At 41.2% G+C, this 72,089-nt stretch overlaps 3 non-coding genes across 3 annotated transcripts; 2 read left to right on the top strand and 1 right to left on the bottom strand.

Annotated features, from left to right (window-relative positions):
* The first annotated feature begins 18,484 nt into the window (after positions 1-18,484).
* LOC130977973 (small nucleolar RNA R71) lies at positions 18,485-18,592 on the top strand. Its single transcript, XR_009085639.1, has one exon. It is a non-coding gene; the product is annotated as a small nucleolar RNA R71 (small nucleolar RNA).
* A 21,013-nt stretch (positions 18,593-39,605) lies between these two features.
* Positions 39,606-39,713, top strand: LOC130977355 (small nucleolar RNA R71). The gene has a single exon (XR_009085049.1). It is a non-coding gene; the product is annotated as a small nucleolar RNA R71 (small nucleolar RNA).
* A 28,141-nt stretch (positions 39,714-67,854) lies between these two features.
* On the bottom strand, positions 67,855-67,958 carry LOC130978751 (small nucleolar RNA R71). Its single transcript, XR_009086368.1, has one exon. It is a non-coding gene; the product is annotated as a small nucleolar RNA R71 (small nucleolar RNA).
* Between the last annotated feature and the right edge of the window lie 4,131 nt (positions 67,959-72,089).

Here is a 72,089-nt window from a genome sequence, read left to right on the forward strand (position 1 = left end):
TGAAGAAGAGCCATTCTTTGATGCATGCCAATTCAATGGTTATGGTAAATCCCCTTGTGACTTTCAAGAACCACCACCATATGCCTATGAGCCATATCCTCAACATAGCCCTCAACCATACTCACAAGCCCCTTCTTACCAACCATCTTCATATGACCCTAATCCATATCCATCCTACCAATACCCATATGAGCCATATGAACCACATATAGAGCCACCACCATTCCAACATCAACATTTTCAAGAGCCACCCCCTCCATATTATTGCCAAGATGAACCACCTCCAATGTATGAAAAATTCCAACCACAAGATGAATACCACTTTCCACCACAACCTCCCATGGAAGAATATTCATGCCCTCTAATCCATGAGTCATATGAACCTACCCATGATATCCAAGAAGAACAAGAGTCAATGGATCATATCAAGGAGACATTGGATCAATTTCAAGCAACCATGGAGTGTTTTGTGCAACAAATGGAAAGAATGGAAAATATTGAACCACCACAACGTTACCAAGAAGAACCACCTTCCAACTACAATACCCTTCCCTCAAACGATGAATACTCTCTTCCACCATCATATCTTAAGGCAACACGAGGAGGATGAAAAGAGATTTGTGGAGTTAAGAGCAAAAACGGCTATCATGGTAGAAGCCATTAGCAACATCGTCTCATCCCGCCTAAGCCTATGTGATCAAGGCACTTCCATTGTGGAATGTGGAGAAGCAACCAAGAAGCTTAGCGAGGGAGTGAACTTAAAGCTCCAAGGTGAAGAAGAGGAGTTAAAGTAAGAAATGCAACAAGAGGATGAGGTAGGGATTATTAAACAAGGGGAAGAAGTGGTTGAAGACTTAGGAGATGCAGAACCTCCTTGGGAACATAGAGTTGAAGAAAATCCCTCCAAGATGATTGAAATTGATGCTAGGGAGGAAAGTGCACACCTTCCAAGGCATATTCCATATGAAGCCGTGGATGGGATAGAGCAAGCATTGAGTTCCCTTGGTGAGGAAGATCAAGCACCAAGTCTTAGTGGTGAAGAATCCTTTGAACATGAAGAACCTTCCCCCATTGGATTTGATAGCAATGTGGAGGTAAATTTCTCTCATCCTCCCATTTATGATTTGTGTAAGGGAAAAGGTTTGGATAAAATTGTTGAACAAAGGATTGAAATTAAGAGATCTTGTGGAGAGGTGGAAGTCCTTAGACAAAGGAGGATGGGAATTGAATACGCCTTGTCAAGACCCTTGGAATCACCTTTGCCTAGGTTGCCATCTGCACCTTTATTTGAGTAGGTGAAATTCACTTCTATTAGCTTTATTATCCCACTTGAATATGGTTTTCTTGAGACGGATGGCCAACATAGGATGCTTTGTGGGATGAAGCGTAAAAGAAAGATGTTTCATGGTTGGCGTTGCAAATCAAGGCTCATTATGGTTGATGCATCAAACATGAGATATAAAGGTTGGAGTAGTGCTCACCGAGATGGGTCTAGGAAGATTGTTGGTCACTTTATAGAGAATTCACCTTGCTCACCACCCGGATGGGCTAATAATGAGAGTCAACTTCAAGACGGGTGCGAAAACAAAGTGTGGGATCCCGGATCACACAAGGAAAATCAACTTTGGGAGCCTACGGTTTGTGAAGAACTCCATCAACAGTTGGTGCAAATGATAAAGAATCTTGAGGCACAATGGAGAACCAAGCATTGTGGATGTTCCAAGATGGCTTCAAGCACAAGCCACCTTGATAGGAGCTCACCATAAGTCCAACGTAAGGACAATAAACAAAAGTGCTAGGTGGGAGACAACCCACCATGGTAACATCTTTTCATTTTCTCCTTTGTAAATATTGGTAAAGTTAGTTTAATTTCATGTTTTGTTTGATTAGTTTTGTTTAATTGGGAGTCTAGTAGGTTAAATAAGGTTTTATGATGTTTTGGTAGCTGTTCGGAGGCTTGAAATGCTTTGATTGGTGCAAAAATATAGAAAAAATTTTGAAAAACAGAGCACCACCCACGCGCACGCGCACTCCACGCGTACGCGTGCCCAAGCAATTTCGGCCATCCACGCGCACGCGCCATGTACGCGTACGCGTGGATTGAATTTTTCGACCCTCCATACATTTTCCCGAGAGTTGTGCCTGGAGTGTGCCAACTTTGTGCCCAAAGGCACGCGCACGCGTACCTTGCGCGGATGCGCCACTCTCGAAATAAACCACCGATGCGCAGGCGTGCCGCACGCGTACGCGTCGCTTCCATTTCATCCATCCACGCTTGCGCGCACATGGCGCGCACGCGTGGATTGCCCTGTTTCACTCACCTTCTTTTCTTCTCTTCTTTCCATTTCTTTCCTTCTTCTCTCTTCTCTTCTTTTCTTTCCACCCTTCAAACATCATCCAACACTACCAAACATCATGTAACACCATTTCTTTTAGTTAGTTAGTTAGTTTAATTTTTGTTTTCCATTATAAGTGTTGGATCACTAATCTTGCTTACTATTTACTGCTGCTTATTACTGACAGGATGTTAGTTTAGCATCATTATTGTTAATTGTCATTGTTGGATTTTCTTGTTGAGGTTGTATTTGGTTACTTGGTTTAGAGCCTTCCATGCTTAACATTTGTGAATACCAAGTACTTGTTACATTGCCTTCATTCATCTTACCTCCTTGAATTGCATGTTATGGCCACCATGCATTCATCATCTATTATTAGGCAATTGTACATTATCAATGCATTTTTTTAGGATGCCTGTTCTAATTGAGCATCACCTATTCCATGCATTGAGATTTTAGAATTGTGAATTTGGATCGAAAGCTTACCTAGTGACATATTTTTGAGCTTTTCAAGCTTTGTGGACCATGCTTGCTATGTGATTGATTTCCACTTCTATCTTCTTTTTCCTAAATTCCATAGCATCCATGTGTTTCACCTCGATGTCACTTAGGTGTTGTAACAACTTCAATATGTGTCACTCTTTGATGTGTGAGCTCTTTATACCATTTTGTTCACTAAGTCTACTTACACATCAATCAATGTCCATTCATCATCCAATTTCATAATCGCTTGATTTTTGCTTGAATGCTTTTATACTTCTTCACCACTTGTTGGGTTGTTTTAGCCTACAAGTCTTTTAAAGTATCTCAAGCACACTAGAATGAGTGATGTGCATGTTCTCTTTTATGTAATTGTGACATGATTTTTTATACTAATGTGTGTGTATTCTAAACTGCACGCAATTTTAGAACTCACACACTTATTTTTCATTAATGTCACACTAATTCACTCACTCCATTCTAGTGGTTCTTACCTCATTCCAACAATTCACGCTTCCTTACTTTTGTATTTTCTCATCTTGCGGTGTTTATTTTGTTTTTCATGATTGATGCACCACAAGCAAAACAAAAATGGAAGCGGAAGGAAGAACACACAGCACCGGTTGACCTACCAGCTGAAGGTAGCAACTCGGAAAGTCGCCATATCCCCTTCCTCATCCTTGAGTGCACTGAGGACGGCGCAAACTTTTAAGTGTGGGGAGGTCGTCCGACCACTCGCCGTTTTTGGGTAACAAGTTTCTAATCCCAACACTTTTGCACTTCATTTTAGGATATTTAGTTGCATTTTCTCATTCTGCATGTGTATATATTAAGCTTAGTCAAAATCATGATATTTTCCAAGAATTTTTATCTATAGGGCACCCCAATTGATTGAAAAAGAAATTTTTTTTTAGAACTTGCTTGAATTATATACTTTATGGAACATGATTTTTGAGCTAAGAACACAAGCATATGAGATTTGAGCCTAATTGTGTGGTTACATCATATATAACCACTTACTTTCATTCTTGTGTGCATTATTCTCATCCTATGATTGTAATCTTTGATTTGTTCGATTCTTTATGTCCATTATTTTGTGTATACATGCATTTATATGATTGAGGCCATTGTTCAAATAGCTCACTTACCCATATTGCCTACCTTTTTTCTTCCATTGTTAGCCAATTTTGAGCCTATGCTTAACCCACTTATTCTTAATTGTAGCACATTACAAGCCTAAGTGAAAAACAATAAATGTCCTTAATTTGGATCTTTGATTAGCTTAGGCTAGTGAGAGTGTTCATTATTTGATTTTGGGATAGTTGGGAACATTGGGTAGAGATAAAAGTGTGCTTACATTTTTGTTGAAAAATCATGGAAATTGGGTACATACTCATGTATCAATCATGTTTATACCATACACATTGGTGTTCTTGTATATATTCTAGTTTGAAAATATATATATATATATAAAAAAAATAAAAAGAAAAAAAACAAATAGAAAAAGAAAGAAAAAAATTGCAATAAAAAGGGGACAAAATGCCCCAAAGTTCAAAGTTCAATAATAATCAATGCATATGTGTGGTGATCAAATTAGAATGCATGAGTGTGTGAAAAAAGTGAAGAATGGGTAGTTAGGTTTGTTTAGAATTGTATAGGTTGTCATAGGTTAGGTGGAAAGTTTAAGTTAATCAAAGATTCAAATTTCTAGCTCACTTAACCATATGCATCCTACCTTGACCCTAGCCCCATTATAACCTATGGGAAAGCCCTCATGATATTTGTATGCATGCATAAAGTAATTGTTGATTGTTAGATGAAAAACAAATCTTGGAAAGCATGATTAGGGGAGAATTGAGTGAATCAACCCATACACTTGAGCGCCTAGAGCGGATACACATTCGGTGAGGGTTCGATCGCTCAATTACATGTTTCCACCCATGATCATCTTTTTGCAAGTTTGTAAAATCTTTCAATGATTCAATTCAATTGTGGTTTGCTTTAATTGCCATTGCCTTAGCCCTTGTGCTTGCATGTATATTCTCGGAGATTGATTTATTTTAACTAAGCTATTGCATCATATAGATAGATTGCATATAGATAGATTGCATTTAGTTAGTAGTTTGCATTGAATAAATATGTTACCTTTTGCTTTTTTTCGATTTTAGCATGAGGACATGCTTAGTTTAAGTGTGTGGAGATTTGATAAACCCCGATTTCGTGGTTTATTTTGTGCTTATTTTGAGGGATTTATTCACCTTTTCCTACATTTATTCAATGAAATAGCATGGTTTCGTAATTCTCCTTTGAATTGTGTTTGAATGTAAAAACATGCTTTTTAGGCCTTAAATCGGTAATTTTAATTCATTTTAATTCCATTCGATGCCTTGATGTGCTTGTTAAGTAATTTCAGGTCCATAAGGCAAGTATTGGATGGAAGAAATGAAGAGAAAAGCATGCTAAGAGGAGAATGCATGAAGAAACAAAGATTTGGAATGCACCAATGGACAAGCACGCGTACAAGGCGCGCACGCGCAAAAGTGGTTTTCCACAAGGACGCGCACGCCTACATACCGCTTTCGCGCGGATGAGGATTTGCCAATCGACGCGCACGCGCACATGGCGCGCGCGTGCCAATACTCTTACTTGGCCCACTTAAAGGCAAAAAGCTGGGGGCGATTTCTGAGCAGCCCAGGCCCAATTCCAACTTGTTTCTGAGTGTATTTCATGCAGAATTGAAGTCTAAGCAAAGGGGGAGCAATTAATTGTAGGTTTAGCATCATGTAGGTTAGTTTCTAGAGAGAGAAGCTCCCTCTTGTCTCTAGAATTAGGTTAGGTTAATTTCCATCTTAGATCTAGGTTTAATTCATACTTTGATTCACTTTTCTTTTATAATTCCTTGTTCCTCTACTCTTTCTCCCTTTAATTTGTATCTCATTCTTGTAATTGCTTACTTTGTTGTTGATGCACTTTTTGTTCTGCTATTTTCAATTCAATGCAATTTATGATTCATGTTTCTTTATTGTTCAATTGATTTGTTGTTGTTTAATTCCTTGCAATTGAGTAGTGTAGCTTTACATTCCTTGCAATTTTACTATGCTTTCCTTGTATGCCTTCCAAGTGTTTGATAAAATGCTTGGAAGGATGGTAGAGTAGATTTTGAGCATTCTTGGCTTGGAAAGAGTGATTGGGTAATCTTAAGTCATGAAAACCCAACTCATGTTGGCGATCTAGAGTTGTTGGCTAGTATTGTTTCCATTGACGCTAATCTTTTGCTAATTGATAAAATGCTTTGAAGGATGGTAGAGTAGATTTTGAGCATTCTTGGCTTGGAAAGAGTGATTGGGTAATCTTGAGTCATGAAAACCCAACTCATGTTGGCGATCTAGAGTTGTTAGCTAGTATTGTTTCCATTGACGCTAATCTTATGCTAATTTAATTAGTAAGTTGATTAGGACTTATGGAATATTATTTCCATTGACGCTAATCTTTTGTTAATTAAATCAGTGAGTTGATTAGGACTTTTGGATTGAGATTAGCTAGTCTCATTAGATTTTCTCCCTATTTGTTGGAGTTGACGTAATGAGATAAATTCTTGTTTATATTTGTGATATGATTGATTATCTTGTTTGACTTTCTCCCTCTTTGTTGGAGTTGACTAAATAAGATGAATTAATCATGCATGACTAGGATAGAAAGCCTATGATCTCAATTCATTGCCATGAATGTCTCTCTTTATTACTTGCTTTCTTTAATTACTTGCTCAATTTACTTTTCTTGTCTTTTTATTTTATTGCCCCTCTAATCAACCAAAACCCCCCTATACCCCTCATAGCCAATAATCATACACTTCATTGTAACTCCTTGTGAGACGACCCGGAGTATAAATACTCCGGTTATTTCTTATTTGGGGTTTGTTCCTTGTGACAACTAAAATTTTTGATGTGGGAATTGTTTGTTGGTTTAGAACTATGCTTACAACGAAGTAATTCTTTCTATAAGAAGAAAATCTAGACCGACACTCAAAACGCCATTATCAACCACAAAGGTTCTAATCTCGGATTTAGATGCCCCGTTGTCAGAGGGGAGTCGATGTGAATCGTTGATTAGAAACCCAAGAGATATACATTCAAGCCTATTTTCATGTAGAACGAAAGTGGTTGTCAATCACGCATTCATAAGTGAGAATGGTGATGAGTGTCACATAATCATCAGAGAATGGTGATGAGTGTCACATAATCATCACATTCATCTCTTGTGTCGAATGAATATCTTAGAGTAAGATAAGCATGACTTGAATAGAAGAACAATAGTACTTTGCATTAATACTCGAAGAACAGCAGAGCTCCACCGTGTGCGAATGAATATCTTAGAGTAAGAATAAGCATGACTTGAATAGAAGAACAATAGTACTTTGCATTAATACTCGAAGAACAGCAGAGCTCCACACCTTAATCTATGGTGTGTAGAAACTCCGCCGTTGAAAATACATAAGTGATAAGGTCTAGGCATGGCCGAATGGCCAGCCTCTCCAAATGGCATATGAATTCGAAAATAGGGAAAAAGACCTGATCCCAAGATCATAGATGATCAAAAAGATGTCTAATACAATAGTAAAAAGTTCTATTTATACTAAACTAGTTACTAGGATTTACAGAAATAAGTAAATGATGCAGAAATCCGTTTCCGAGCCCACTTGGTGTGTGCTTGGGCTGAGCATTGAAGCTTTCACGTGTAGAGGCCTTCTTTGGAGTTAAACGCCAGTTTGTAACTTGTTTCTGGCATTTGACTCTAGCTTGCAACTTATCAGCAGTCCTTTTTCAACATCTGAATCAGATTTTTGCTCAGGTCCCTCAATTTCAGCCAAAAATACTTGAAATCACAGAAAAATACACAAACTCGTAGTAAAGTTTAGAAATGTGAATTTTGCTTAAAAACTAATAAAAATATACTAAAAACTACTAAATCATACTAAAAATTATGTAAAAAGAATGCCAAAAAGCGTATAAATTATCCGCTCATCACTTGTCCTGGTGCCTCATTAAAAAATCCTTATTTTCAGGAAAAAGAGTGCACCTTGGTTCAAGGCTTTCTAACTATAACATCTTCTCAGGTTACACGTGTGCCAGGACGTCGAGAGCTCTTGCCCTTGGAGGTCGGACACATTGTTGTAACCCTTGCCTAGGACTTCGGTTACCCTGTAAGGTCCTTTCCAGTTCGCAACCAACTTTTCTTCACCTGATTTCTGTCTCCCGATGTTGTTTTGGATTAGGATAAGGTCGTTGGTGGCGAAGCTCCTCTTGATCACTTTTTGTTGAATCTTAGAGCCATTCAACGCTTTAGGGCTTCCTCTCTAATCCAAGCACTTTCTCGGACTTCTGGGAATAAGTCAATCTCTTCTCTCTGGGCCCATAGGTTGAGTTCTTCGTTGTAGAAGATGACCTTGGGCAACCTTTCATCTTCTTCTTTGGGAATCATTGCCTCCATTCCGTAAACAAGTCAGAATGGTGATTCTTCGGTCGTAGAATGTTAGGTGGTCCGGTTTGCCCATAGTACTTAGGGGAGCTCGTCTGTCCAAGTTCCCTTTACATCTTGTATTCAGCATTTTAGCTCGGCTAGTATGACTTTGTTTGCCGCTTCGGCATGTCCGTTGGCTTGGGGGTGTTCTACGGAGGTGAACTGGTGCTTGATCTTTAGATCAGCCACTAAGTTCTTAAAGCTTGAATTAGTGAATTGGGTCGCGTTGTCCGTGGTGATGGAGTGAGGGACTCCAAACCTTGTGACAATGTTATTGTATAAGAATTTCTGACTTTTTTGAGTGGTGATAGTGGCTAAGGGCTCTGCTTCAATCCACTTAGTGAAGTAGTTGACCCCTACTATAAGGTACTCGACTTGGCCTGATCCTATTGGGAATGGTTCGAGTAGGTCAAGTCCCTATTTTACAAAAGGCCAGGGTTAGGTGACGCTGATGAGTTCTTCGGGGGGCGCTACATGGAAGTTAGCGTCTTTTTGGCAAGGAGGGCACATTTTGACAAACACGGCCGCCTCCTTTTGCAAGGCCGGCTAAAAGAGGCCGGCTCGGATTTCCTTCTTGTCTAGGGCCTGAGCTCCTAGTTGGTTTTTGCACATGCCACTATGAATGTCTTTTAGGACTCCCTTTGTGTCAGAGGTTGGGATGCATTTTAGGAGGGGTGTTGAGATTCCTCTATTGTATAGAATGTCGTGGATCAGTGTGTAGTTCTGTGTCTTTTTTTAAGCCTTTTTGCCTCGCTTTCTTCTACGGGGAGGATCTCAAATTTGAGGTAGTTGACTATGGGAGTTGATAAACCTAATTTTGTGGTTTATCTTGTTCTTAATTTGGGGGATTTTTATCATCTTATCTCACATTTATTCAATGAAATATCATGGTTTTATAATTTTTCATAATTTTGCGCTTAAGAGTGAAAACATGCTTTTTATGCCTTAAAATAGCTAAATTTAATTCACTTTAATTCCATTCGATGCCTTGATATGTTTGTTGAGTGATTTCAGATTCATAAGGCAAGTATTCGATGGAAGACGTGATGAGAAAAGCATGCAAAGCGGAGAATTCATGGAAAAACAAGGATTTGGAGTGCATACATCGACACACACGTGTGACAGACGCGTACGCGTGAAGATGAGGATCGTCAGGCGACGCGTACTAATGACATGACGCGTATGCGTGAGAAGGAAAAGGCCAGGTGATGCGTGACCCATGCGTACGCGTCACAGCAAGCACGTGACCTCATTAAAGTGAATTCGCAGGGGGCAATTTCTGAGCTTCCTAGGCCCAAATCCAACTCGTTCCTGAGGCTGTTTCATGCAAAATTGAAGATTGCACAGAGGGGTAGCAATTATTTTTAGGTTAGCATCATGTAGTTTAGTTTTCTAGAGAGAGAAGCTCCCTATTCTCTCTAGAATTAGTGTTTAGGTTAATTTGCATTTTAGATCTTGGGTTTTATTCTTGGTTTCATCTATTTTTCTTTATAATTTCTTATTCTTATAGCTTTGTTCTTCTTAGTTTTCTTGTTAATTTCCCCTTTGAGAATCTTTTATGTTTATGAGTACTTTGTTGGATCTTGATTTACTTTAATGCAATTTATGTTTTATGTTCTTTTATTGTTGATTTGAGTTGTTAATCTTACTTTTCTTGCATTGGGTAGTAGTAGAATTTATTCTTCGTTGCACTTTTATGATGCTTTTCTTTTATGCCTTCCAAGTGTTTGAAAAAATGCTTGGTTAGATGTTAGAGTAGATTTTCGAGCATACTTGGCTTGGAAAGAGGAATTAGGCAATCTTGAGTCATGAAGACCCAACTTATGTTGGTGATCTAGACTTGTTAGTTAATATTGTTTCTATTGATGCTAATCTATTGCTAATTCAATTAGTAAGTTGATTAGGACTTTTGGTTTGAGATTAACTAGTCTTATTTGACTTTCTCTCGTATGAAGATAATATTGTACTTTATTCCATTGTTGGAGATGACGAAATAAGATAAATTTTTGTTAATTATTGTTATGAGTAGTGACTAAGATAGAAAGCCTATATTCTCAATCCTTGCCATGGATGTCTCTTTTTGTTACTTGCTTTCTTTAATTGTTTGTTTTACTTTTCTTGTCATTTATTTTCTTACCCTTTTATCAAATCAACCCCCCTTGTGTCTTCATAGCCAATAATTGATCACTTCATTGCGATTCCTTGTGAGACGACCCAAAGTTTGAATACTTCAGTTAATTTTCATTGGGGTTTGTACTTGTGACAACCAATCATTAAAACTTTGATTGAGCATTGCTTGTCGGTTGGAAACTATACTTGCAACGAAGTTATTTCCTCTAACCGAGAAAAAATTCTTAGCCAACGGTAATGCTCTTTCAGGAGTCATCCATCCTAACTCTTGGTTGGATATGTTTAGTATTTCCTCCTCTTTTGAAATTGATGGAGACTGTAGGGCCTTTTGGATGAGGCTTCTGTTGTTCCTTCTGTTGTTCCTTCTGTTGTTCCCGAGTTATGTGTTAGACTTCACTTTCTTTAAAGTATTTGAGTTGTTCTAAGGTGACTTCCAGATACTTTCTCATGGTGGGGTCTTTGACCTGGTAGTTCCCATTGATTTGTGAGGTGACTACTTGTGAGTCGTTGAAGACTGTTATTTTTTCTGCTCCGACTACTTTAGCAAGTTTCAAGCCAGCCAGTAAGGCTTTCGCACTCTGCTTGATTGTTGGAAGCGTGGAACTCAAACTTTAGGGATAGTTCTATTCGAGTTCCTTGGTCACTTTCCAGTATGACACCTACGCCACTTCCGGTTTTGTTTGACGAGCCGTCAACATACATGCTCCACCTAATGGGTGCTTCTGGGCTATCTACATATTCGGCAATGAAGTCGGCCAGATACTATGATTTAATGGATATCCAAGTTTCATACCTGAGATCAAACTCGGAGAGCTCTACTGCCCACTGCAGGATTCTCCCTGCCAGATTCATCTTCTGTAGAATGTGTTTCATTGGCTGATTAGTGTAGACCTTAATGGTGTGAGTCTAGAAGTTCGGAAGGAGCCTTCGGGATGTGAGGATAAGGGCGTACGCAAATTCGGCCCCTTGCAAGGCTTTGCTAATGAAGTCGATGGGTTGTTACCCTTCATCATCTTCTCGGACTAAGGCCGAGGCTACTGCTCAATTTCCCACAGACTGGTATAGAACGAGTTCTTCCCCTTGGGTAGGTCGAGTAAGGATGGGTGGTTACCCAAAGAATTTCTTGAAGCCTTGGAAGGCCTTTTCGCATTCTGGGGTCCACTCGAACTGTTTTCCTTTTCTCAAGATTGAATAGAAGGGGAGTAACTTTAGGGCCGATCTGGCTAAGAACCTGGATAGGGCTGCTAGCCTTCCGTTTAGCTGCTGGACTTTTTTTATGTAAGTCGGGCTTTTCATGTTGAGTATAGCCTAGCACTTGTCTGGGTTTGCTTCTATGCCTCTTTGGGTCAGCATGAACACCAGGAACTTTCTAGCCTATACGGCAAAACATTCTATAGGATTTATTCTCATCTCGTGCTTCCATATGTTGGAAAGTACCTCAGAGAGGTCAAAAAGTAGCAACTCGTCTTCTTGAGTCTTAACGAGCATGTCTTCCACATAAACTTCCATTAATTTTTGTATGTGGGTGGAGATACTTTATTCATCAGTCACTGATATGTAGCTCCCGCATTCTTTAATCCGAAAGGCATTACTATGTAGCAGTAGTTTACCTTTGGGGTTATAAACAAGGTCTTTTCTTGATCGGGTATGTGTATTGAGATTTGTTTGTATCCCAAGTAGGCATCTGGTGTGCGAAATTGTGATCACTACTTTTCACAACTCAAATAATCCCTAGTAATGGCCCCAAAGACTTGGTGCTCAATACCATGGCATAAACACAACTTTGCACAACTAACCAGCAAGTGCACTGGGTCATCCAAGTAATAAACCTTACGCGAGTAAGGGTTGATCCCATGGAGATTGTTGGTATGAAGCAAGCTATGGTCACCTTGTAAATCTTAGTCAGGCAGACTCAAATGGGTGTAGATGATATATGAGTAAAACATAAAGATAAAGATAGAGATACTTATGTATATCATTGGTGAGAGCTTCAGATAAGCATATGAAGATGCTTTCCCTTCCGTCTCTCTGCTTTCCTACTGTCTTCATCCAATCCTTCTTACTCCTTTCCATGGCAAGCTTATGCAAGGGTTTCACCGTTGTCAGTGGCTACCTCCCATCCTCTCAGTGGAAATGTTCAACGCACCCTGTCACGGCACGGCTATCCATCTGTCGGTTCTCGGTCAGGCCGGAATAGAATCCAGTGATTCTTTTGCGTCTGTCACTAACGCCCCGCCTGCTAGGAGTTTGAAGCACGTCACAGTCATTCAATCATTGAATCCTACTCAGAATACCACAGACAAGGTTAGACCTTCCGGATTCTCTTGAATACCGTCATCAGTTCTTGCCTATACCATGAAGACTCTGATCTCACGGAATGGCTGGCTCGGTTGTCAGGCGAGCGCTCGGTTGTCAAGCGATCAACCATGCATCGTGTATCAGGAATCCAAGAGATAAACACCCAATCTAAGGTAGAACGGAGGTGGTTGTCAGTCACACGTTCATAGGTGAGAATGATGATGAGTGTCACGGATCATCACATTCATCAAGTTGAAGAACAAGTGATATCTTGGACAAAGAACAAGCGGAATTGAATAGAAGAACAATAGTAATTGCATTAATACTCGAGGTACAGCAGAGCTCCACACCTTAATCTATGGTGTGTAGAAACTCCACCGTTGAAAATACATAAGAACAAGGTCTAGGCATGGCCGTGAGGCCAGCCTCCCAGTGATCAAAAGATTCAAAGATCTCAAGATCAAAAGATTCCAAAGATCAGAAGATGAAAATACAATAGTAAAAGGTTCTACATATAGAAAACTAGTAGCCTAGGGTGTACAGAGATGAGTAAATGACACAAAAATCCACTTCCGGGCCCACTTGGTGTGTGCTTGGGCTGAGCAATGAAGCATTTTCGTGTAGAGACTCTTCTTGGAGTTAAACGCCAGCTTTTGTGCCAGTTTGGGCGTTTAACTCCCATTTTGGTGCCAGTTCCGGCGTTTAACGCTGGGAATTCTGAGGGTGACTTTGAACGCCGGTTTGGGCCATCAAATCTTGGGCAAAGTATGGACTATCATATATTGCTGGAAAGCCCAGGATGTCTACTTTCCAACGCCGTTGAGATCGTGCTATTTGGGCTTCTGTAGCTCCAGAAAATCCACTTCGAGTGCAGGGAGGTCAGAATCCAACAGCATCTGCAGTCCTTTTCAGTCTCTGAATCAGATTTTTGCTCAGGTCCCTCAATTTCAGCCAGAAAATACCTGAAATCACAGAAAAACACACAAACTCATAGTAAAGTCCAGAAAAGTGAATTTTAACTAAAAACTAATAAAAATATACTAAAAACTCAACTCAAACTACTAAAAATATACTAAAAACAATGCCAAAAAGCGTACAAATTATCCGCTCATCACAACACCAAACTTAAATTGTTGCTTGTCCCCAAGCAACTGAAAATCAAATAAGATAAAAAGAAGAGAATATGCAATGAATTCCAAAAACATCTATGAAGATCAGTATTAATTAGATGAGCGGGACTTTTAGTTTTTTGCCTCTGAACAGTTTTGGCATCTCACTCTATCCTTTGAAACTCAGAATGATTGGCGTCTTTAGGAACTCAGAATCCAGATAATGTCATTGATTCTCCTAGTTAAGTATGATGATTCTTGAACACAGCTACTTTATGAGTCTTGGCCGTGGCCCAAAGCACTCTGTCTTCCAGTATTACCACCGGATACATACATGCCACAGACACATAATTGGGTGAACCTTTTCAGATTGTGACTCAGCTTTGCTAGAGTCCCCAACTAGAGGTGTCCAGGGTTCTTAAGCACACTCTTTTTGCCTTGGATCACAACTTTATTTCTTTCTTTTTCTTTCTTTTTTTCTTTCTTTTTTTTTCTTTTTCTCTCCCCTTTTTTTTCGTTTTTTTTTTTGAATAATCATTGCTTTTTCTTGCTTCAAGAATCATTTTTATGATTTTTCAGATCCTCAGTAACATGTCTCCTTTTTCATCATTCTTTCAAGAGCCAACATTCATGAACCACAAATTCAAAAGACATATGCACTGTTTAAGCATACATTCAGAGAACAAAAAGTGTTGCCACCACATCAAAATAATTAAACTGTTATAAAATTCAAAATTCATGCAATTCTTATCTTTTTCAATTAAGAACATTGTTTATTCAAGAAAGGTGATGGATTCATAGGACATTCATAACTTTAAGGCATAGACACTAATGATCATAAGACACAAACATGGATAAACATAAGCATTAAAATTCGAAAAACAAGAAAATAGAGAACAAGGAGATTAAAGAACGGGTCCACCTTAGTGATGGCGGCTTGTTCTTCCTTTTGAAGGTCTTATGGAGTGCTTGAGCTCCTCAATGTCTCTTCCTTGTCTTTGTTGCTCCTCCCTCATGATTCTTTGATCTTCTCAAATTTCATGGAGGAGGATGGAATGTTCTTGGTGCTCCACCCTTAGTTGTCCCATGTTGGAACTCAATTCTCCTAGGGAGGTGTTCAGTTGCTCCCAATAGTCTTGTGGAGGAAAGTGCATCCCTTGAGGCATCTCAGGGATCTCATGATGAGAGGGGTCTCTTGTTTGCTCCAGCCTCTTCTTAGTGATGGGCTTATCTTCATCAATGGGGATGTTTCCCTCTATGTCAACTCCTACTGAATAACAGAGGTGACAAATGAGATGAGGAAAGGCTAACCTTGCTAAGGTGGAGGACTTATCCGCCACCTTATAGAGTTCTTGGGCTATAACCTCATGAACTTCCACTTCTTCTCCAATCATGATGCTATGGATCATGATGGCCCGGTCTATAGTAACTTCGGACCGGTTGCTAGTGGGAATGATTGAGCGTTGGATAAACTCCAACCACCCTCTAGCCACGGGTTTGCGATCATGCCTTCTCAATTGAACCGGCTTCCCTCTTGAATCTCTCTTCCATTGGGCGCCCTCTTCACAAATGTCAGTGAGGACTTGGTCCAACCTTTGATCAAAGTTGACCCTTCTAGTGTAAGGATGTTCATCTCCTTGCATCATGGGCAAGTTGAATGCTAACCTTACATTTTCCGGACTAAAATCCAAGTATTTCCCCCGAACCATAGTAAGCCAATTCTTTGGATCCGGGTTCACACTTTGATCATGGTTCTTGGTGATCCATGCATTGGCATAGAACTCTTGAACCATCAAGATTCCGACTTGTTGAATGGGGTTGGTAAGAACTTCCCAACCTCTTCTTCGGATCTCATGTCGGATCTCCGGATATTCACTCTTTTTGAGTGAAAAAGGGACCTCGGGGATCACCTTCTTCAAGGCCACAACTTCATAGAAGTGGTCTTGATGCACCCTTGAGATGAATCTCTCCATCTCCCATGACTCGGAGGTGGAAGATTTTGCCTTCCCTTTCCTCTTTCTAGAGGTTTCTCCGGCCTTGGATGCCATAAATGGTTATGGATAAACAAAAAGTAATGCTTTTACCACACCAAACTTAAAAGGTTTGCTCGTCCTCGAGCAAAAGAAGAAAGAAGAGAGTAGAAGAAGAAGAAATGAGGAAGAAGGGAATGGCTTTGTGTTCGGCCAAAGAGGGGGAGAAGTGGTGTTTAGGTTGTGTGAAAATGAAGGGGTGAAGAAGGGTATATATAAGGGAGGGGGGCTCATGGTTCGGTCATATATGGGTGGGTTTGGGAGGGAAATTGGTTTGAATTTGAAGGGTGAGGTAGGTGGGGTTTTATGAAGGATGGATGTGAGTGGTGAAGAGAAAGATGGGATTTGATAGGTGAAGGGTTTTTTGGGGAAGAGGTCATGAGGTGATTGGTGAATGGGTGAAGAAGAGAGAGAGTGGTGGGGTTGGTGGGGATCCTGCGGGGTCCACAGATCCTGAGGTGTCAAGGAAAAGTCATCCCTGCACCAAATGGCATGCAAAATCATGTTTTGAGCCAATTTTGGCGTTAAACGCCGGGCTGGTGCCCATTTCTGGCGTTTAACGCCAGGTTCTTGCCCTTTTCTGGCGTTTAACGCCAGTCTGGTGCCCCTTTCTGGCGTTAAACGCCCAGAATGGTGCCAGACTGGGCGTTAAACGCCCACCTGCTAGCCTTACTGGCGTTTAAATGCCAGTAAGTTCTTCCTCCAGGGTGTGCTATTTTTCTTCCTGTTTTTCATTCTGTTTTTGCTTTTTCAATTGATTTTGTGACTTCTTATGATCATCAACCTACAAAAAACATAAAATAACAAAAGGAAATAGATAAAATATAATATTGGGTTGCCTCCCAACAAGCGCTTCTTTAATGTCAGTAGCTTGACAGAGGGCTCTCATGGAGCCTCACAAATGCTCAGAGCAATGTTGGAACCTCCCAACACCAAACTTAGAGTTTGAATGTGGGGGTTCAACACCAAACTTAGAGTTTGGTTGTGGCCTCCCAACACCAAACTTAGAGTTTGACTGTGGGGGCTCTGTTTGACTCTGATTTGAGAGAAGCTCTTCATGCTTCCTCTCCATGGTGACAGAGGGATATCCTTGAGCCTTAAACACAAAGGATTCTTCATTCACTTGAATGATCAGTTCACCTCCATCAACATCAATCACAGCCTTTGCTGTGGCTAGGAAGGGTCTGCCAAGGATGATAGATTCATCCATGCATTTCCCAGTCTCTAGGACTATGAAATCAGTAGGGATGTAATGGTCTTCAACCTTTACCAGAACATCCTCTACAAGTCCATAAGCTTGTTTTCTTGAGTTGTCTGCCATCTCTAGTGAGATTCTTGCAGCTTACACCTCAAAGATCCCTAGCTTCTCCATTACAGAGAGAGGCATGAGGTTTACACTTGACCCTAAGTCACACAGAGCCTTCTTGAAGGTCATGGTGCCTATGGTACAAGGTATTGAAAACTTCCCAGGATCTTGTCTCTTTTGAGGTAATTTCTGCCTAGACAAGTCATCCAGTTCTTTGGTGAGCAAAGGGGGTTCATCCTCCCAAGTCTCATTTCCAAATAACTTGTCATTTAGCTTCATGATTGCTCCAAGGTATTTGGCAACTTGCTCTTCAGTGACATACTCATCCTCTTCAGAGGAAGAATACTCATCAGAGCTCATGAAGGGCAGAAGTAAGTCCAATGGAATCTCTATGGTATCATTTTGAGCCTCAGATTCCCATGGTTCCTCATTGGGGAACTCAGTGGAGGTCAGTGCACGCCCACTGAGGTCTTCCTCAGTGGCGTTCACTTCCTCTCCTTCCTCTCCAAATTCGGCCATGTTGATGGCCTTGCACTCTCCTTTTGGATTTTCTTCTGTGTTGCTTGGAAGAGTACTAGGAGGGAGTTCAGTAACTTTCTTGCTCAGCTGTCCCACTTGTGCCTCCAAATTCCTAATGGAGGACCTTGTTTCAGTCATGAAACTTTGAGTGGTTTTGATTAGATCAGAGATCATGGTTGCTAAGTCAGAGGGGTTCTGCTTAGAATTCTCTGTCTGTTGCTGAGAAGATGATGGAAAAGGCTTGCTATTGCTAAACCTGTTTCTTCCACCATTATTGTTGTTGAAACCTTGTTGAGGTCTCTCTTGATTCTTCCATGAGAAATTTGGGTGATTTCTCCATGAAGAGTTATAGGTGTTTCCATAGGGTTCTCCTAGGTAATTCACCTCTTCCATTGAAGGGTTCTCAGGATCATAGGCTTCTTCTTCAGATGAAGCATCCTTAGTACTGCTTGGTGCATTTTGCATTCCAGACAGACTTTGAGAAATCAAATTGACTTGTTGAGTCCATATCTTGTTCTGAGCCAGAATGGCATTCAGAGTATCAATCTCAAGAACTCCTTTCTTCTGACTTGTCCCATTGTTTACAGGATTCCTTTCAGAAGTGTACATGAATTGGTTATTTGCAACCATTTCAATTAGCTCTTGAGCTTCTGTAGGCGTCTTCTTCAGATGAAGAGATCCTCCAGCAGAGCTATCCAAAGACATCTTGGATAGTTCAGACAGACCATCATAGAAAATACCTATGATGCTCCATTCAGAAAGCATGTCAGAAGGACATTTTCTGATCAATTGTTTGTATCTTTCCCAAGCTTCATAGAGAGATTCTCCATCCTTCTGTCTGAAGGTTTGGACTTCCACTCTAAGCTTACTCAATTTTTTGAGGTGGAAAGAACTTTGCCAAGAAGGCATTGACTAGCTTTTCCCATGAGTCCAGGCTTTCTTTAGGTTGTGAGTCCAACCATATCCTAGCGCTGTCTCTTACAGCAAAAGGGAATAGCATAAGTCTGTAGACCTCAGGGTCAACCCCATTAGTCTTGACAGTGTCACAGATTTGCAAGAATTCAGCTAAGAACTGATGAGGATCTTCCAGTGGAAGTCCATGGAACTTGCAATTCTATTGCATTAGAGAAACTAATTGAGGCTTAAGCTCAAAGTTGTTTGCTCCAATGGCAGGGACAGAGATGCTTCTCCCATAGAAGTCGGGAGTAGGTGCAGTAAAGTCACCCAGCACCTTCCTTGCATTGTTGTTGTTTTTGGCTGCCATGGGTTCTTCTTCTTTGAAAATTTCTGTTAGGTCCTCTACAGAGAGTTGTGCCTTAGCTTCTCTTAGCTTTCGCTTCAAGGTCCTTTCAGGTTCAGGGTCAGCTTCAACAAGAATGCCTTTGTCTTTGTTCCTGCTCATATGAAAGAGAAGAGAACAAGAAAATATGGAATCCTCTATGTCACAGTATAGAGATTCCTTGAGGTGTCAGAGGAACAGAAAATTAGAAGGAAGAAGTAGAGAATTCGAACTTAGTGGGATATAGTTCGAATTGTGCATTGAGGAGGAGTGGTACTCCATAAATAGAAGGATGTGAGAAGAGAGGAAGAAATTTTCGAAAATTAATTAAAAATATTTAAAAACATTTTGAAAAATTGGTTGATAATTTTCGAAAACTAAAAGTGGAAAAGAAATCAAGTGAAAAAGATTTTGAAATTAGAAATCAAAAAGATATGATTGAAAACTATTTTGAAAAAGATGTGATTAAAAAGATATGATAAAAAAAATTATGCTTTTAAAAAGATATGATTGAAAAGATATGATTTGAAAACAATTTAAAAAGATTTGATTTTAAAAATTAACGACTTGCCTAACAAGAAAAGATATGATTCAAACATTAAACCTTTCTCAACAGAAAAGGCAACATACTTGAAATGTTCAATCAAATCATTATTTTGTTAGCAAGTATCTTTGAAAAAGGAAAGAAATTGATTTTGAAAACATTTGATTGAAAAGATATGATTTGAAAAAGATTTGATTTTGAAAAACTTTGAAAACTTGAAAAAAAAAATTGATTTGAAAACAAAATCCTCCCCCTTGTGCCATCCTGGCGTTAAACGCCCAGAATGGTGCACATTCTGGCGTTTATTGCCCAGTGCATTACCTTTTTGGGCGTTAAACGCCCAACCAGGCACCCTGACTGGCGTTTAAACGCCAGTCTGTCCTTCTTCACTGGGCGTTTTGAACACCCAGCTTTTTCTGTGTAATTCCTCTGCTGCATGTTCTGAATCTTCAGTTCCCTGTACTATTGACTTGAAAATAGAACCAAGATTAAATAAACAATACATGCAAGACACCAAACTTAAAATTAGACACTAGACTCAAACAAGAAACATAAAATATTTTTGGGTTTTTTTTTTATGATTTTGAAATTTTTTTGTGCTTTTTCGAAAATTATATGAAAATGGAAAATAAAGGTTTCAGAATTCTTAATTTCAATTCCAGGAATCATTGCAATGCTAGTCTAAGACTCCGGTCCAGGAATTAGACATGGCTTCACAGCCAGCCAAGCTTTCAAAGAAAGCTTCGGTCCAAAACACTAGACATGGCCAATGGCCAGCCAAGCCTTAGCAGATCATTGCTCCAATAGCAAGATTGATAGAGATCAACAAGCTCTTGTGATGACAAGTTGAAAACTCGGTCCAATAAGATTAGACATGGCTTCTCAGCCAGCCAGATTTCAACAGATCATCATGAAACACTAGAACTCATTCCTAAGAACTCTGAAGAAAAATACCTAATCTAAGCAACAAGATGAACCGTCAGTTGTCCATACACAAAACATTCCCCGGCAACGGCGCCAAAAACTTGGTGTGCGAAATTGTGATCACTACTTTTCACAACTCAAATAATCCCTAGTAATGGCCCCAAAGACTTGGTGCTCAATACCATGGCATAAACACAACTTTGCACAACTAACCAGCCAGTGCACTGGGTCGTCCAAGTAATAAACCTTACGCGAGTAAGGGTCGATCCCACGGAGATTGTTGGTATGAAGCAAGCTATGGTCACCTTGTAAATCTTAGTCAGGCAGACTTAAATGGGTGTAGATGATATATGAGTAAAACATAAAGATAAAGATAGAGATACTTATGTATATCATTGGTGAGAGCTTCAGATAAGCGTATGAAGATGCTTTCCCTTCCGTCTCTCTGCTTTCCTACTGTCTTCATCCAATCCTTCTTACTCCTTTCCATGGCAAGCTTATGCAAGGGTTTCACCGTTGTCAGTGGCTACCTCCCATCCTCTCAGTGGAAATGTTCAACGCACCCTGTCACGGCACGGCTATCCATCTGTCGGTTCTCGGTCAGGCCGGAATAGAATCCAGTGATTCTTTTGCGTCTGTCACTAACGCCCCGCCTGCTAGGAGTTTGAAGCACGTCACAGTCATTCAATCATTGAATCCTACTCAAAATACCACAGACAAGGTTAGACCTTCCGGATTCTCTTGAATACCGCCATCAGTTCTTGCCTATACCACGAAGGCTCAGATCTCACGGAATGGCTGGCTCGGTTGTCAGGAGAGCGCTCGGTTGTCAGGCGATCAACCATGCATCGTGTATCAGGAATCCAAGAGATAAACACCCAATCTAAGGTAGAACGGAGGTGGTTGTCAGTCACACGTTCATAGGTGAGAATGATGATGAGTGTCACGGATCATCACATTCATCAAGTTGAAGAACAAGTGATATCTTGGACAAAGAACAAGCGGAATTGAATAGAAGAACAATAGTAATTGCATTAATACTCGAGGTACAGCAGAGCTCCACACCTTAATCTATGGTGTGTAGAAACTCCACCGTTGAAAATACATAAGAACAAGGTCTAGGCATGGCCGTGAGGCCAGCCTCCCAGTGATCAAAAGATTCAAAGATCTCAAGATCAAAAGATTCCAAAGATCAGAAGATGAAAATACAATAGTAAAAGGTCCTATATATAGAAAACTAGCCTAGGGTGTATAGAGATGAGTAAATGACATAAAAATCCACTTCCGGGCCCACTTGGTGTGTGCTTGGGCTGAGCAATGAAGCATTTTCGTGTAGAGACTCTTCTTGGAGTTAAACGCCAGCTTTTGTGCCAGTTTGGGCGTTTAACTCCCATTTTGGTGCCAGTTCCGGCGTTTAACGCTGGGAATTCTGAGGGTGACTTTGAACGCCGGTTTGGGCCATCAAATCTTGGGCAAAGTATGGACTATCATATATTGCTGGAAAGCCCAGGATGTCTACTTTCCAACGCCGTTGAGAGCGCGCCAATTGGGCTTCTGTAGCTTCAGAAAATCTACTTCGAGTGCAGGGAGGTCAGAATCCAACAGCATCTGCAGTCCTTTTCAGTCTCTGAATCAGATTTTTGCTCAGGTCCCTCAATTTCAGCCAGAAAATACCTGAAATCACAGAAAAACACACAAACTCATAGTAAAGTCCAGAAAAGTGAATTTTAACTAAAAAATAATAAAAATATACTAAAAACTCAACTCAAACTACTAAAAACATACTAAAAACAATGCCAAAAAGCGTACAAATTATCCGCTCATCAGCATCCATGAAGGATAGATATTTATAGCCTGAAGCTGCATCGACTAAAGCATTGATGCCTGGAAGTGGGTAGGGATCTTTTGGGTAGGCTTTCTTAAAGTTGGTGTAGTCCACACACATTCTCCATTTCCCATTTGATTTTTTTACCAATACGACGTTGGCTAGCTAGAGTGGGTATTTTAGCTCCCTTATGAATCCTGCCTCCAGCAAGACCTGCACTTGTTCCTCCACGACCTGTGTCCACTCGGGTCCAATCTTTCTGCGCTTTTGCTGAACAGGTCGGGAGCCAGCGTATACTACGAGCTTGTGGCACATCAGGTCGGGGTCTATGCCAGGAATGTTGGAGGCTTTTCAGGCAAAGAGGTCAGAGTTTTTTGTCAGTAAGTCGATGAGTTATTCTTTTAGACTTTCTTTTAAGTTTGCTCCAATGCTCGTTGTCTTCTTAGGAGCGTTTCCGATTTGGACCTCCTCGGTTTCGCCTTCGGGTCGGGGGTGCAGCTCATCATGAACTCGGGTTCCTCCCAACTCGATGGTGTTGACTTCTTTTCCACCTGAATTACTTTTCAGGCTAAGGCTCTCATTATAACATTGTCTTGCGAGCTTTTGGTCTCCCTTGATAGTGGCGATTCCCTCAGTTATGGGGAAGTTCATGCAGAGGTGAGGGATGGAGACAACGGCGGCTAGCTTGTTTAGGGTTGTTCGTCCTATTAGGGCGTTATTGGCTGAGTTCACGTCGACTACAATGTAATCGATGCTTAAGGTCCTTGACTGTGTACCTTTTCCGAAGGTAGTGTATAATAAGATGTATCCCAAGGGTCGAATTGGTGTGTTCCCATGTTCGAATAAGCTGTCAGGCTATGCTTTTATGTCCTTTACTTCTAGTTCGAGCTTGTTGATAAACCACAATTTTAGGGTTTATCTTGTGTTGAATTCACAGGATTTTATGGACTTTTCTCACATTTATTGAATGAGATAGCATGATTTTGTGAATTTCTCTTAATTTGTGATTAAGAGTCAAAAAAATGCTTTTTAGGCCTTAATATTGGTAAATTTAATTCACTTTAATTCCATTCGATGCCTTGATATGTTTGTTAAGTGATTTCAGGATGAGAAAAAAAGATTGGGTTGAAAAAATAGAGAAAAAACATGCAAAAATGAAGAATTCATGAAGAAATGAGGATTTGCAGAATACGTGACCCATGCTTACGCGTGGGAGGGACATCTGCCAAATGACGCATACACATCACCACACGCACATGCGTGGAAGAGAAAATTGCCAACGACGCGTACGCGTGACCCACACGTACGCATGGGAAGCAGCACATGACCAACTTAAAGGCAATACGCTGGGGGTGATTTCTGAAGCATTTTGGGCCCAATCCAACCCATTTCTAATGCTATTGAACTAGGGATTGAAGGGGGAGGAACTGAGTAGTGTTAGTTTGAGATTTCATCATGTTTTAGGCTAGAATTCTTGAGAGAGAAGCTCTCCCTTCTCTCTAGAATTAGGGTAGATTTTCTTAGATCTAGTTTTAATTTTTGTTTTCAACTACTTTTTCTTTCAATTTCTTGTTGCTACATCTTTACTCTCTTAGTTCTTCTTGCCACTTTCATATATATGAGTACTTTGTTGATTTTAATTTCCTTTAATGTAATTTCATGTTTTATGTTCCTTTATTGTTTAATTGCTTTGTCATTGTTATTTCTTTGTATTTGGTAGTGTTACATTTTATATTTCTTGTCATTTTATTATGCTTTCTGATGAGTTTGGAATTCACTCCCCCCAATAATATTGATGAATCTGCTCTTGGCAAGCGCACCAAAATTATCATCAAGTATTAACCCACAGTGGAGTGGGATCGTATCTACAGAGATTGGTAGATTTGAGCAATTTTAATCAATTGGTGAATTAGTCAAGCTCAACAGGATAAGTTGTAAGTGCATAACTATAAATGGCAGGAACATAAATGGCAAAGGAATAAAAGAAAGCAATAAAATGTAGAAATGGAAATAACAGGAATGTAAAGGGGAATGGGATTTTGCAGAATGTAAGTAAAGCTATAAAAGAATGAGAAAGATAAGAATGGGGGAATTCATTAAGATCAGGAGATATTGTCTCTTTGGATTAAATTCAGCTCATATCCTCTTCAATCATGCAACTCATTGACCTCTTGGCAATCATGATTGATTGAGCCCCAATCCCTTGGTGACTCAATCTCTCAGATCTTGATCAATAGCCAATTCCTTGGTCTAATTGCTCATGAAGAGAGATATGCTTGGTCCCTGATTATACCACACATCATCATAGGTCCAAGTAGAGGGAGGATTGTATGTCACCATATCCAAACACCAAAACCTAGATTCTACTCAAGTGTGAGAAGGGATTTCTAGCATGGTTTCATGTTTCCTTTTCCAAGGTTCTCATGAAACCCATTTTGCATTTAATCCCTTTTCCAAGTTAATTGAACACTAAGCATGAAAATCGAAATTCCTTATAGCAAATCAAAGAGAAGATGAAGAGAAGTAGAAATTCACTATCATTAATCCATCAACTACAATAGAGCTCCATCTCTCAATGAGAGGGAATTCAGCTACTCATAGCTCAGAGAGAAAGTACAAAAGATGGAAGAGATGAAGTGTGGAAAGTAAAAGTGAAATCCCCAAAACTAATCTCTGTGACTTGCTAACCCTTTTTCAATACTTCCAAGGGTATTTATACTACTTCTAGATCTAGAAAATAAAGGAAAATTACAAAAGTGAAGAAAATTACAATTTGGAGGGAAAAGAAACTCAACAAATGTGATCTTCCAGCTGGCGTGTGACTGGCGCTTCTCTGGCGTGTCACGTTCCTTCTGTTTCTGATTTGGCGTGCCACGCCTCTTCATTCAAGTGGCACGCCATCCTCTGTTTAACCCCCAGCGTGCCATGCCTTCTAGCTAAAGTGGCACGCCCAGGACATTTTAAATGGCCAAGTAACCTGGCTTGCCACACCTTCGACACCAAGTGGCATGCCCAAGGTCATCTTCTTTATCTCTATGCTTCTGGAAGTTTGTACCAGCGTGGCACGCCCAGGGTCTAGCGTGCCACGCCCTTCTTAAAACTTTACACTCTTGATGGCATGCCATGCCTCGTTATCCAAGTGGCACGCCTGAGTTCATTGGCTCCTCTTCTTCCTCTCTGGAAAATACTACCAGCTTGCCACGCCATGAGACTGGCGTGTCACGCCCTTCATTTGCTCTATCATATTGCTGGCGTGCCACGCCTCATCTCCAAAGTGCCATGCCTGAGTTTACTGGCCCTTTAATTTCTCCTCTGGAAAACACTACCAGTGTGCCACGCCATGAGACTGGCGTGTCACGCCTTTCATTTGCCATGGTCCCAGAGGTTGGCGTGCCCCGCCTGGATGTTCAAGTGGCACGCCAAAGTGAGATGATTGAGTTGGCGTGCCACGCCTTCGATACCAAGTGGCACGCCAGCTTTATTTGGCCTCTTTAGGTGCTGACGTGCCACGCCTCATCACTCAAATGGCACGCCTTAGTGGGTCTTCTTGAGCTGGCATGCCACGCCTTCAATACCAAGTGGCACGCCCAGCTTTTGCATTGTCTCCTTGTTCACTGGCGTGCCACGCCTTGTTACTCAAGTGGCACGCCCATTCAATTGTCGGTCTCATAGGCTTGGTGTGCCACGCCTTGGTCCTCAAGTGGCACGTGTAAGTAAACTCTGGGGTTGGCGTGCCACGCCTTCGACATAAAGTGGCACTCCATAGTGATGGTTCTTCTAGTAACGAATTGACGTGCCACGCCCTGCTCCTGGCGTGCCACGCCCGTTTGATGGTCTTCATTTTTGCTCTCTGGAATGTTGTACCAGCGTGCCACGCCCAGCTTCTGGCGTGCCACGCTAATACATTTATGTGGTGTTTGTTCCAAGTGGCACGCCTGCTTCACACGCCCCACTTGTTTTGTTGTTTTCTTTCCCAGTTTTGATGTCTTCTCCACCTGAAATTCAGCACAAACTCATTTCAAAGCAATGTACTATGATATTCATCAATTAAGGCATGAATTGCAATGATCAAATGAGATTATGCCTCTTTTATGGTTCTTTTTATGCAAGAAAAAGGGTAGATGATGTAAGTCATCACAACACCAAACTTAAGCTTTGCTTGTCCCAAGCAAATCAATGTGAGTGGTCTTTTTGGTGAATTGAGACTTGACCTTGAATGGATGCAATATAACTAAGATTTGGACTAAGTGCTCAACACATGCATGAATTCTTTGAATATCACAAAGAGCTCCTAAATCCTTAAGGGTTTTTCCATGTATGTGTCTTAAGGGTCTTTTTCATTGATTATCACGTTAAAGTAGTAAGGGTTAACTCTTTTTTTTCTTCCTCTTTTGTGCTTATTTTTTGTTTATTGACCATGACTCTAAGTGTTTTGTCTCAAGACAACCCTTTAGTTGGGCTTTCAATCAACACTCCCAAGCCAGTTGGCTTTAGGGTGCTAGGTGTTGAAACATGCTTGAGAATTTACTTGCCCGGGCCTCTTCTTGACACATCTTCACCACAAGCATCTACTAGGGTTTCTAACTCTTTTTGAGTTTTTCATTGTTTCTCTTCCCTCCCTAGTAGTTGATGCTCAGAGCCTTGGGTCTTTGTTGCTTACTACTTCTTGGTTCTATAGATAGTCAAGGAACACCCCTCAACTTCTACTTGTCATGCCTCCTAGGACTAGTTATCTTTCATAACTCATTTTCTTTTTACTTCATTCAAGGTTCTTCACTTAGTCTTTTGTTCCTTAGTTCTTTTGAATAAGCTTTCTTGGTCTTAGTCTCATTTACTCTTGTTCTTACATACTCACAACAATTCTTATGGAGACAAACTCTACTTTATTGATGTAAATAAAGACTCCAGTTATCACTGCATTTTCTTTCTTGCATATTAAAGGACTCACAAAAGACTTCAAGCAAAATAAAACATAAACTATCCTAACATTATTATAAAGTGATCAAACAAAAACTTAAACAAAATTCATAAATTTAAGAAATGTCAACTATGGAACTCAACAACCTTATGCAGCTTCTTTAGTTCATTGGCGCCTTGCCTTTGTCCTTCTTCTTGGAGGGGGAGGAGTCATCTCCATCCTTTTTGGAGGATCCTTCTTGTGCTTTTTTGTCCTTGGGCTTCCAGAATCCCAGCCTTACCATATAATCTCTTTCATCCTACTTATGCTTAGCTAGGATCTCCTCTTGTCTAGCACTTAATTTCTCTAGCCCTTGCATGAAAGTTAGGTATCTGGGGTTGATGGCGGCTACAGCATTACACAAGTGTTTCAGCTTCGCTTATTTGTTGATATCATATTGTCTTATTGAAATGGTCCGGGCATCATAGAGATGCCTGAACTCAGCAAAGTTTCTCTGCTGCCATTTATTTTGCTCCACCACCTTGTTAAGTGCACTTCGCACCTCACCCCAATCGAACTCCTCTTATTGCTCCTTCCTTGCTTGCTCAAAACTTCCTTGGAGGTTGTGTATCTTCTCATCCACATCGTTTTATTTCTCCCTTTGGCTACTTTAAAATTGGTTGACGTCTTCTCTCAATTAATGCAGATCTCCCTTCATTTGGTGCACATCTCCTTGCAGCTGCTCCCAGTTTATTCCTTCAAGAAATTGTTGGTATTGTTGGTATGGTAGTGGTTGAAGTGCTAGAAATTATGGTTGCTCCTCTACCTCCTCTTCCTCTTGTTGTTATGGTTGTAGCACATGAGCATGAGCTCTATGCTCTCTAGCCCTTTGAAGTGGATTGATGGCCAACACCTTGGCTATCTTCTTGGCAGTTATAGACTTATCTTGCTTCACCAACACCTCATCAATCACCTTCTCAACTCTAGCGTTATCACATAGCTCTTGTATGATGCTGGGGAATGCCAATCTTGTGCTCTCGTTAGTGCTTTTCAGTATCTTGTTAATGTTGTTGGCAATCAACTCCCCAACATTCACATCCTCTCCCTTTATTATACTGTATATAAGTACAGCCCTCTCCTTGGTCACCTCAGATGTGTTTGATGTAGGGATCAAAGATCTTCTCACAAAGTCTAACCACCCCTAGCTTGGGGGCTCAAGTCTCTTTTCCTCAACTGGTTGGGTTTTCCATCTTTGTCATTGATCCACTGCATATTTAGTACACAGATTTCATTCAGGATTTCATCAAATCCTGGGTCTGGTTGCTTCATCCTCTCCTCATAACTCTGAGTGGAGTTGATCCTTTTCACCATCAGCACGCTTTCTATGTTAGAGGGACTATAGTCAATGGACTTTCTCCTCACACAGTTAATATACCCATAAGTTTGCCCTGGCTGTGGCACAGCATTGGCATAAAACTCCCTTACCACTCCTTCCACCACTTTCTTTGGTGGGTTATAGAAGAGTGCCCAGCCCCTGTTGTTGATCTTAATGTTGATCTCAAGGTGTTGATTCCTTCCTAGTTGGAAGCCGACCTCTGGGATGATCTCCCTCTCACTCACCCAACCATAGAATTGGTTTTGGTTGAATGTTGAGAGGAATTTGTACTCATTGAAGTTTGAGCTTGAGGAACCTGAGGTTGATTCTTTGGTATTTCTTTTCTTTGAGGTTGAGGATCTTGGTGGTGCCATTGGGTGGAGAGAGAGAGAGGGTGTTTGAGGGTTCTGAGGTATTAATGGAGTGTTGCAAAGAAACACAAGCAAAACAAAGTTTTGCCCCAACACCAAACTTAGCACTTGATTGTCCCAATCAAGTAGAAAGATAGAAAGAAAGAAGAACGAGAAAAGAAAAGAAAAATAAAAGAAAGGTCTCTGTGAGTTTGTTTTGTGTATGGAATGGGTTCTGAAGTTGGAGGGAATGGGAAGGGTAGGGGATTTATAGGAGTGAATGATGTGGTTGGAATGGTGGGAAAAGAAGGGAATTTAATATTTTCCACTTGGGGAGTGGCACCTAGCGTGGGAAGAGGAGCCAACCCTTATCCCACTGTGCCCTCTGAATATGTTGAGTTCCAAAGTGTAAGTACAATTTGACCTCCTTATTATCTATCAAGTGGGCCCCATTCAATCTCCTGAAAAAAAGAAACCGAAAACCCCATCAGTAATGACAAAATGATCCTCCACATTCCTTTTCAATGCTGGTGAATGGAGTTGCAACTGATGGGTGTCTCTTGGGACACAAAACTTAATTCATTTGCATTTCAATAAATTGGGTTCATCATTGGATTTTTAATGTGTTCATAGGGAAGAAGTAATTCCAATCCTTTCACATTCTTTGCTTTTAATCTCCACTGAACACATTGAAATTCTCATGCAAGCCTCCACCAATGTATTAAATGCTTCCAAATTGAGTGGTATTGGACTTGCTGATTGATTCTCGTATGGTGGTGGCCACACCAAACTTAATCTCTGGGCTTACTCCTTAAAAATTTAATTTATCCAAATGGTTGTAAGCCTATATCAAGTTGGTGAGTGGCCACACCAAACTTAGCTTTTTAGCTAGTTCTTAGCCCAATCACTCATCATCATCAGTAAATGCTTTCATCCAGCTGCACTTCCAAAAATAGGAGACAAGTTAACTCACAAAGCTATCTTAACTATCAAAACTGAAATTAACTTCCTAGGCTAATATTCACAATATACTTCTAATAAAGTAATAAATCAAAAGGATATAAAGTGTTGGGTTGCCTCCCAACCAGCGCTTCCTTATCGTCACTAGCTTGACGTTCCTCCTTTTTCAGTTGAGGTCGTAGCTCACTCTCCTTTCATCCAGTGAGTCCCCCAGGTAATGCTTGAGTCTATGGCCATTTGTAGTGAATGTTCTCTGTGTTTTCTCCTCCATGAGCTCCACTTGACCATACGGGTACACCTTGATGATGGTGAACGGTCCAGACCATCTAGACTTAAGCTTCCAAGGGAAGAACCTAAGTCTAGAATTGTACAATAACACCTTTTGTCCTACAGTTAACTCCCTACTTGCTATCTTTTGATCATGCCATCTTTTTGTGTTCTCTTTGTAGATCTTTGCATTCTCATATGCTTAATGCGTGAAAACTTGTCTCTCAACAAATTTCCCTTCGGCAAGTATACCGAATTTGTCATCAAGTAAAAACTCACAATAGAGTGAGGTCGAAACCCACAGGGATTGATTGGTCAAGCAACTTTAGTTGGAAGAGTATGCTAGTTGAGCTAAATAGAGTGTAGTTTGAGTATTGCAGAAAATTAAATGGCGGAAAAGTAAATAGCAGAAAATAAAGTGCAAAAACTTAAATGGGTATTTAGGGTAATGAGCATGAAAATAAATGACAGAAAATAAAGAGAATGGGTAAGATCAGAAATGGGGAATTCATTGGGCTCAGGAGATGTTGTATTCTCCGGACAAGTTCATTTTCATCTCTTCCTCAATCAATGCATCTATTGATCTCCTTGGTAATCTTAGGTGATTAGATTCCAATTCCTTAGTAATCCAATTTCTATAAGCTTGAACAATTGTCCAATTCCTTGATTTAATTGCTCATGGGAAGAGATGAAGTATGGTCACTGATTATACCACATGTATTTCCAAATCAAAGTGTTGGGAGGATTACATGTCACTATATCTGCCCAAACCCCAATTTGGTCCAACATGAGAAAGTATTTCTAGCATGATCTCCTCATCCCTTTTCCAAGGCTCAGAGGAGATCCAATTATGGAGAGTTTCTTTTCCAATACAACTAACAAATTGAATTAAGATCGAAAGCTTTCTAGTAAATCAAAAGAGAAGAAAGAAGAAGAGAATGAAAACTATAATTGATCCATCAAATTACAACAGAGCTCCCTAACCCAATGAAAGGGATTTAGTTGTTCATTGCTCTAGAAATGGAAAATGGCAGAAAATAATACATCCCAGCTAAAAGTGCAGAAAAGTAAATATACAGAGAGTAGTTTTCCAAGGTGCCAAGCTCCTCTATAGTTCAAAACTACTCCTATATATACTACTCCTCTTGATCTTCTAGTGAGTTCTTCAAGTCTTGGATGTGGGCTTTGGATCTTGGGTTGAAGCAGTTCCAATCTTTAGTGGGCCCAGCTTACAGAGAAGTATGAATTAGGCATGGGCGTTAGCAAAGTTAACATTAAGTGACATTGTGGGTTCGAGAACGTTAGTGGCAATCATAATTTTCACTAACGTTCCAACCCCATATAGCCTACGTTAACTCCAATGTTAGTGGGACTAACGTGAACACTAACATTGCCTTGTAAATATTTGCTAGCATTTTTGGGACTCACCTTTCCCAATAACGTTGGCTTATAACCATTCGCAAGCGTTATTGGGACTCACCTTTCCCATTAACGTTGCCTTATGCCCTTTGTCTCTACGTTAGAGTTCACGTTAGTGTAACTAACGTGGCTCTTAACGTGGTTACGCCTCACCTTCGAGAGCATTAGTGATACTTACCTTTGTCACTAACGCTCAAAGTGCCCCTACTCTCCACGTTAGAGCTCATGTTAACTAAGTTAACGTGGCCACTAACGTGGTAGTAATGCCATCTTCCAACGTTAGTGACAAAGGTGAGTGTCACTAATGTTGGCTCATCAATCTCAGCTCTACGTTAACTTTCACATTAGTGGTCTTAACGTGACCACTAACGTGGGCAATGCTAGTTGATCCAACGTTAGTGACAAAGGTGAGTGTCACTAATGTTGGCATTGTTCCTCTCTTCCATGTTAGAGTTCACGTTAACTAAGTTAACGTGACTCTTAACGTGGCTCATTGCCAAATCTTGGAACGTTAGTGGTGTTCACGTTTACCACTAACGTTGGAGCTTTCTTTTGTCTCCACGTTAACTACCACGTTAACTTAGTTAACGTGACAATTAGCGTGGGCTTATGATGGCTTTGTGGGCATTATTGGTGATCACTTTTCTCCTTAACATTGCAAGCTATTTACCATTCCACGTTAGTGGTCACGTTAACTAGATTAACGTGAGTATTAACGTGACCACTAACGTGGTTCTTCCTTGCTTCCTTTGTCCTGAAATCAAGCAAATAAAGTGCATCAAAGCTCTAGCCAAAGTCATGAAATTATGCATCATCAATTTATCATTCAATTCTGGCAAAATCCTCATGAAATCATGTGAAATTCACAATAGTTGCTTGAATCAAGGTGTAAGTGTATTTTCATCCAAAACTTGCCTTATTCACTAAGAAAATGCATGAAACTACCTTAAAACAGTGAAGAAAAGGTTAGTGAAACTGGCCTAGATGTCCTGGCATCACAACACCGAACTCAAAGCTTGCTTGTCCCTAAGCAAGTACTGAAACATAGGAAGAATGAATGAAAGATCAAGAAGATAATATAGAAGTAGAATTCCTAGTTTATGGGGTTTCATGCATAGCAACTTAGGTTCTTTCCTTTACTAGGTTTCAGGCCTTTATCAAGTCCTTGGTCACTCTCTTGATTACATCCTTTGAGACTTCTTAATTGTTGATCCTTCTTTCTTTTCCAAGGTTTATTACATTCTTCTTTTGGCTAAGTGCTCTATAAGAGGGCAACTCTTTATGATAAGCTTTCAGTCAACACTCCCGAACCAGTTGGCTCAAGGTGCTAGGTGTTAAGACACCCCTACAGACTTACTCCCCCAAGTCTCTTTCCCTCATACATACACACCACAGGCACATGGTTTGTTATTTTTCTTTCTTGAGACCTTGGTGTCCAGCACCTCTTTGGGTTACTAAGTGTTCTATAGCAAAGGTCACTCTTGATAGTGGGCTTTCAGCTGATAATCCCAGATTAGTTAATCCAAGTTACCAAGTGATGAGGCACCCCTAAGAGCTTATTTATCCAAACATATCCCTTGCACATGAACACTACAGACACATGCCTCAATCTTAAAACCCTTGGTGCCTAGCATTGTTTCTTATTGTGCTTCTTTCCTTTTCACTTTTATTGCTCTTTCTCTTTTCTTATTGGGATCTTATTATTTAGTTAGTCTCATAGGATGTGTGGTGCACGAAATTGTGATCATCAATGGCGCCATCAACATGGTACGCTCATTGCAATCTCAACTCTCTATCACAACTCCGCACAACTAACCAGCAAGTGCACTGGATCGTCCAAGTAATAAACCTTACGCGAGTAAGGGTCGATCCCACGGAGATTGTTGGTATGAAGCAAGCTATGGTCACCTTGTAAATCTTAGTCAGGCAGACTCAAATGGGTATGGGTGATATATGAATAAAACATAAAGATAAAGATAGAGATACTTATGCAATTCATTGGTGAGAACTTCAGATAAGCGAATGGAGATGCTTGGTCCCTTCCGTCTCTCTACTTTCCTACTGTCTTCATCCAATCCTTCTTACTCCTTTCCATGGCAAGCTTATGCAAGGGTTTCACCGTTGTCAGTGGCTACCTCCCATCCTCTCAGTGGAAATGTTCAACGCACCCTGTCACGGCACGGCTATCCATCTCTCGGTTCTCAATCAGGCCAGAATAGAATCCAGTGATTCATTTGCGTCTGTCACTAACGCCCCGCCCTCAGGAGTTTGAAGCACGTCACAGCATTCAATCATTGAATCCTACTCAGAATACCACAGACAAGGTTAGACCTTCCGGATTCTCTTGAATGCCGCTATCAGTTCTTGCCTATACCACGAAGACTCTGATCTCACGGAATGGCTGGCTCGTTTGTCAGACGAGCGCTCGGTTGTCAGGCGATCAACCATGCATCGTGTATCAGGAATCCAAGAGATAAACATTAGAGCCTTGTTTGCTTGTAGAACAGAAGTGGTTGTCAATCACTTGTTCATAAGTGAGAATGATGATGAGTGTCACATAATCATCATATTCATCATGTTCTTGAGTGCGAATGAATATCTTGGAATAAGAACAAGCTGAATTGAATAGAAGAACAATAGTAATTGCATTAATACTCGAGGTACAGCAGAGCTCCACACCTTAATCTATGGTGTGTAGAAACTCCACCGTTGAAAATACATAAGAACAAGGTCTAGGCATGGCCGAATGGCCAGCCTCCCAAAGTGATCAAAAGATCTAAAGATCAATCGATTCCAAAGATCAGAAGATTAAAATACAATAGTAAAATGTCCTATATATAGAGAACTAGTAGCCTAGGGTGTACAGAGATGAGTAGATGACATAAAAATCCACTTCCGGGCCCACTTGGTGTGTGCTTGGGCTGAGCATTGAAGCATTTTCGTGTAGAGACTCTTCTTGGAGTTAAACGCCAGCTTTTATGCCAGTTTGGGCGTTTAACTCCCATTTTGGTGCCAGTTCCGGCGTTTAACGCTGGGAATTCTGAAGGTGACTTTGAACGCCGGTTTGGGCCATCCAATCTTGGGCAAAGTATAGACTATCATATATTGCTGGAAAGCCCAAGATGTCTACTTTCCAACGCCGTTGAGAGCGCGCAAATTGGGCTTCTTTAGCTTCAGAAAATCCACTTCGAGGGCAGGGAGGTCAGAATCCAACAGCATCTGCAGTCCTTTTCAGTCTCTGAATCAGATTTTTGCTCAGGTCCCTCAATTTCAGCCAGAAAATACCTGAAATCACAGAAAAACACACAAACTCATAGTAAAGTCAAGAAAAGTGAATTTTAACTAAAAACTAATAAAAATATACTAAAAACTAACTAAATCCTACTAAAAACATACTAAAAACAATGCCAAAAAGCGTACAAATTATCCGCTCATCACAACACCAAACTTAAATTGTTGCTTGTCCCCAAGCAACTGAAAATCAAATAAGATAAAAAGAAGAGAATATGCAATGAATTCCAAAAACATCTATGAAGATCAGTATTAATTAAATGAGCGGGGCTTTTAGCTTTTTGCCTCTGAATAGTTTTGGCATCTCACTCTATCCTTTGAAATTCAGAATGATTGGCTTCTTTAGGAACCCAGAATCCAGATAGTGTTATTGATTCTCCTAGTTAAGTATGATGATTCTTGAACACAGCTACTTTATGAGTCTTGGCCGTGGCCCAAAGCACTCTGTCTTCCAGTATTACCACCGGATACATACATGCCACAGACACATAATTGGGTGAACCTTTTCAGATTGTGACTCAGCTTTGCTAGAGTCCCCAATTAGAGGTGTCCAGGGTTCTTAAGCACACTCTTTTTGCCTTGGATCACAACTTTATTTCTTTCTTTTTTCTTTCTTTTTTTTTTCATTTTTTTTCGTTTTTCTCCTTCTCTCTCTTTTTTTTTGTATTCACTGCTTTTTCTTGCTTCAAGAATCATTTTTATGATTTTTCAGATCCTCAGTAACATGTCTCCTTTTTCATCATTCTTTCAAGAGCCAACATTCATGAACCACAAATTCAAAAGACATATGCACTGTTTAAGCATACATTCAGAAAACAAAAGTGTTGCCACCACATCAAAATAATTAATCTGTTATAAAATTCAAAATTCATGCAATTTTTCTCTTTTTCAATTAAGAACATTGTTTATTTAAGAAAGGTGATGGATTCATAGGACATTCATAACTTTAAGGGATAGACACTAAGACACTAATGATCATAAGACACAAACATGGACAAACATAAGCATGAAAATTTCGAAAAACAGAAGAATAAAGAACAAGGAAATTAAAGAATGGGTCCACCTTAGTGATGGCGGCTTGTTCTTCCTCTTGAAGGTCTTATGGAGTGCTTGAGCTCCTCAATGTCTCTTCCTTGTCTTTGTTGCTCCTCTCTCATGATTCTTTGATCTTCTCTAATTTCATGGAGGAGGATGGAATGTTCTTGGTGCTCCACCCTTAGTTGTCCCATGTTGGAACTCAATTCTCCTAGGGAGGTGTTAATTTGCTCCCAACAGTCTTGTGGAGGAAAGTGCATCCCTTGAGGCATCTCAGGGATCTCATGATGAGAGGGGTCTCTTGTTTGCTCCATCCTTTTCTTAGTGATGGGCTTGTCCTCATCAATGAGGATGTCTCCTTCTATGTCAACTCCTACTGAATAACAGAGGTGACAAATGAGATGAGGAAAGGCTAACCTTGCCAAGGTAGAGGACTTGTCCGCCACCTTATAGAGTTCTTGGGCTATAACCTCATGAACTTCTACTTCTTCTCCAATCATGATGCTATGAATCATGATGGCCCGGTCTAGAGTAACTTCGGACCGATTGCTAGTGGGAATGATTGAGCGTTGGATAAATTCCAACCATCCTCTAGCTACGGGTTTGAGGTCACGCCTTCTTAATTGAACCGGCTTTCCTCTTGAATCTCTCTTCCATTGGGCGCCCTCTTCACATATGACTGTGAGGACTTGGTCCAACCTTTGATCAAAGTTGACCCTTCTAGTGTAAGGATGTTCATCTCCTTGCATCATAGGCAAGTTGAATGCCAACCTTACATTTTCCGGACTAAAATCCAAGTATTTCCCCCGAACCATAGTAAGCCAATTCCTTGGATCCGGGTTCACACTTTGATCATGGTTCTTGGTGATCCATGCATTGGCATAGAACTCTTGAACCATTAAGATTCTGACTTGTTGAATGGGGTTGGCAAGAACTTCCCAACCTCTTCTTCGGATCTCATGTCGGATCTCCGGATATTCACTCTTTTTGAGTGAAAAGGGGACCTCAGGGATCACCTTCTTCAAGGCCACAACTTCATAGAAGTGGTCTTGATGCACCCTTGAGATGAATCTCTCCATCTCCCATGACTCGGAGGTGGAAGCTTTTGCCTTCCCTTTCCTCTTTCTAGAGGTTTCTCCGGCCTTGGATGCCATAAATGGTTATGGAAAAACAAAAAGCAATGCTTTTACCAAACCAAACTTAAAAGGTTTGCTCGTCCTCGAGCAAAAGAAGAAAGAAGAGAGTAGAAGAAGAAGAAATGAGGAACAAGGGAATGGCTTTGTGTTCGGCCAAAGAGGGGGAGAAGTGGTGTTTAGGTTGTGTGAAAATGAAGGAGTGAAGAAAGGTTTATATAGGAGAGGGGGGCTAATGGTTCGGTCATGTATGGGTGGGTTTGGGAGGGAAAGTGGTTTGAATTTGAAGGGTGAGGTAGGTGGGGTTTTATGAAGGATGGATGTGAGTGGTGAAGAGAAGATGGGATTTGATAGGTGAAGGGTTTTTAGGGAAGAGGTATTGAGGTGATTGGTGAATGGGTGAAGAAGAAAGAGGGTGGTGGGGTTGGTGGGGATCCTGTGGGGTCCACAGATCCTGAGGTGTCAAGGAAAAGTCATCCCTGCACCAAATGGCGTGCAAAAATGCGTTTTGAGCCAATTCTGGCGTTAAACGCCGGGCTGGTGCCGATTTCTGGCATTTAACGCCAGGTTCTTGCCCTTTCCTGGTGTTTAACGCTAGTCTGGTGCCCCTTTCTGGCGTTAAACGCCCAGAATGGTGCCAGACTGGGCGTTAAACGCCCATCTGCTAGCCTTACTGGCGTTTAAACGCCAGTAGGTTCTTCCTCTATGGTGTGCTGTTTTTCTTCCTGTTTTTCATTCTGTTTTTACTTTTTTAATTGATTTTGTGACTTCTCATGATCATCAACCTACAGAAAACATAAAATAACAAAGGAAAATAGATAAAATATGACATTGGGTTGCCTCCCAACAAGCGCTTCTTTAATGTCAGTAGCTTGACAGAGGGCTCTCATGGAGCCTCACAAATGCTCAGAGCAATGTTGGAACCTCCCAACACCAAACTTAGAGTTTGAACGTGGGGGTTCAACACCAAACTTAGAATTTGGTTGTGGCCTCCCAACACCAAACTTAGAGTTTGACTGTGGGGGCTCTGTTTGACTCTGATTTGAGAGAAGCTCTTCATGCTTCCTCTCCATGGTGACAGAGGGATATCCTTGAGCCTTAAACACAAAGGATTCCTCATTCACTTGAATGATCAGTTCACCTCTATCAACATCAATCACAGCCCTTGCTGTGGCTAGGAAAGGTCTGCCAAGGATGATGGATTCATCCATGCATTTCCCAGTCTCTAGGACTATGAAATCAGTAGGGATGTAATGGTCTTCAATTTTTACTAGAACATTCTCTACAAGTCCATAGGCTTGTTTCTTTGAATTGTCTGCCATCTCTAGTGAGATTCTTGCAGCTTGTACCTCAGAGATCCCTAGCTTCTCCATTACAGAGAGAGGCATGAGGTTTACACTTGACCCTAAGTCAGAGCCTTCTTGAAGGTCATGGTGCCTATGGTACAAGGTATTGAAAACTTCCCAGGATCTTGTCTCTTTTGAGGTAATTTCTGCCTAGACAAGTCATCCAGTTCTTTGGTGAGCAAAGGGGGTTTGTTCTCCCAAGTCTCATTTCCAAATAACTTGTCATTTAGCTTCATGATTGCTCCAAGGTATTTAGCAACTTGCTCTTCAGTGACATACTCATCCTCTTCAGAGGAGGAATACTCATCAGAGGTCATGAAAGGCAGAAGTAAGTCCAATGGAATCTTTATGGTCTCATTTTGAGCCTCAGATTCCCATGGTTCCTCATTGGGGAACTCAGTGGAGGCCAATGGACGCCCATTGAGGTCTTCCTCAGCGGCGTTCACTGCCTCTCCTTCCTCTCCAAATTCGGCCATGTTGATGGCCTTGCACTCTCTTTTTGGATTTTCTTCTGTATTGCTTGGAAGAGTACTAGGAGGGAGTTCAGTAACTTTCTTGCTCAGCTGTCCCACTTGTGCCTCCAAATTTCTAATGGAGGATCTTGTTTCATTCATGAAACTTTGAGTGGTTTTGATTAGATCAGAGACCATGGTTGCTAAGTCAGAGGTGTTCTGCTTAGAACTCTCTGTCTGTTGCTGAGAAGATGATGGAAAAGGCTTGCCATTGCTAAACCTGTTTCTTCCACCATTATTGTTATTGAAACCTTGTTGAGGTCTGTCTTGATTCTTCCATGAGAAATTTGGATGATTTCTCCATGAAGAATTATAGGTGTTTCCATAGGGTTCTCCCATGTAATTCACCTCTTCCATTGAAGGGTTCTCAGGATCATAAGCTTCTTCTTCAGATGAAGCATCCTTAGTACTGCTTGGTGCATTTTGCATTCCAGACAGACTTTGAGAAATCAAATTGACTTGTTGAGTCAATATCTTGTTCTGAGCCAGAATGGCATTCAGAGTATCAATCTCAAGAACTCCTTTCTTCTGATTTGTCCCATTGTTCACAGGATTCCTTTCAGAAGTGTACATGAATTGGTTATTTGCAACCATTTTAATTAGTTCTTGAGCTTCTGTAGGCGTCTTCTTCAGATGAAGAGATCCTCCAGCAGAGCTATCCAAAGACATCTTGGATAGTTCAGAGAGACCATCATAGAAAATACCTATGATGCTCCATTCAGAAAGCGTGTCAGAAGGACATTTTCTGATCAACTGTTTGTATCTTTCCCAGGCTTCATAGAGGGATTCTCCATCCTTCTGTCTGAAGGTTTGGACTTCCACTCTAAGCTTACTCAATTTTTGAGGTGGAAAGAACTTTGCCAAGAAGGCATTGACTAGCTTTTCCCATAAGTCCAGGCTTTCTTTAGGTTGTGAGTCCAACCATGTCCTAGCTCTGTCTCTTACAGCAAAAGGGAATAGCATAAGTCTATAGACCTCAGGGTCAACCCCATTAGTCTTGACAGTGTCACACATTTGCAAGAATTCAGCTAAGAACTGATGAGGATCTTCCAATGTAAGTCCATGGAACTTGCAATTCTGTTGCATTAGAGAAACTAATTGAGGCTTAAGCTCAAAGTTGTTTGCTCCAATGGCAGGGATAGAGATGCTTCTCCCATAGAAGTCGGGAGTAGGTGCAGTAAAGTCACCCAGCACCTTCCTTGCATTGTTTACATTGTTGTTGTTTTCGGCTGCCATGTCTTCTTCTTTGAAGATTTCTGTTAGGTCCTCTACAGAGAGTTGTGCCTTAGCTTCTCTTAGCTTTCGCTTCAAGGTCCTTTCAGGTTCAGGGTCAGCTTCAACAAGAATGCTTTTGTCCTTGTTCCTGCTCATATGAAAGAGAAGAGAACAAGAAAATGTGGAATTCTCTATGTCACAGTATAGAGATTCCTTGAGGTGTCAGAGAAGAAGAAAATTAGAAGGAAGGGGTAGAAGAATTCGAACATAATCAGGTAGAGTTCGAATTGTGCATTGAGAAGGAGTGGTACTCCATAAATAGAAGGATGTGAGAAGAGAGGAAGAAATTTTCGAAAATTAAGTGAAAGATTTTGAAAACATTTTAAAAAAACTTTAATTGATTTTCGAAAACCAGGAGTGGGAAAGAAATCAAGTAATTTTTGAAAAAGATTTTGAAATTAGAATTTAAAAAGATATGATTGAAAATTATTTTGAAAAAGATGTGATTAAGAAGATTTGATTGAAAAGTTATGCTTTTAAAAAGATATGATTGAAATGATATGATTTGAAAACAATTTTAAAAAGATTTGATTTTAAAAATTAATGACTTGCCTAACAAGAAAAGATATGATTCAAACATTAAACCTTCCTCAACAGAAAAGGCAACATACTTGAATTGTTCAATCAAATCATTAATTGTTAGCAAGTATCTTTGAAAAAGGAAAGAAATTGATTTTGAAAAAGATTTGATTGAAAAGATATGATTTGAAAAAGATTTGATTTTGAAAAACTTTGAAAACTTGAAAAAAAATTGATTTGAAAACAAAATCCTCCCTCTTGTGCCATCCTGGCGTTAAACGCCCAGAATGGTGCACATTCTGGCGTTTAACGCCCAATGCACTACCTTTTTGGGAGTTAAACGCCCAACCAGGCACCCTGGCTGGCGTTTAAACGCCAGTCTGTCCTTCTTCACTGGGCGTTTTGAACGCCCAGCTTTTTCTGTGTAATTCCTCTGCTGCATGTTCTAAATCTTCAGTTCCCTGTACTATTGACTTGAAAATAGAACCAAAATCAAATAAACAATGCATGCAAGACACCAAACTTAAAATTAGACACTAGACTCAAACAAGAAACATAAAATATTTTTGGTTTTTTTTTTATGATTTTGAAATTTTTTTTTTTGGATTTTTCGAAAATTATATGGAAATAGAAACTAAAGGTTTCAGAATTCTTAATTTGGATTCCAGGAATCATTGCAATGCTAGTCTAAGACTCCGGTCCAGGAATTAGACATGGCTTCACAGCCAGCCAAGCTTTCAAAGAAAGCTTCGGTCCAAAACACTAGACATGGCCAATGGCCAGCCAAGCCTTAGCAGATCATTGCTCCAATAGCAAGATTGATAGAAATCATCAAGCTCTTGTGATGATCAGTTGAAACCTCGGTCCAATAATATTAGACATGGCTTCACAGCCAGCCAGACTTCAACAGATCATCATGAAACTCTAGAATTCATTCTTAAGAACTCTGAAGAAAAATACCTAATCTAAGCAACAAGATGAACCGTCAGTTGTCCATACACGAAATAATCCCCGGCAACGGCGCCAAAAACTTGGTGCACGAAATTGTGATCATCAATGGCGCCATCAACATGGTACGCTCATTGCAATCTCAACTCTCTATCACAACTCCGCACAACTAACCAGCAAGTGCACTGGGTCGTCCAAGTAATAAACCTTACGCGAGTAAGGGTCGATCCCACAGAGATTGCTGGTATGAAGCAAGCTATGGTCACCTTGTAAATCTTAGTCAGGCAGACTCAAATGGGTATGGGTGATATATGAATAAAACATAAAGATAAAGATAGAGATACTTATGCAATTCATTGGTGAGAACTTCAGATAAGCGAATGGAGATGCTTGGTCCCTTCCGTCTCTCTGCTTTCCTACTGTCTTCATCCAATCCTTCTTACTCCTTTCCATGGCAAGCTTATGCAAGGGTTTCACCGTTGTCAGTGGCTACCTCCCATCCTCTCTGTGGAAATGTTCAACGCACCCTGTCACGGCATGGCTATCCATCTGTCGGTTCTCAATCAGGCCGGAATAGAATCCAGTGATTCTTTTGCGTCTATCACTAACGCCCCGCCCTCAGGAGTTTGAAGCACGTCACAGTCATTCAATCATTGAATCCTACTCAGAATACCACAGACAAGGTTAGACCTTCCGGATTCTCTTGAATGCCGCCATCAGTTCTTGCCTGTACCACGAAGACTCTGATCTCACGAAATGGCTGGCTCGTTTGTCAGACGAGCGCTCGGTTGTCAGGCGATCAACCATGCATCGTGTATCAGGAATCCAAGAGATAAACATTAGAGCCTTGTTTGCTTGTAGAACAGAAGTGGTTGTCAATCACTTGTTCATAAGTGAGAATGATGATGAGTGTCACATAATCATCACATTCATCATGTTCTTGAGTGCGAATGAATATCTTGGAATAAGAACAAGCTGAATTGAATAGAAGAACAATAGTAATTGCATTAATACTCGAGGTACAGCAGAGCTCCACACCTTAATCTATGGTGTGTAGAAACTCCACCGTTGAAAATACATAAGAACAAGGTCTAGGCATGGCCGAATGGCCAGTCTCCCAAAGTGATCAAAAGATCTAAAGATCAAAGGATTCCAAAGATCAGAAGATTAAAATACAATAGTAAAAGGTCCTATATATAGAGAACTAGTAACCTAGGGTGTACAGAGATGAGTAGATGACATAAAAATTCACTTCTGGGCCCACTTGGTGTGTGCTTGGGCTGAGCATTGAAGCATTTTCGTGTAGAGACTCTTCTTGGAGTTAAACGCCAGTTTTTATGCCAGTTTGGGCGTTTAACTCCCATTTTGGTGCCAGTTCCGGCGTTTAACGCTGGGAATTCTGAAGGTGACTTTGAACGCCGGTTTGGGCCATCAAATCTTGGGCAAAGTATGGACTATCATATATTTCTGGAAAGCCCAGGATGTCTACTTTCCAACGCCGTTGAGAGCGCGCCAATTGGGCTTCTGTAGCTCCAGAAAATCCACGTCGAGTGCAAGGAGGTCAGAATCCAACAGCATCTGCAGTCCTTTTCAGTCTCTGAATCAGATTTTTGCTCAGGTCCCTCAATTTCAGCCAGAAAATACCTGAAATCACAGAAAAACACACAAACTCATAGTAAAGTCTAGAAAAGTGAATTTTAACTAAAAACTAATAAAAATATACTAAAAACTAACTAAATCCTACTAAAAACATACTAAAAACAATGCCAAAAAGCGTACAAATTATCCGCTCATCAATGTGTTTCAAGTATAGGATTCAGGGTAGATAGTTGCCTTCTTTCCTTGTTTGGTGAACCAACTTAGCTTACTAATTATCCTACCACAAACATTCAGAACCTACTTCACGAAATAACTCCACTCTTGTTCTTTTCATAGCATTTTCTTTTTGATTAACTTAAAGGACAAGCATACAAGTAAGAAAGATGAACATGCAGAAAGGACATTAGACTAGCACACTTGGGTGTGAATAAAAAGGAACAAGCAGAGTATGAAGGTTCTATTCAATTATTTCACAATTAGGGTTCTGCATTTCGAGATAGTTTGATTCAACCTCATGATGTCTTCCTTGGTATTCTCATCCTAGCATTTGCATCCTTGTCTGTTTCATCGGATGATGAGGTATGATCATTTTCTGAGATTGATTGAATTCCTGCAACACTATTGAGAGTTGCTTGTTTCCCTAAGCACTTGAAAAAGGGTTAGCATGCATATGTGCTTGTGAGCTTCTGAACTTAATTTGGTGTGTGAACACCAAACTTAGTTCTTTGCTTACTTCGACAAATTGAATGCATGCAGAAACCTTGTGTGCTTTTTATTAAGAAACAACTATAAGTTAAAAAGATAAACTATGCATTAGAGGTTAAGCCTCTGTCAAGTAAGTTCTCTGGTTGCTAGAGCAATGTTTCACCAATGAAGGGTTGCAATGCACTCTTTAGCTGGAGCTTTTGGTGGAACACCAAACTTAGAGTCCTATATTCACCCTTGAATTGTTTTTGGTGTGTAACACCAAACTTAGCTCCTCACACTACAGAGAATTCAACTTGAAATTTTTATTGAAAGACTCATGAAAAGAGAATTACCTCAGGTTGGGTTGCCTCCCAACAAAGCACTTTTTTTAGCATCGCTAGCTCGACGGTTCTTTCCTTAGTTGAGGTTATACTTCTGTTTAGGGGTTTTCCCCCATGCTGCCCAAATAGTGTTTAAGTCTTTGTCCATTCACAGTGAATCTCCTCTTTGAGCCTTCTTCCATGATTTTTATGTATCCATAAGGTGAGACTTTTATGACTAGAAAGGGCCCCGACCATCTTGATTTGAGTTTCCCAGGAAAGAGTTTTAGTTTGGAGTTGTAAAGAAGCACATATTGCCCTTCTTCAAAACTTCTTGGTGCCAGGTTATGATCATGTCTCCTTTTTGCTTTTTTCCTTATAAATCTTGGTATATTCATAGGCTTGAGACCTAAACTCTTCCATTTCTTGAAGCTGCAAAAACCTCTTTTCACCAGCAGCGGTGCTGTCTAGGTTCATTGTTTTAAGAGCCCAGGAGGCCTTGTGCTCCAGCTATAATGGCAAGTGACAGGCGTTACCGTATACCAGTTGATATGGGGATATCCCAATTGGTGTTTTGAAGGCTGTCCTGTATGCCCAAAGAGCATCATCTAGCTTCTTTGCCCAGTCCTTTCTTGATATTCCCACAGTCTTTTCCAAGATCCTTTTCAACTCTCGGTTAGATATCTCTGTTTGCCCACTTGTTTGGGGATGATAAGGTGTGGCAACCTTATGCTTCACCCCATATCTTAGGAGTAGGGTTTCCAATGGTCTATTGCTGAAATGGCTCCCTCCATCACTGATGAGGACTCGTAGGACTCAAAATCTGGTGAAGATATTCCTTCGAAGAAAGTTTATGACTACCTTGTTGTCATTGGTTGGGGTTGCCACGGCCTCCACCCACTTAGATACATAGTCTACTGCCACCAAGATATACTTGTTCGAATATGAGGGTGGAAATGGTCCCATGAAGTCGATCCCTCATACATCGAACAGTTCAAGCTCTAGAATGTATTGCTGTGGCATCTCATTTCTCTTGGGTAGATTGCCAGCCCTTTGGCACTTATTGCAGCTTCTCACCAATTCCTTAGCATCCTTGAAGATAGTGGGCCAGAAGAACCCACATTGCAGTACCTTTGCGGCAATTCTTTCTCCTCCAAAATGACCTCCATAGCTAGCACTATGACAACTCCACAGGACCTCTCGTCCTTCTTCTTCTGAGATGCACCTCCTAAAGATTCCATCTGAGCATTTCTTGAAGAGATAGGGTTCATCCCAAATGAAATACTTAGCATCATTGATGAGTTTTCTTCTTTGATATTTGTTGATTCCAAGGGGTAAGTCACCGGCTGCTTTAAAATTGGCAATATCTGCAAACCAGGGTGCTTTGTGAACCATCATTAACTGTTCATCTGGGAAAGACTCATTTACACTTGTATCATGGGTATCATCCTTCTCACAAGGGATTCTGGATAGATGATCGGCTACCTTGTTCTCCACACCCTTTTTGTCTCTAATCTCGATGTTGAATTCCTGCAATAATAAGATCCATCTAATTAGTCTTGGTTTTGATTCCTGTTTGGCAAATAGATATTTGAGTGCTGTGTGATCAGTGAAAATAATAACTTTAGAGCCAATAAAGTATGATCTAAATTTGTCAAATGCAAAAACTATTGCCAGCAACTCGTTTTTGGTGGTGGTATAATTCCGTTGAGCATCATTGAGGACCTTGCTGGCATAGTATATGACATGCACCAAATTCTCTTTTCTCTGTCCTAACACTGCCCCAACTACAAAATCAGATGCATCACACATCAATTCGAATGGTAGATTCCAATCAGGTGGGGTGATGATAGGGGCAGAGGATAGCTTCTTTTTCAAGTTTTCAAATGCTAGCATGCATTTCTAATCAAAGATAAATGGTGTATCAAACATTAGGAGGTTGCTTAAGGGCTTGGCTATCTTTGAAAAATCTTTAATAAACCTTCTATAAAAATTAGCATGTCCTAGAAAGCTCCTGATTGCCTTGACGTCACTTGGTAGAGGTAATTTTTCAATTAACTCCACCTTAGCTCTGTCTACCTCAATGCCTTGGTTAGAGACTTTATGGCCAAGGACTATTCCATCTGTCACCATGAAGTGACATTTTTCCCAATTCAAGACTAAGTTGGTCTCTTGACATCTTTTTAATACCAAGGCAAGATGGTTTAGGCAATTAGGAAAGAAATCTCTGAATACTGAGAAGTCATCCATGAAAACTTCAATGAACTTCTCTATCATATCTGAAAAGATGGAAAGTATGCAGCGTTGAAAAGTTGCAGGTGCATTACATAGCCCAAATGGCATACGCCTGTAGGCAAACACTCCATAGGGGCAGGTGAATGATGTTTTCTCTTGGACTCTTGGATCAACCACTATTTGGTTATATTCTGAATAACCATCTAAAAAATAATAGTATGCATGTCCTGCAAGTCTTTCCAGCATCTGATCCATGAAAGGGAGTGGGAAATGATCTTTTCTTGTGGCTTCATTGAGCTTTCTGTAGTCAATACACATCCTCCATCCTGTGACGGTTCTTGTAGGGATTAGCTCATTTCTTTCATTGGACACCACAGTGATTCCTCCTTTCTTGGGAAACACTTGAACTGGGCTGACCCATGGGCTATCTGATATTGGATAGATTACTTCTCCCTGCCACAACTTCATGACTTCTTTCTGTACTACTTCCTTCATAGCTGGATTTAACCTTCTTTGGGGCTGAATGGAAGGTTTGACATCTTCCTCCAAAAGTATCTTTTGCATGCATATGGCTGAGCTAATTCCCTTCAAGTCAGCAAGTGTCCATCCAATGGCATCCCTATGTTTTTGTAAGACTTGAAGCAACCTTTCCTCTTGTTCTTGGCTGAGGGCTGAGTTTATGATCACTGGATAACTTCTATTTTCTCCCAAGTATGCGTACTTGAGAGTGGATGGCAGTGTCTTCAGCTCAAGTTTGGGTACTTCTTTTCTTTCATCCTTTTCTTCTAGTGTGCCTTGAACATGCATTTCAGCGGCTGCAGCCTCTTCGCTTGATGTTAATTCTTCTTCTGTTAATGTTTCAAGTTCTTCTTCAAGAGTTTCTTTCACCAAAGCCTCCACCGAATCCAACCTCATACATTCTCCCAGGGTAACTCATGGCCTTAAACACATTGAATGTTATTTTCTCCTCATGAAATCTAAGGACAAGTTCACCCTTTTGGACATCAATAATGGCTCCAGCAGTGGCCAAGAATGGCCTTCCCATGATGATGGAAGTCTTAGCTCCTTCCTCCATGTCTAATACTACAAAATCTGCTGGAAAGATGAAGTCTCCCACCTTCACCAATAAGTCTTCTACTATTCCATGGGGAAACTTGAATGATCTGTCTACTAGTTGCAGGGCCATTCTTGTTGGTTTGGCTTCCTCTATCTTCATTTTTTTCATCATTGCTAAGCACATTAGATTTATGCTGGCTCTTAGATCACACAGAGCCTTTTCCACTGTGATTTCCCCTATGATACAAGGGATTTGGAAGCTCCCAAGATGCTTCAATTTTTGGGGTAATTTATATTGGATGATGGCACTACATTCTTCGGTGAGTACCACAGTCTTATTGTTCTTCCAGCTTCTCTTCATGGTCATCAATTCCTTCAAGAACTTGGCATAGAGTGGCATTTGCTCTATTGCTTCAGTAAAGGGTATATTTATTTGTAGTTTCTTGAAGATTTCCAAGAATCTTGAGAATTGGTTATCCTCTCCCCTCTTTTTTAATTGTAGCTGCTGGGGATATGGAGCTTTTGAAAGGCATGGTTCGAGCGCTTTTCCTTCTTGGTGTGACTTAGGGATGGAGATTTGAGCTCCCTCTTGTCCCTTGTCTTCTTTATCCAAATTCTTCTCTGGTGGTTTTTTGTGGATCTCCTTCAATTCCTTCCCATTTCTAAGGGTGATGACTTGACATTCCTACCTTGGTGCTGAGTTAATGTTGCTACAATTGTTGTGTCCAGGGGTTTGCTAGAATAAGAACTTAATATGTGTTTCAAGTTTCTTGATGGCAACATCTTGATTCTGCATGTTGGGTTGCACTTCTTCCCGAAAAGCTTTACTATCTTGAATTTCTCTATATAGATCTTCAAGTAGAGCCTCAATCTTTGAAAGTCTATCCTCTGTTAGTGATGGTGGTTTGAGATTAGGTGGTTGAGAAGGGTAGTTAGGTGGTTGTTGATAGGGTCTCTGTGAGGTATGTTGGTGAGTTGCATTGTTGTTGGAGTTGAGGTTGTGGCATCTCTGGTCTTGACCTTGGTCTTGTTGATTTCCCCAACCAAAGTTGAGGTGATTTCTCCATCTAGAGTTGTATGTTTTGGAGTATGGGTCATGGATTTGTCTAGGTGAGTTTTCAACATAGTTTGCTTATTCCCAGTCACATTCTTCTCCTATATTCACTCCTTCTTGAGTTGGTGATGAAGTGATGACTGCTGCAACTTGGTTTTCCTCCACCTTCTTGGTGAGATCTGCTAGCTGCTTGGTGATCATCTTATTTTGAGCAAGCAATGCATCCATATGGTTCAGCTTCTTTACTCCTCGAGTGTTACTTCTTTCAGAGGCATAGAAGTAGTCATTCTCAGCTACTGTTTCAATGACATCTATGGCTTCTTCAATGGTTTTCTTCTTGTTTAGAGAGCCCCCTGATGAATGATCTACAGCCTTCTTTGACTCATGGGAAAGACCTTCATAGAAAATGTGAAGTTGAACCCATTCATTGAACATAACTGGTAGGCATTTTCTTGTTAAGTCCTTGAACCTCTCCCATGCCTCATAGAAAGTCTCACCATCTTGTTGCCTGAAAGTCTGCACCTCTGTGATACCAAGGCATCTTAGGCTAGTTTCACTAGCATTTTTCTGTTAGTTTTAGTTGTTTTATGCATTTTCTTGAGCTTAAAGTAACCAAGAATGGTTAAATGAATATTCTAGAAGAGTGTGGATTGATATAAAAGTATGAAGAGTTGTATTGAACAATCTAGAAGTATTTAGAAAGTAATGGTAGGATAGATATTTATAAAGAAGGTTCTAGATGATTAATCTAGACCATTGATTAGATTTAATCTTAACCATCCATTGAGGAGGTGGATGGCTATAAATAGGAGGTGAGAGTTAGTGTAACAGTATGATTTTGATGCAAATTCCATGAGTTTTTAGTTATATTACTTGAATGCTATGAATGGAAGATTTCTCATGAAATTTTGCAAGACTTTGATGCAGTTGTTTGGATGATTTCAGGGAAGAAGAGGTTAGGCAAGGAAGCAACAAAATCAATAAAGGAAGCTTGAATATCACATGTGGAGTTTAAGCTCCAGTTTAAGCTCCAGTTTAAGCTTAAATTGGAGCTTAAACGCCAAAATCATGAAAGCTGAGGAAAAGCTGAAAGTGGCGTTTAACCTCCAGTTTAACCTTAAACTGGAAGTTAAACGCCAGAAATGAGAAATGCACCAGGGAGCCATTTCCACGTTTAAGCTCCAGTTTAACCTTAAACTGGAGCTTAAACGTGTTCGACCAAAATCCACACTCCAGGGTTGCTTTCTTCATTTCCACGTTTAAGCTTCAGTTTAACCTTAAACTGAAGCTTAAACGTGTTCGACAATTCCACACTCCAGGGTTGCCTTCTTCCATTTCCACGTTTAAGCTTCAGTTTAACCTTAAACTGAAGCTTAAACGTGCTTGAGTTATACCACCTCCAGGAGTGTCCAACGTTTAAGTTACAGTTTAAGCTTAAACTGCAACTTAAACGCCACTATTTGAAAAGGTTTCTGGGCCAAAGATATTGCAGTTTAAGTTAACATTTGAGCACAAACATTAACTTAAACGTACTCTGGTATGAAACCCAATTGAATATCATGGTTTATGGGATTGGGCCTGAAGAATTGATGAGTCTGGAATTTCAATTTGTTGAGTCATGTGTCATTACTTGATTATCACTAAGTTGGCTCAATGAATGTTACAGAATTGGATCAGCAGCCTCATCAGGATTATGGATCATAAACCCAAAGCAAAAGGAAATCAGGGAAAGGCCTCAAGGACCAAGAAACACAACAGAAGCTCAATTTAGAAAGTGTATAAATAGGATAGAATTTAAGTTAGTTAGAGGACTTTGGATCATTTTTCTAGTTTTCATACTTTTTGTAATTGAATTCAGAGCTATGACTCACTAAACCCCCTTTCATTGGGTTAGGGAGCTCTATTGTAATTCAATGAATCAATAATAGTTTTTGTTCATACCCTGACCGAGCTCCCCCAACTCGGTCAATCTATGAAAGGTCCGACCTCGTCCTAAGGCCCACGCCTAGAGGTCGGACCTCGGACAACAAAGCAAGGAAGGCCCATCAAAAGGAACGCAGCCCAAAACCTAAAGGCCGAAAAGGCCTAGCAAAGGCGGTTCCACAAAGATAGGGATAAAACTCCCGAAAGATAAGATAAGATAAGAATATCTTATCCAGGGAAGATCACAGCCAACTACTATAAATACACTGGAGCACCCAGGTATGAAACACATTCCACATTCTACACATATCTGCTTGGACCCATGCTAACTTAAGCATCGGAGTGTCATTGCAGGTACAACCACCAACCGCCAACACTTCAAGCTCGGGTCCCTGACCCCCACTTCGGGCATCTCCAGACGACCGAGCTACATGTTTCAGGTAACCCCCGGAACATTGGCGCCGTTGCCGGGGACCTGGAAGTCATCCCTTTACCATGGCGGACGACCCACTCAACAATGACCACGCTGCATCAGAACAAGAGGAGGAAGTTGACACCGGAGAACGACCGGACAGCCCTCTATCACCACGCACTCCAGGAGGCAACAAACAGAATCGCCCAAAGACATCACTCCCAAACAAGGATCCACAAAATCCCGAAAAAGAAAAGAGCTCGGAAATTCTAGAAGCAGTCCGGGCACAACAAAACCGACTGAAACAACTCGAAGAGGACATAAAGAAGCAAAAAGAAACTGAACAAGAGCTGAGAAGAGAAGCTCGCAAACGCAGAGAATTAGAAGAAAAACTACGAAAAGTAGAGGCCAACCTGAAAAACCGGACAGAGCGCGGCACCACCCCCGAAGGCAACCATGATCCCTTCACCCGAGAGATCATGAAGGAGAAGGTACCGCGAAACTTCAAACCACCGATATGGATCTCTACGACGGCACCACCGATCCAAGTCACCACCTCAGCAACTTCAGAAGCAGAATGTACCTAGTCGACGCCTCCGACGCAATTCGGTGCAAAGCCTTCCCCACCACTCTCACCAAGTCAGCCATGAAGTGGTTTGACAACCTGCCACCAAGATCGATCACCAGCTTCGAAGACCTAACCAAAAAATTCCTAACAAGGTTCTCTATTCAAAAGGACAAGACAAAACATGCCCCCAGCCTACTCGGGATCAAGCAAGGTAACCAAGAAACTCTCCGAGAATACATGGAGCGATTCAACAAAGCCTGCCTGGACATACAACGCCTGCCCACCGAAGCAGCCATCATGGGACTAGCAAACGGCCTAAAAGAAGGACCGTTTAGCCAATCCCTATCCAAACGATACCCGACCTCCCTATACGAGGTACAGGAGCGAGCAGAAAAATACATCAACATGGAGGAAACCTCCCAGTTAAGAGACTCTTCTAGGAAGGAATCAACCTACCCACTCCGAGATCGAGATCGAGAACAGAAGAAGAAAGAAGAACCCAACTCGGACAAGCCACGGAAGTACCACAACTACACCCCCCTCCGAGTCTCCCTGGTAGACGTCTACAGAGAAGTATGCCACACCGAAAAGATCCCACCGCCCCGACCACTAAAACACAAGAGAGCGGGAAGAGATCGGTCCGAATACTGTGAATATCACAAGCTCTACGGTCATTCTACTAACGACTGCTATGACCTAAAAAATGTTATAGAAAAGCTGGCCAGAGAAGGAAAACTCGACAGATACATAGCAGAGAAAGGAGAAGAGGCCAGGAAGAGAAGACGGGGAGACAATGAAGGTCGGGCCGAACTAACCCTGCGAACCCCTGAAAGACACGTTCACATGATAAATGGAGGTTTTGCAGGCGGAGGAACATCCAGATCCTCGCGAAAAAGACACCTCAAAGAAGTCTATCACGTCCGAGAAGACAGCCCCCTGCCCGAGTTACCTACTATCTCATTTACCCGAGAAGATGCTCAAGGGATAATACCCGGGCACGACGATCCAATGGTAATCACCATTATCCTAGCAAACGCCAACTTACATCGAACCCTGATTGACCAGGAAAGCTCAGCAGACATCCTGTTCAAAGCGGCCTTCGACAAGCTCGGACTTGAAGAGAAAGAGCTAAAGGCCTACCCCACCGACTTATTTGGGCTAGGGGACACCCCGATCCATCCCTTAGGATACATCTCGCTACACACTACCTTTGGAAGAGGCGAGCAATCCAAAACGTTAAGCATCGACTACATTATAGTCGACGTCACTTCAGCATACAATGCCCTCATTGGGCGACCAACCCTAAACAGACTGGCGGCCATAGTCTCGACCCCACACCTCTGTATGAAATTCCCTACCGCAAAGGGAATCGCTACCCTAAAAGGCGACCAAAAATTAGCGCGGCGATGCTACAACGAAAGCCTGAGCCTAAAAGGGAAAGAGGTCAACACAATAGAACTCGGACGAGTTCAAGCCCGAGAAGATCTTCGGCCACAACCAGAGGGAGAGACCGAAAAAGTCCAGATAGGGAACACACCTGAAAAAATAACAAACATAGGAGCGAACCTCAGAACGGGCCTAAAAGAGGAACTCATAAACCTCTTAAAGGAGAATTCCGACCTCTTCGCCTGGAAAGCCTCCGACATGCCAGGCATAAGCCCCGACCTGATGTGCCATAAACTATCAGTTTACCCAAGGTCCCGACCTGTCTAACAAAGACGTCGGAAGCTCGGACCCGAGCGCATGCAAGCAATAGAAGAACAAGTACAAGCATTACTAGATGCAGGGTTCATTAGGGAAGTAAAGTACCCCCTATGGCTCGCAAACGTGGTCCTGGTAAAAAAGCCCAACGGAAAATGGAGGATGTGCGTCGATTACACAGACCTCAACAAAGCCTGCCCCAAAGACCCATATCCACTACCAAACATCGACGCCTTAGTAGACGCAGCCTCAGGCTACAGATATCTCTCCTTCATGGACGCATACTCAGGGTACAATCAAATCCCGATGTACGGACCCGACCAAGAAAAGACCTCGTTCATAACCCAAGGGCAAACTACTGCTACGTAGTAATGCCCTTCGGACTGAAGAACGCAGGGGCAACCTACCAGAGGCTAATGAACAAAGTGTTCTCAGAGCACATCGGACTACAGCTAGAGGTGTACGTCGACGACATGCTAGTAAAGACACAAGAAGACAGAAACTTGCTGACCGACCTCACAAGCGTCTTCGGCACCCTCAGAAAACACAACATGAGACTTAACCCGACAAAGTGCACCTTCGCCGCAGAAGCCGGAAAGTTCTTGGGCTTCATGCTGACTCAAAGGGGCATCGAAGCGAACCCGGACAAATGCCAAGCGATACTCAATATGAAGAGCCCGACGTGTGTCAAAGAAGTACAACAACTGAATGGAAGGCTAGCCGCCCTATCAAGATTCTTGGCAGGATCAGCAATAAAGTCACTACCTCTCTACTCACTCCTAAAGAAAGGGAAACCCTTCTCATGGACCCCGGAGTGTGAAAAAGCCTTTCAAGAATTCAAGGAATTCCTCGGGCAGCCACCGATCCTAACCCGACCTCTAAAAGGAGAAGAACTCGTACTATACCTCTCGGTTGGAAATCGAGCAATCGCCTCAGCGTTAATACGCGAAAATGATCAAGGACAACACCCTATATACTTTGTAAGCAAGGCACTACAAGGGGCCGAATTAAACTATCAGAAGATAGAAAAATTTGCCTATGCCCTAGTGTTCACAGCTCGGAGGCTCCGTCCCTACTTTCAAGCCCACACCATCAAAGTCCGGACAAACCAACCCATGAGACACATCCTGCAAAAAACGGACCTAGCAGGACGAATACTACAATGGGCGGTAGAACTGTCCGAGTTCGACCTCCACTATGAGGCCCGAACTGCCATAAAATCTCAGTATCTAGCCGACTTCATCGCAGAATACACTGAGACCCCTGGAACCCCACTCTCATGGAACCTGTATGTCGACGGATCCTCAAACAAAACAGGAAGCGGAGCCGGGGTTATACTCGAAAGCGACCAAGGAACGCGGATAGACCTATCCCTAAAATTCGAGTTCCAGGCTTCGAACAACCAAGCCGAATACGAGGCCCTACTGGCAGGTCTAAAGCTAGCCGAAGAGGTCGGAGCCCAGAGAATCACGATCTTCAGCGACTCCCAGGTCGTCACGTCACAAGTGAATGGAAGCTACCTGGCCAAAGATCCAACTATGAAAAAATACCTGGACCAAACACAGGCACAATTACGCCACTTTTCAGAAATACAAATCCAGCACATACCTCGGGAACAAAACGCCCGAGCAGACGCCCTCTCAAAACTCGCCAGCACCAAGCCCGGAGGTAACAACAGAAGTCTCCTCCAAGAAACCTTACAATCTCCCTCCGTGGTAAGAGAGGAAGAAACGCTAAATATATCCAATCAACAGCAAGGATGGATGACCCCCATACTCAACTACCTGAAGTCGGGAACTCTCCCCACCGAAAGAAAGGAAGCAAAAAGGCTCACGAAAGACGCCCAGAATTATACACTAATTCACGATGTATTATACAGAAGAGGATTCTCAAACCCCCTCCTTAGGTGCGTCCCGACCTCAGAAACAAAGAGCGTCCTCGAAGAAGTCCACGGAGGCATGTGTGGGAACCATCTCGGAGCTCGGGCATTATCCAAGAAAGTAGTCCGAGCCGGATTCTACTGGCCGACCTTGCAAAGAGACGCAACGGAATTTGTGAAAATATGCCCCCCTGCCAAAAACACGCCAATTTTCACAAGGCACCACCCGAAGACCTTATCAGCATCACCGCACCATGGCCCTTCGCAAAATGGGGACTTGACCTACTCGGCCCGTTTCCCCAAGGACCGGGGCAAGTCAAATACCTCATAGTAGGGGTCGACTACTTCACAAAATGGATCGAAGCTGAACCCTTAGCCACCATTACGGCTCAGAAAAGTCGCAAATTCCTATACAAAAATATTGTCACAAGGTTCGGAGTCCCCTACTCCATCACAACAGACAATGGAACACAGTTCACGGACACAAGTTTTCAGAACTTGGTGGCCGAACTAAAAATCAAACAGCAATTCACCTCAGTTGAGCACCCACAAGCCAATGGACAAGCAGAGGCTGCAAATAAAGTCATCTTGGCCGGGTTAAAACGGAGACTCCAAGAGGCCAAAGGGGCATGGGCCGAAGAGCTCCCCCAGGTGCTATGGGCATATCGGACAACTCCACACTCTACAACGGGAGAATCGCCATTCCGACTAGCTTATGGGATGGAGGCAATGATTCCTGTCGAAATAGATGAAGGGTCACCCAGAGTCATCTTCTACAACGAAGAAGGTAACCCGCAGACGCAAAAGGAAGAACTCGACCTCCTCCCCGAGGTCCGAGAAAGGGCCCGGATCCGAGAAGAAGCCTTAAAACGGCGAACGGCCCTCAGATACAATCAGAAGGTAATAAAACGAAGCTTCTCCACTCACGACCTAATTCTAATCCGAAATGACATCGGAACACAAAAGTCGGGAGAAGGAAAGCTAGCCGCAAACTGGAAAGGACCCTACAAAGTAACAGAAGTCTTAGGAACAGGCTACTACAAGATATCCGACCTAGAAGGCAATGAGCTGCCCAGGGCCTGGCACGCCTGTAATCTAAGACGGTACTACAGCTAGAAAAATTTGACCCGAGGTGTACTCTTTTTCCCTACAGGGGTTTTTTAATGAGACACCCGGTCAAGTAAGGCACCCGACCTAGTCAAGGGTAAACACTCTGTAAAAATTCTTTCTTTTTTAAATACTAATCAAATCTTTCTATTTTCTTTTGTTCTTCCTCATGATGAAACAAATCCTGAAAAAGTACCCCGCCAAGGCGCATTAATTTATGCTCGACAAAACGCAAAAAATCATTTGCCAAAAAGACCGCACAAGGTCGGCAAAGATAAAGCGACGAGGTTCAAATTAATGTGAGAAGTTATAAAGTAACTCTGAAAAGGTTCAAAAAAGCCAAATAAAAGAGATTACAAAATAACTTAAAAGGCCGACCAACGACAAGGTCGGACCCAACAAAGGGAGGTACTCGAATACCCGAGGTCCGAGGAAAAACCCGGATCCAAGAAAGAAGCCTTAAAGCGGCAAAAGCCAAGATTTCGAAAACGCTTACTAAAAAGTTGCTATACAACTAAAAAGTACAAGCGAAAAAATGAAATCAAAGGAAGAGGCAAAGCCAAGATTTCGAAAACGCTTACTAAAAAGTTGCTATACAACTAAAAAGTACAAGCGAAAAAACGAAATCAAAGGAAGAGGCAAAGCCAAGATTTCAAAGCGCTAGCTAAAAAAGTTGTTATCCAAAAAACAACTAAAAAAGCATAAAAGCGGAACAAAAGTCAAAACGCGAATAAAACACCGCATAATAAAGCTAAAAAGTTACTACAAGTAGCTAAAAGCAAAAAGGTATCCAAAGCGTTCACAGAAACCATCCAAAAGCAAAAGAGCCCACAGGCCGGGCAAAAAACCAAAAATAAAAGATTACAGAGGATCAAGGTCCTTTCCGGACTCCACGTCAACAGAAGACTGCGGAGGAAACATAGAAATCGGGACTACATCAACGGCACCGTCATCCCGGCTTGAAACCTCCACGCCAGATCCATCCCCGACCAAGGGTGATGTCGGGTCCGCAACCGGAACCTTAAGGTCGGACACCGGAACCTTGGGATCGGACACCGGAACCTCATCCTCACTGGGAGCAGGAACAATCTTTCCCTCCACAACAACGTTATCCGTACTAAATAAGCTCAGATCCAGGTCAGGAGCAAGAACCCGGACCTGAGCCTTCAAATTCTCGAACATAGCATCCATACCCTTAGCCACATGGCCCTCCAGCTCGTAAAAATCATCCTGAGCAGATTGCAACTTCTCCCTTGTCTCCACAAGCTCGGCATATATCCGAGTATAATTCTCCGTCGCCGCCTTCGCCATCTCCTCGGACGCTTTCGCTGCCGCCACAGCCGCGGTAGCTTTAGCTTTCTCCTTCTCCAAAGAGGCCTCCAGCTCTGTAATCCTAGCAGCCTTCAGCTCACTAATCTTCTCAAACTCGGACTGAGCCTTCTCAAGTCGGGAGCTGGTCGCACCAATGGGGGATTTCTTGAACTCCCGGGCAATAGCAGCATGAAGACTGGCCATCCGAACACAACTCCGCGCCATATACTGAAAATGATGCTCCATAGACACGTCATCAGTAGAGATAAAAGTCTGAGGGAGAATATGCTGTTCAATCCAACCAAGAGCATCGAAATCCTTATCGTTAAAACCCGCAAGCTCTTGAGAGGTCTTCTGCTTCTTGGGAGGAGGACCCGAGAACGGGGGAGGAGAAGAGGTAGCAGGCCCGGAGGTCGGAGGGTCTTGATTTATAGCTCGGAACTGGGGAGTCGGAATAGTCTTCGACCGAGTCTAAACACCCACGGTAGTCTTCTGCGGAGAAGATCGAGCAGAAGCCTCAGCCTCGATATTTCGAGCGGCCACAGACTTCTTCGTCCGACGAAGGAACTTCATGGAATCCGCCTGAGAAGACATCTCTGCAGAAATATAAAGAAAAGGATTACCACAAACAGAAATTCAACCAAAAACAAGCAAAACAACAATATTGAAAAAGAAGAATCTCGGAGAGGTCGGGAAACTACCTAACTCGGAACGGAGAACGCTTGGATCCCCCAACATTTTCTTCGTATCCAAGTGAGGTGCCCGACCCCATAAACTGCTCACCACACCCACAAAAGCCTGCTCAACCTCATCTAGACTCTCAAAAGTATACTTAGCAGACACTACATTCTCCTGCCAACAAAGAGGAAAAGAAGGCTCCCCACTCTCATCCAGAAAGAAAGGTCGGACGTCTCCAGTAGCCCGGACCTTGAAATAAAAGTTCTTGAAATCATGAAAGGACTCATCATAAAGGGTACAAAACTTCCTTCCCTGGTTAGCCCTAAAAGAAACCCAAGACACCTTCCCCCCACCCGACCCCGGCTTCGTCAACACAAACAAATAGGAAAAAAGAGAAATAGAGGGAGCGACGCCCAAAAACTGACACAAAAGTTGAAACAGCTTTAAAAACGCCCAAGAATTTGGATGGAGCTGCGTAGGGGCAAGGTTACATGACCACAACACCTCGGACTCCAGGTCGGTAAAAAGAAGTCGGACACCCAGCTTAGAGAAAAAATAGTCATAAGCATAAAAGAAGAGCTTCTCGGAACTATCTAAAGGCGGGAAGCACACTCTCTCCTCGGATTCCGGGGCTACTAATTCATAATCCCTCTCAGACTCTCTATTCTCACATACGCTACAGTGCCTACGGAACCTAGCCAAATACTCAGAATCTACCACAGAAGGGACTTTTAGGGGAAGAGGGTCTACCCAACCAAGACCACTTGGAATCTTGGTCGACATCGCTTGAAGAACCTTTCGAGACATGAAACTCTTACCTACAAAGAAGAAGTACAACAGCAAGCAAAAATCACATAAAGCAGACAGCGAAAACCCGTTCAGCCAAGCAAGAAACAAAAGAAAATACGGCAACCCGGAGCAAAGTACCAGAAAAACAAAAAGAGCCCCCCCCATATACAAACAAGGCAATGGCGGCGCCTCTTTTCGGGGCAACCCAAGCATAAAGAAAAAGAAACAAACAAGAGCAAAGAACAGAAAGCATACGTACACAAAGAAAAGAGACGGGAACAAACCTGGAAAAAAGAAAGAAGACGACGAGCTCCGAAGCAAGGAGAAACGGTAAAATGCAATAAATGCAGGAACGGCCATTTTTGAATTTTGAAAAACAACTATGCCCGAGCTCGACCTCCCAAAAAGGACGAACTCGGGCAGGGGCACTGTTCATACCCTGACCGAGCTCCCCCAACTCGGTCAATCTATGAAAGGTCCGACCTCGTCCTAAGGCCCACACCTAGAGGTCAGACCTCGGACAACAAAGCAAGGAAGGCCCATCAAAAGGAACGCAGCCCAAAACCTAAAGGCCGAAAAGGCCTAGCAAAGGCGGTTCCACAAAGATAGGGATAAAACTCCCGAAAGATAAGTGATGGGGAAATTTTGGTGGAGACAAGAATCTCTCCCAAAAATAACACCAATCTAACCGGCAAGTGCACCGGGTCGCATCAAGTAATAAAATCTCACGGGAGTGAGGTCGATCCCACAGGGATTGAAGGATTGAGCAATTTTAGTTTAGTGGTTGAATTAGTCAAGCGAATCAAGATTTGGTTGATTGAGTTGCAGAAGTTAAATTTGCAGTGAAAGTAAAGAGAACAATAATTAAAGTGCCGAATCTTAAAGAACAAGAAATTAAATGGCAGAAACTTAGATTGCAAGTAATGTAAATTGCAAGAATCTTAAATGACAAGAAATGTAAATGGCTTGAAATGTAAAGGGGATTGGGACTTAGATTTGCAGGAATTAAACCAAGAAAAGTTAAATTGCATCAACAGAAAGTAAATGGGAATTGGGATTGAAACAGATTCGAAACAGGAAATTAAATGAACAATTAAAGCAAGGTGCAGAGAATTGAAATGAGAAATTGGATCTCAGGACCCAGAGACTAGAAAACCAAGTCTAGATCTCAATGCCTTCCTAGATCCAACAAGAACAATCTCAAAGGAATTGTAAATTGCAAGGAAATTAAATGAGAAAGCAAGTAGCAGAAAAGGAAATTCAAATTGCAGTGAAAGTAAACAAGATCCAAGGTGAGATTGAAACAGAATTTCTTCAATTCTCCAACCCAAGATCCAAGACAAGAGTATGTGAAATTGAAAGCAATTAAACTAAGAAATTCAAAAGCACTCAAGCTCCCAAAACAGAAAAGAAAACTATCTAAAACTCTCTAAAAGGAAGCTCCCCGAATAAATTGAATCTAAGCCTATTTATACACTTTCTTCAATTGATCTTCAAGCCTTGAATTGGGCTTTTGCTCTTGGTGGATTTGGGTTGAAAGAGGCCTTGGTTGATTGCTCTTGAAGTTTGGAGAGGAACCCAAGTGAATCAATTGAACCGGATTGAGTTTTGCAAAGTTGGGTTTTAAAGTTAGCCTCAAAGTTAGGGGGCTAACTTTGAGGCCAACTTTTTCTAGCAGCAACACCAATCTTCTGCACTTCATGTTGGTGCCAACGTTAGGGGGCTAACTTTGCCCCTAACGTTGGCCTTACTTTGTGTTGGAGTGGCGCCAACGTTAGCCTCCAAGTTAGGGGGCTAACGTTGGCGCAAACGTTGCACACCCTGGAGGAGAATTCAAATGCCAACGTTAGCCTCCAAGTTAGGGGGCTAACGTTGGCGCAAACTTGATGCACCCTGGGAGGAATTTTTAGCTTCCAACGTTAGCCTCCAAGTTAGGGGGCTAACGTTGAGGCTAACTTCAAGTCCAAAAGTTTGTGCCAACGTTTGAGGGCTAACTTCAACTCCAACTTCATTTATTCCTGGTTCAATTTCACTTGATTCATTGTCTTCTCTTAGCTTCTAGCCATTCCTTCTAACTTCAATCCTTTTCCAAGCTTTCTTCACCTATCATAAATCAACCAAACACATTAAAGCTTTGCTTGAAATCATGAGATGATCATTCTATCCTAATATGCACCAATTATGGCATCAAACCTCATGAAATTGCATTAATTTATCTATGGTTGATTCAATCAAAGGAAGCATGAAAATCTGCCTAAATTGGCTTGCTTAAGCCTCAAGAAAGTGCATAATTCAATTGAAAACAAAAGAAAAAGACTAGTGAAACTAGGCTAAGATGACTTGTCATCACAACACCAAACTTAAAGCTTGCTTGTCCCCAAGCAAGAAATGACTTATGCTAAAAGGTTCTTTCAATTAAGATGGATTGAGGAGCAATTGTAAAGTACAATGAGAGAAGTGATTAAGTAACAGTGGGGTGAACTCTGAGTCATATGTTCAAGCAAGGGTTTCAGTGCTCATTAGTCCTTGCATATTGGGAGTCGTAGGTCTTTAGGATTTTCATCCAAATGGTATCATGGAGATCTCTTTATATGTAATCACCTTGAAGCAGCTTATAGTTTCTGTGCTTTGACCTCGACTCTAAGTGTCATGTCTCAAGGAGGCTCTTTAGATAAGCTTTCAATCAATACTCCTAAACCAGTTGGTTTTAAGGTATTAGGTGTTAAAGCACCCCTCAGGATTTACTTGCTCAAGCCTCTTTCCTTGACACACTTCGACCACAAGCATTTACTAGGATAGCAACTCTTTGAGTTTTTGTTTCTTTCTTTCTTTTTCTGCCTAGTAATTGGTGCTCAGAGCCTTGGGCCATGTTCTTTTTTTGTTCTTGTATTTTCTTTTCTTTTCTTTTTGCTTTGGTTGCTGCTTCTCGGATCAATTGATTTTTGAGAATCTCCACAATACTTCTTTGAACTTCACATCCTGCCTATGAGCTCCCATGCAAGTTTTCACAAGCATGCAACCTCAAGACATAATCATACAACTAGAACCACCACTTCTCCTAATCTTTTGCTTGCCTCAAAAACTGATTTATTCCTCAATCCTTCTTTTCAAAGAACTTTCATGTGATGCATTCTTGAAATTGAGTGCAAACAAGTTTTGAAGATAAGAATGTTGTGACTGATAAGCCTTCTTGCTTATTGAATTATAAAGGAAGATTATGCTGTGCAGGCAGGCAGGAATATAAAAAGAAAACTACATGATGCAGACAGACAGGGCAATTAAGGATACAATCCAACTTTTAATCACAGCAACATTTGATGTAAAATATCACTTAACAATACAACCTGTTGGAGTTCACTTGCTTTCCTTCTCATCATCATCATTGCTAGCCTTTATGTTCATATTGATGATGCTTAATCTCTCCAAAGGCTTGTATGACATTCTGCAATGATATTAAAAGTTGCTTGTTCCCCAAGCACTTAGAAACAGTGGTTAGTCTGCATAATTTATTTGTGGGCTTTTTGAACTTACTTTGGTGTGGGAACACCAAACTTAGTTCCTTGCCAATGCATCAAATTAACCATGTGTGAAACTCTTTCTTCATTTTCTCAATTAATAGACTAAAACTAGAAAACAGCAAGATAATTAACTAGTTCGTCTAAATGCATGAAGCTAGCCTTATGGCAGAAAGTGAGAATGTGTTTTATGATGTGATTTTGGTGGAACACCAAACTTAAAATCCTTCATTCTCCCTTAGATTGTTTTGGTGTGCAACACCAAACTTAGCTTCTTGCAATCTTGACAAAACTAATTAACAGTTTTATTGAATTAGATACGAAAAGATGGTTACCTCTGGTTAGGTTGCCTCCCAACAAGCGCTCTTTTAGTGTCACTAGCTTGACATCCTCTGTACTTATTTAGCTTGGATTCTGTGCTTCCTTCTCCTTGCTCCCTTGTCCTCCTAAGTGAGACCTTGCCTTAGAAAGTTCATCCTGGATGAGGGATTCTTTTCCTTTGGCCATCTCCTCACTCACTTATGTGATGTTCTTAGCCAATTGTTTTATTTGCCTCTCAATTCTTCCGAGTGATTCCTCATTGTTCTTGCTTATCATCTCTTGATGTGTCATCATTCTTTCTACTAAGATTTCCAGATTAGTGATCCTCTGAAAGTCTTGTGGACTGGGTTGGTTGTGGGGTGTTAGGGGTGGTTGCCAGGTTGGGAAATTGGGATTGTTGTAGTTGAAGTCCCTTTGTTCATGATAGTGAGATTCCCTCATTCTTAGATATGAATGTGGTTTCCATGGTGGAAATTGTGCTTTCACTGTAGTAGAATGGAGAAAGTCAATTTGTCTAGCTATTGACCCCAATTGTTGCTGAGTTTGCTGATGTAGCTGTTTGCTTTGATTCATGATTGCCTTTATTCCTTCAAGATTCTTTATCTCCTCATCTGAAGTTGCATTCTGTGGAGTCTCAGGTGAGTGTTGGTTGTTGGCTCTCTTGTTCTTGAACTCTGTAGTTCCTTGGCCAGCTGCTGTTGCTTTGAAGAGGTTATCTAGGACGTAATCCACTGCTCTCCTTGTTTCTGGGGTCAATCCTATGTAGAACGCTCGGAAGTCCTCTTTGTCATTTGCTTTCTTGCATTTTTCCCCTGGTTTGAACAATGATTCTTCCTCTCCTTGTATGAATGGCTGAATCCCCTCTTTCATCTTGATGTTTTGTTGGGATGAGGTGAATTTGATCAGAAATTTGGTAACCAATTCGTCCCAACTGGTAATACTGCCTTGGGGCATAGTTTCAAGCCATTGTGCAGCTTCATCCCTTAGTGAGAAGGGAAATAACGAGAGCTTCCAGGTGTCATGATTTACACCTTCAAGATTGACAACACCACAAGTTCTCAGAAAAGTGGATATATGCTGTTTAGGATCCTCCAATGGACTTCCACCATAGGAGCAATTGTTCTTGATTAGTGTAATGAGTTGCGGCTTCATGTTGTGGTGTTTTTCTCTCGAAATCTCTTCTTCAATGACAGCCTTCCCTCGTGCCTCTCTTTTTTTTTTGTGACATAATTCAACAAACGGAACATACAGTGGTATTTTTTTTTTTTGAAAATTGAGTGTAATCAGTTGAGACAAAACTTCAAATGGTTAGTGGGCTAGTAGAGGCAAACCTTCAAACAGTTAGTGGGTTAGTCAAAAATTAAGAAAAAGTGCTTGATCTAAACTTCCACCTCACTTAATCATTGTCAATCTAATCAATCCCCGGCAACGGCGCCAAAAACTTGATGGGGAAATTTTGGTGGAGACAAAAATCTCTCCCAAAAACAACACCAATCTAACCGGCAAGTGCACCGGGTCGCATCAAGTAATAAAAACTCTCGGGAGTGAGGTCGATCCCACAGGGATTGAAGGATTGAGCAATTTTAGTTTAGTGGTTGAATTAGTCAAGCGAATCAAGATTTGGTTGATTGAGTTGCAGAAGTTAAATTTGCAGTGAAAGTAAAGAGAACAATAATTAAAGTGCCGAATCTTAAAGAACAAGAAATTAAATGGCAGAAACTTAGATTGCAAGTAATGTAAATTGCAAGAATCTTAAATGACAAGAAATGTAAATGGCTTGAAATGTAAAGGGGATTGGGACTTAGATTTGCAGGAATTAAACCAAGAAAAGTTAAATTGCATCAACAGAAAGTAAATGGGAATTGGGATTGAAACAGATTCGAAACAGGAAATTAAATGAACAATTAAAGCAAGGTGCAGAGAATTGAAATGAGAAATTGGATCTCAGGACCCAGAGACTAGAAAACCAAGTCTAGATCTCAATGCCTTCCTAGATCCAACAAGAACAATCTCAAAGGAATTGTAAATTGCAAGGAAATTAAATGAGAAAGCAAGTAGCAGAAAAGGAAATTCAAATTGCAGTGAAAGTAAACAAGATCCAAGGTGAGATTGAAACAGAATTTCTTCAATTCTCCAACCCAAGATCCAAGACAAGAGTATGTGAAATTGAAAGCAATTAAACTAAGAAATTCAAAAGCACTCAAGCTCCCAAAACAGAAAAGAAAACTATCTAAAACTCTCTAAAAGGAAGCTCCCCGAATAAATTGAATCTAAGCCTATTTATACACTTTCTTCAATTGATCTTCAAGCCTTGAATTGGGCTTTTGCTCTTGGTGGATTTGGGTTGAAAGAGGCCTTGGTTGATTGCTCTTGAAGTTTGGAGAGGAACCCAAGTGAATCAATTGAACCGGATTGAGTTTTGCAAAGTTGGGTTTTAAAGTTAGCCTCAAAGTTAGGGGGCTAACTTTGAGGCCAACTTTTTCTAGCAGCAACACCAATCTTCTGCACTTCACGTTGGTGCCAACGTTAGGGGGCTAACTTTGCCCCTAACGTTGGCCTTACTTTGTGTTGGAGTGGCGCCAACGTTAGCCTCCAAGTTAGGGGGCTAACGTTGGCGCAAACGTTGCACACCCTGGAGGAGAATTCAAATGCCAACGTTAGCCTCCAAGTTAGGGGGCTAACGTTGGCGCAAACTTGATGCACCCTGGGAGGAATTTTTAGCTTCCAACGTTAGCCTCCAAGTTAGGGGGCTAACGTTGAGGCTAACTTCAAGTCCAAAAGTTTGTGCCAACGTTTGAGGGCTAACTTCAACTCCAACTTCATTTATTCCTGGTTCAATTTCACTTGATTCATTGTCTTCTCTTAGCTTCTAGCCATTCCTTCTAACTTCAATCCTTTTCCAAGCTTTCTTCACCTATCATAAATCAACCAAACACATCAAAGCTTTGCTTGAAATCACGAGATGATCATTCTATCCTAATATGCACCAATTATGGCATCAAACCTCATGAAATTGCATTAATTTATCTATGGTTGATTCAATCAAAGGAAGCATGAAAATCTGCCTAAATTGGCTTGCTTAAGCCTCAAGAAAGTGCATAATTCAATTGAAAACAAAAGAAAAAGACTAGTGAAACTAGGCTAAGATGACTTGTCATCAATAAGATAAGATAAGAATATCTTATCCAGGGAAGATCACAGCCAACTACTATAAATACACTGGAGCACCCAGGTATGAAACACATTCCACATTCTACATATATCTGCTTGGACCCATGCTAACTTAAGCATCGGAGTGTCATTGCAGGTACAACCACCAACCGCCAACACTTCAAGCTCGGGTCCCTGACCCCCACTTCGGGCATCTCCAGACGACCGAGCTACACGTTTCAGGTAACCCCCGGAACAGTTTTTATCTTCTTCTTCAATCTTTTCTCTTGAATTTTGTTAGAAAGCTTCTCGATCTAATTCCATTGGTTAGTTGTCTTGGGAAAGAAACTATCCATAATTGGAATCCTTCGGAACCTTGGGAAAGGAATGGAGGATTCATGCTAGAGAAGCTTTCTCACAGTGAATTGGATTGGGGTTTGGATGGATATTGTGACATGTAATCCTACCAAATTGTGGTTCATGAAACTGTGTGGTATAATCAGTGATCGAGCGTCATCTCTTCTTATGAACTTTTAAACCAAGGGATTGGGAATTTGTTTGTTTTTAGAGAGAATTGGTGAGCCAAGGGATTGGGATCCAATCATATAAGATTGCCAAGCAAAATTTAATGAACGCATTGGTTGAGGAAGGGATAAAAATGTTTTGATTCGGAGATCTCAATATCTCCTGAAACCCAATGAATTCCCCATTTCTGATCTACCACTTTCTCTTTACATTCTGCAATTAAATTCATGCAATCACCCAGATCCCTTTTTAATTTCAGCAATTTAGCTTCTCGCTCTTTAATTCATGCAATTTAAGATTCCGCAATTTCAATTTCTTGCCATTTACGTTTCCCGCCAATTTTACATTCCGCAATTCTCATCTAAATCTTGATTCCGCTCAACTAGAACACACTTCTAATCCGAATTGCTCACTCAACCAATCCTTTTGGGATTCGACCTCACTCTATTGTGAGTTTTTACTTGACGATAACCGGTGCACTTGCCGGAAGGAATTTTTGCCGATCGTGCAATTTCTTAAAATCGTAGCTATCAAGTTTATGGCGCCGTTGCCGGGGATTGCTTTTCGATTGACAATTCTCAAGTTGGAAGTTAACTAGATTGAGCATTTTTCTTGTTTTGTTAATTCAGTTCAAGTTACTTGTTGAATTTTAATTTCTGCACTCTGTTACTTGCTTTCTTTCTTTATGCCTTTAAATTCAAGCAACTAACTCACTGACTCACTAACTATTTGAATTAATTCCTCAACTGCTCTAACCATACTCTTCCATTAACCAAGAGTATTTCACTTGTTTGTTGCCTGTGCTGTGTTCTTGTATGACAGGTAGGAGAGGAGAGATATCAACTCCTCCATATACCGAACCAGAGAGGACCCTTCATAAACTTAGAAGGGAAGCAAGAGGGAAGAGAGTACTGGGAGAAGAAGAATCTGAAGGAGAATCTGAGGACAATTTTGAGGAAGCTCTAGATCTCAACATGGATAGAGAAGTTCACAACCATGAGAGAGCTAATGGAAACAATGCCATTCCCGAGAGGAGGGTTCTTGGTTCATACATAAACCCAACCTCTGGGAATTGTGGTAGCAGCATTCAGAAACCACCCATTCAGGCCAATAATTTTGAACTCAAACCACAGCTAATATCACTGGTGGAGAATCATTGTTCATTTGGTGGGAGTGCTAATGAAAATCCAAACCAACATCTCACAAAATTCCTGAGAATTTGCGACACTGTGAAGTCCAATGGAGTCCAGGAAGATGCCTATAAACTGCTCTTGTTCCCATTTTCACTTAGGGACAAGGCAGCTAAGTGGCTGGAATCATTCCCAAGGGGGAGCCTAACAACCTGGGATGAGGTGGAAAGCAAGTTTCTGGCACGTTTCTACCCCCCACAAAAGGTCAAGAGGCTTCGATCTGAGGTTCAGACTTTTAGACAACAAGATGGTGAAACTCTCTACGAGGCATGGGAGAGGTTCAAGGATTTGACAAGGAAATGCCCACCAGACATGTTCCATGACTGGGTGCAATTGCATATTTTCTATGATGGACTTTCTTATGAATCAAGGAAGGCTGTAGACCATTCATCAGGAGGTTCATTGAACAGGAAAAAGACTGTGGAAGAAGCCATTGAAGTGATTGAGACAGTGGCCGAGAATGAGTACTACTATGCTTCAGAGAGACACAACACTAAGGGAGTCATGGAGCTGAACCATGTTGATACAATTCTAGCCCAAAACAAGGTGTTTGCCAAGCAACTAGCAGAGCTCACCAGGAAATTAGAAACAAATCAAGTGGCTGCAATACACACACAAGATCAAGAGGAAGTAAGCACTGAAGGAGGTGATTGGGAAGAGGCCAACTATGTGGGAAATCAACAAAGGCAACCATATGATCCACATTCCAACACTTACAACCCAAGCTGGAAAAACCACCCAAACTTTGGGTGGGGAAACCAGCAAACCCAACCACAAAACCACAAAACTTACAACCCCAATCAACATAACAATTCCACATACCAAAACTCCAACCAAAGATCATACCAAGCCACACAAAACACTTACTCCCAACCACCATATCATGGCCAAAATAATCAACCGGCCCAACCTAATCCGAACCAACAATTTCAAGATCAATTAAACAGGATAGAAGGAATTCTTGCAAACATGGGTCAGGACATAAGTGAGTTGAAAAGCTTTAGGGATGATGTGAGATCTACCTTAAGGAACCATGGTGAAAAACTCAAGAGGATGGAGTCTCGAGTAGGAGAGCTATCTCAACAGGCCCCCAAGTCAACTACAGTGTTCTCTAGTGACACAAAAAAGAATCCTAAAGGGGAACAAAAGGGAGTGAGATGGGAAGAATGCAAGGCCATCACCATATTGAAGGAAGTCTCAGAAGAAGAAGGAATCAGACCCTCAGAACAGGAGCCAGAAATCTTGAAGGAAGGTGTGGAAGAAGCTAAGCAGGAAAGTGAAACTGAGCAAGCCACGGAACTGCAAAATAAAGGCATGCTGGAAACATACCAACCAAAAGCACCATTTCCTCAGAGGTTAGGAGGAGGTGAAAAAGGGAAAACATATTCAAGGTTTTTAGAGACATTTAAGTCTCTCCATATCAATATTCCCTTTCTTGAGATTCTCCAACAGATGCCTACACATATCAAGTATTTGAAGGAATTGCTGAGCAAGAAAAGAGTTTTGAAGGGAGGACAAACTGTAATAATGAACAAAGAATGCAGTGCACTCATCAAGAAGGACATAGTCTCTAAGGTAGCGTTTGTTTTCAGGTACTGAGACAGAGACTGAGAGACTGAGATTCAGTATTGTGTTTGTTAGTTCAGAGACTGGTACTAAAATTTCTGTCTCTGTCTCCAAAATTTCAGTATTTCAGTACCTCCAAAAAGTAGGGACACAAGGGACTGAAATTTTTAGAGATGGAGACTGAAACTTTAATAACATTTTATACCTAAAATACTTTCATTTCAATTAATTAATTCCAATTTTACCCTTTGTGCAAATTAAATTAGAGTTTCATTCTTGTTTCAATTCCTGTCTCCCATTTTGCACCAAACAGAATACTGAGATTTGTTTCAATCCCTGTCTTTTAGTCTCTGTCTCTCAGTCTCAGTCTTTCTGTCTCAGTCTCTCCACCAAACGCTACCTAAGAAAACAGACCCAGGAAGTTTCATATCCCCTGCATCATAGGGGAAACAAAAATTGACAGAGGATTCTGTGATCTAGGAGCTAGCATAAATGTGATGCCTCTGACTCTTATGAAGAGGCTACAACTGAATGAGGTGAGATCCACTGATGTAATCATACAACTGGCTGACAAAACTCAGAAGCAAGCTGAAGGGGTAGTTGAGAATGTGCTGGTGAAAGTGGGAAATTATTTCTTCCCCACAGACTTTGTCATTTTGGACATGGAGGAAAGCTACCTACACCCTATCATTATGGGAAGGCCATTTCTAGCCACTGCTAGAGCGCTCATAGATGTAGAACAAGGAGAGCTAATTTTGAGAATACATGATGAACAGCTCATTTTCCATGTTTTCAAACCTGCATCTGAGCCTGAACCAGAACCTGAAAAGCCTAAGGATGATAGTAGCCATCTGTGTTTGGAGGAAAGCAATCCAGCAGCTGAAACTCTGAAACAGTCCTTGGAAGGCAAACAAGAATTGCAAGAGTTAAAGCCACAAGAATCAATAGAAACAGATTAGAAGGATCCTCCTGGCATAAGGGTCAATGAAAAAATCCTCAAGAGAGAGGGAAGAATTGTAAAGAAATTGCCAAGAGGGTGGAGAAACAAGAAAATTCCCACTGAAGGTTTCTCTCCGGGAGATAAAGTGATATCAAGTCATTATCTGCCAATCCCGCCTGGCCTCAAAACCATTCCTTCCCAGCTCCCTCAAGTGTTCACAATCAGGAAAGTTCTTTCTATGGAACATTTGGAAATCATGAAGGAATCAAAGGGGGACGTTTTCATAGTGAGAGGAGAGGACATCAAGCACTACAATCCACCCTAACAAGGGACAACCGTCAAGCTAGTGACGTTAAAGAAGCGCTTCATGGGAGGCAACCCATGTTTTAGTATCCTTACTCTTTATTGTTTTGCTTTGCATCTAATAAAGCATGGTTTCTTATGCATGAACTTGAATCCTCAGGACAACTGTTGATAAGGTGCACTAAACATTGCATGTAAAATACAATTGGTCTCTAAGTTTGGTGTGCCCGAAGGCACCCCAAATTTTATTCAAATTGTATTCAATCTTTCATTCAAGGTGCACAACCAAACATTAAGTTTGGTGTTCCTCTTTGAACACAGTTAATAAAAAGCAAGAAGTTCCTCTAGATTTAGAAATTTATGACAAGTATACCATTTGCATGTTTTAATACTTTGATTTCAATTACTTTAGGTAGTAAAATTGTTTAAGATCAAAGAGCCAAAGTGACTATGATTTATTAGAATTATGCACATTCATTAAGGACAACCAACATGGATTTCATGTCATCAGGAGACATTACCAAACACTAAGTTTGGTGTCCAGTAATAAGTGTGCATACATACAAGGGTCACGGCTATAAGCTCATGAAGTCAATCATTGATTTACAATTCAAAAAGAAGGAAAAACATGTGCAAGTACTATTCATTATTCACATGGACCGAAAAAAATGATAGCAAAGTTGTTTGTTTGTGCAGGTACAAAAGGAAGGATAAGAATGGATGAAAAAGACAAAGGAAGTACAAGTGGTCAAAGAGAGACAAGAAGCAAGAAGAAACAGGACCCCAAGAATCAAGAAGAACCAAGCAACAAATGAGAGGTGGTCTTGTTCCTTAATAATCAAATAATAGTTTGTGAATTGCCTTTATGAGCTTTCTTTCATTTTAAGTCATTTAAGTTTTATGTGAAATTTCTAGTATGTTTGTCTGTTTACTGCTTTGAATAAAAGTGAATGCCTAGATGTTTGGATATAACTTCACCTTCTTAAACAAATGCTTGCCATGCTTGTTCTGTTTCCAAAAATAAAAGAAAAGTTTGAACAAAAGTAACTTGGCTCAATTAGTGACAAATCAAGTAGAATTAAGTGGTGGTATGCATGCTTGATTGTTTAGTCAGATCACTGGAAATTGAGTGTAGAATTATCATTTTTGTGTAGAAGTTTGAATACTGTCTATGGATCTTGATGAATAAATGTCTTTGGCCATGAAAAAGAAAGAAAAAGAAGAAGAAAAAGCCACTGAAAAAGGGCAACCAAAAAGCAAAAAAAAATTGAGAAAATAAGCTAGGCACCAATGGTTTGAACTTCTGAGACAAATGCCTGTGGTGTTTATGTATTAAGGATATGCTTGGATGAATAGGTTCTGAGGAGTGTTTCAACACTTGGTAACTTGGGTTAACTAACCCGGGATTATCAACCAAAGTCCATTATCAAGAGCAACCTAAATACAAAACATTTAGTCACATAAAGAGGTGCTGGGCACCAATGTCTCAAGAAGAAATGTGAACTAAAATGCCTGTAGTGGATATGTGTAGTGCACTGATAAGAAAAAGAAAATGCCAAAGGCTTGTGCAACACATGACACTGAGCAAACAAGGAGCAAAGGAGCTCTAAGAAAAAGAAAAACAAAGAAGGGAAAA

Source organism: Arachis stenosperma, chromosome 4 (genome assembly GCF_014773155.1).
Source record: "Arachis stenosperma cultivar V10309 chromosome 4, arast.V10309.gnm1.PFL2, whole genome shotgun sequence".
Lineage (NCBI taxonomy): Eukaryota > Viridiplantae > Streptophyta > Magnoliopsida > Fabales > Fabaceae > Arachis > Arachis stenosperma.